The sequence below is a fragment of the Chaetodon trifascialis genome, chromosome 24 (genome assembly GCF_039877785.1).
Source record: "Chaetodon trifascialis isolate fChaTrf1 chromosome 24, fChaTrf1.hap1, whole genome shotgun sequence".
Classification (NCBI taxonomy): domain Eukaryota; kingdom Metazoa; phylum Chordata; class Actinopteri; order Chaetodontiformes; family Chaetodontidae; genus Chaetodon; species Chaetodon trifascialis.
Genome location: NC_092079.1, coordinates 2,614,915 through 2,687,003, shown reverse-complemented (window position 1 = coordinate 2,687,003; position 72,089 = coordinate 2,614,915). Strand labels below are relative to the sequence as shown.

Here is a 72,089-nt window from a genome sequence, read left to right as displayed (position 1 = left end):
ACAGGCTTTATACAGAATAATGCACATTTGTAAAAGTGTTGAGCTGTAAGTGTGTACGAACATGTTGTTCATAGTTTTTTTTGATACGTATAATCTTGTTTTGCATTTCTCTGATGATTGCTGCTGTCACAGTATTGATGCTTATACATTTAGATACCAATCACGGTCCACAACTCTGCTGCAATATTTTGTGACATTTTAAGACATTAAATATTGCTTTTTGGCAACCAGAAGAGCCAGCCCAGAGTAGAACAAATTACATTATGTGCAACAATGGCAATGCTCTCGTTCACTACAGGAAGTTGTCCAGCACAGTATAATAAGAGTGTTCACGTTATGTTTGTCACCAGCACCGGGATGTTAGGTTCCTACCTGCTTTGAAACTTGATCAGAATTGACGTTTAAAGAGTGAAATGGCAAGATTCATAGCACTCTGCATGTTAAGTGTGAAGCTGGAGTCAGGGCATGGTTAGCCTAGCTTAGCATAAAGACTGGAAGCAGTGAGAAACAGGACTCTTCCTCCGGAAGAGGACGGTGATTGGGGAGGAGCCAGCCAGCGTCCAGTCACCTGCTAACACCTATTGGCCTGCCGGCTTCAAGAGACATCTCAGCCTGGCAGTCTGGGCTGGCATCGTTGGTGACCAGTCCTCGGCAGGAGAGATCCGCTTCCTAGTGTGACAGATTTGTCAGAATTGTGTTTTGGTATTGTGTTGGCAACCAGACTCGAATTGAGCTAAGTTTAGACGGGGACTGATTTATACATACACCTAGTTTTTGGTTTGTTAGCGTCAATAGGCTTAGGGGTGCTTCCCCCCCCCCTGTATTTTGGTTCTCGTTTTGTTTCCATTTAGTAGTAGTAGGCCTCTTTTAGGAGAGTTTTGTTTTTCCGGTTTTGTTGCGTGTAGGATTTAGGTAGCTCTCATTTTTAGAGAGTTCACTTTTGGTTTGCATTACTTAAGCTCTTTCTTTTGAAGAGTTCTCTTTTAGTTATAGTTAGTTAAGCTCTCATTTGGTTTTGATTATTTCATTTGGTTGAAAAGCACCCACTCGCTCTTTTCGTTGTCTTGGCCTTTACATCTTGTGATTTGCAACAATTTTGAATACCTTTGATTTAAATGAATAACTTATTTTCAACCACTTCCACCGGTTGTTTTTTGTTACTTCCCTACCCCTAGCGAGCTGGGTCGTAACAGGTGGCAAGGCTCTAAGAAGTCGCTGCACCTGGCTACACAAGACACAGTTTCACATAACTACCACTAAATCCACAACCTGTTGTTATTGCCTATGTATGTCCTCATCCTACGGTAGGATAAGTACATCCTAATTCCAGCTCGAGATAAATCTTGATCTTCACATCTATGATCAAAGTGCAGTGGATGAGTAGACCCTCTGCACCCAACCAGCTACCAAGAGACACCTGATAATAGAGTTGAACAGCAAAGCTGAGTGTTTAAATATATCTGACTGTGAGCCTGTGTGGGAGGGAGGCAGACAAATGAGAAAGACAATAAATGAGGGAGAGAAGACGTGAAAAGAATCTGCGAGGACTTTCGTGCCTTTACACACACTGTAAATCTCTTGCAGTCAGACATACAGTATGGCTTTCATATGTGCTCAGGGTGACTTGGAAAACGACGATTTGCTTGGAAAAAGGCCCACAGCCCAGGCCAGAGAGCGCTTGGATCCAGTTTGGACATTACGTAAACACCAAGGGAAGCCGAATGCCTGGAAAGTTAGAAGGTGAAATCCTCAACATCTGCAGATGCAGACTGTGGTGTTTGAGGCTGATGAGTCAGCAGAAGGTAGAGGGATTAGCTCTCTTCATCTCTGTTCTCTCCTGACTGTTTTCAGTGAGAGAGGCGGTGTAAGGTGAAGCAGGATCCCCCAAGATTTATTCACACACCCACGCCATTTCAGCCTCCGAGAGCTGAGGCAAAAATTGGGAAGAAAGGTACAGATATAAGACGCTCCCTGAACTTTAAGTCATTACAGAGAAAAGGCAGCTTTACAGTCTGAGGAGAGCAGAGGAAAAAGTAACTCATCGCCGGATGGAAAATCCTCCATGACCTTCTCACCCCTGGACGTATTTTCGAACGTTAACATATGTCAGCCTTTACAACACTACCTCGGCTGTTTTATCCCCCCTGGGTCCTCCTCGCTGAGATGTTTGTGACCTCATGTAAGAGCCTGACCCGCAGCGGATGACAGCAAGGGAGGTTGATGTGTGTCACTCAGACTCAAACTGTGATGTTTTTTTTTTCTGCCAGGCGCAGAAGACAGCAGTTTATTTCATAAGTCAGTGAATTTTTTTGAATCTTTTGCAGCACAGTTTACATCCAGTGCACTTTACGTTGCGGGGCAGAACATATGGAGGGTGTAGAGGGTGGCTGATGAGCGAATAGAAAGTCAGACTTTCATATAGGAGGCCATGTGTTTGTACCCTGTATTAGACCAAGAATTGACATTTGCTTTTTCAAAACCGGCTTACCAGTCGAGGATGGCCGCCCACCCAAAGCCTGGTTGTGCTCAAGGTTTCTGCCCATTTAAAAGATTGTTCTTCCTCGCCACTGTCACCAAGTGCTGGCTCATGGGGGATGGCTACAATAAACAGAAGAGTAGAAGAAGAATGTTGAAAACAGGAAATGACACGAGTCACCTTAGCCACCTGAGAGAATAATGGTGAGAGATCTGCAGGACTTTGTTGTAATTGTTATGTCATGTCAGCTAGTATAGGCCATTACGAGAATATCCAGAAGGACGACGACAGTGGAAAGCAGTGCCCTGCTGTCATCTTCTGCCTCTTCTTCTTTGGGTTTTGTAGTAGAAACTGCATCTGGAAATCTGGAACATGCAGCGATGAGTTTCTGTGAAAATTTGGATTTGTTTCGAATCAGGCTTTTGGAGCGCAGTTGGGATTGGTTGCGCAGCTGCTACCAGGTAGATTTGTTTGAGTTATACATTTTAAAGACACACATCAAAACAAGTTAGCAAATTAGGACAATGACTTGTGGAAAACTTGACTGGTGGATCATTTCTGTCTCCAAAAGAGTAACAAAAATTCAAATCTACAAACAGAAAGTTCTTTAAAATTTCAGATGTACCATCATCCACTACTTCAAATGGAGAAGACAGTGCTTGAAGCATACTTAACTTTGCACACAATGTTCTTTTATTGAATAATCATACAAAGGTATCTGCCAACTGTAATCTCATTTCCCGCACTGCCTCTTACATTCAATATGCTCTTGATCTTGGCCTAGCTAGAAATCACTGAAGTTTCCATGCTCTGTGATGTCGTCGGCCAGATCCTCTCCACCAGAAACACACAAACGCGCACACACTGAGGGACCGGGAATAACATCTGTTCTTCTGTTCTTCAGACGCACCTAGCAGGCACAGAGCCGCACAAAAACAAACAGCACACTCCCTCACAACCGCACAGAACCAAACAGAAGCACACACATCCCAACGTAACCAAATATCCACTGCATTAATATGTCATATCCATAATACAGGCTTATTTTCCAGAAAGAACAAAGCTTTCCTCTTGGTCATATGTGTTACTCTATTAATGCTTTCTTGTTGGTGGGTTTTGAAGCCCCTTATGTGTGGAATATTTATATTTAGGCTACATTTTTGTTCATGGAAAGTAAGTTTACAAATCCCAATGAGAACTGGTGCAGTGTATATGTTGCTTTCAGCCCAATATTAACCAATATTGCTGCCAGAAAGAAAAATATATTTCGCTCTCCCAGCCAATGTCAAAATGTCAAAATCTGTATGAATTGTGTGGAAACTGCATGCATTGTGCTGAGTTTCAAAACATCACCACTGAGCTGTGACGAAATGTTGTCAAGCTCCTCAAATGACATGGTGATTAGGTTAAAAACAGTTTGCTGACATTTGACTTGGTGGAAGGACTAGCTGATGAGACGGCCTCAGGGGAAAACAGCCTCCGTGGCGGAACAATGATTTTGATGATGCTTAAATCTGCAACTAGTAGCTGGGGAATCTGTGGTACTGAAGTGGAGAGCAATTCAGGGATACGCTGGAATGCACACAGCTCGGGTGGTGTGAGTACTTGGTGGCACATGGTGGTAAAGGCACAGGTGAAAGTAGGTGGCAGAGACATTGCACTGGTAATTGACTTAAAGAGAAACTAAATACACACTTGAACTCGCAGGTAGAACTAGTAAACAGCCGACTATATCACTAAACAGCGGAAGCAATCTGGCAACGAGTCAGTAATAATGAGTGTGCAGTCCACGCTTTATGCTGTACTTGATTGTAATGAGTCCCACCTGTGAGAACCACACCCAGCCTCTGCCAAAAAAGGAAAACCAGGAAACAAAGCTCCACACTTCTCCACAGTACTCAAGGAAACACGAGAGTTTTCCTAACCACCACAATTAGATCAATAAGTCATTTAGGCCCCTTTCCTTTTCCTAATTTGCATAAAGTCTGTGCAATCTTTTTCTTTTTGGGGGTATATCTTAACCTTGGTTCCTCATTTTACATGTGACTATTTTTGTCTAAATAGACTTTATACTTAGTGTTTTCCTTGGTTCATATATTAAATGCCTTTTATTTTTGAATTTTTCATGCTTTATTATCTACTGTCCATCTATTGCTGCTGTGAAATGAATAACGTTGATCTTATGTCATTGTACACAATCTGTCAGTGGTGATCCTGCATCAGAAGTCGTATTTGCATGATTGACATGTCCTCACAGGATGATCAATGGCTTGCTAGTAGTCATTTGTACCCCTCTCTCCTACCTGACTGGCTGTTTTTACCATGACGCTAGTCTTTTTTATTCAGTGCTGTATATGTATTGCTGCTGGAATATGTGATGTGACCACTAACATGAAATGTTTACGAATCCCTGCTGACGTCTTAAACAGATCTTATGTTGGTTTTGTGCATATGGATGTGAGAAGCCTTTTGCCCAAAATTGATGTGGTTAGAATATGGCCAACGTCAACCAATGCTGACATTATGATTTGACATTATGATTTGATTTGAGATTAAATTCATGAGAAGATACACTTCAGACAGTCATATTCATAGGGGTGGGTGTAACATCTTTGGCCCCGATTGCAGTGCTAAAGGTTAGAAAAGGATTCAAGCAGCAGTTCTTTATTGAAGTCCTAAACATTCCTAAACATTCTGAATTGCTTGTATTAAAAGATAAGTTTAATAAAAGTTGGGTTATGGCAATTAGGGGATATTATAGACCTCTTTCTGCATCAAAAGATACACTGACGTCACTGTCTGAGTCCTTGTCTGTGGTCAATGGCAATGAACTGTTTTTTCCGAGGCTCTCATGTAAAACCAATTGTTATTTTAACATGACATATCTTTTAAATGCGTATATATTTCAAATGTATTATTTCCTAATCTTCCTTCTATTTCTGTTTTGAAGTTTCAACGATTGCTTTGCTAAAGCAACAGGCCTGAGGCATTATTGTGCACTTGAACTGAAACATGAACCTGCTCCTATTGAAATCTGCACCCAGTTTCCAGTTTCTTTCCTATTAATTGGTAATTTATGATATTCTGATTTAACTGTTACTCAGAGGTAATCCTTGTCTCTTCCTGCCCTTTCAGTTGTCAGTCTGGTTGAACCACTGTACAACCTTTGCTTCTCCACGTACAAAACACCAACTCTTTTGCAAACCTTTCATATAAAATAACATCTATTTGTGAAAACTAAAAGCATGAAAGGCCATTCAAAAATATACAGCAGTTCTCTCAACCATCTGTGTGTACTGCATCAAGCTTTTGTGGGAGATGATTACAAACCGTAGAAAGATGATGTGTTCGTTTGATGTTTTCACTTTTCACTTTACACCACCAGAGACATCAGTGTGGGGACTGGCTGCTTTGTTTTTCTTTAATCATCTTCTGGGGCAAATTCATTTATGTTCAGGAGCTGAGGCAATTTATCTTTGAGGAGATATCAATAGCAGGATAGCTGCTTTTGATGACTGTTTTAAAGAAGTGGGTGAGGTTCCCCCCAGAGTCTGTAAACAGGGTTGGGGAGATTGAATTTTTAAGATAATCTACGTTATGTATTGTCAATGGAGGAATATGCCCCCTGAATGATAAGTGTAGTGCATATCTATATCCATGAAGGGTAAAGCTGTAGCTAGTACACCTGTAGGTACCAAACAACTGCTTATAAAACTGTGACTTTTTTAAAGTACTAGCTCCAAATCAATTAAGTTTGCAAACTGTATGGATTTAATTGGAGAAAGATGCAGAATTTCAGAGCACACTTTCCTCTTGTTAAGATTTCTACAAAAGCTGAAGTCTCGTGGTTGTATTAGGCTCCAGGACAGGTTATCTGAAAAGCAAAGGGTCTTATATTCCCAGCTGAGATCTGGTACTTCACTGTATCCTTTGCTCCTTACACTCATTGATCTTTGGCCTCGGGTGTTCTGGTGTCAAGCACACTTATGAGCCACCCACTGCTCGAACATGGTGTTGTTATTATGGCCAATTCATGACTAGCATAGAGGTCCAATAACAAAGCAGTGCTCACACCTTTGAAGAAGGCACCCTTTATATAGGATTTATAGCTGAAGACTTCATTAATTGTTCATAAATGCTTTACTTATATAATTATGAACCATTGATAAAACAATTTCTGGGCTGCTGGGTTGTGAAAATTCCCTCTGGCAGGTGCTCAAACTCCAGCAGGATTCATTAGGGGAGACAAACTGCTGACAGCGATTTTGTTGAGTAGTGGAAAGAACACTTTGAGGAACTCCTGAACCTGGCCAGCATGTCCTCTATGGAGGAGGTAGAGTATGAAGACTCAGGGGAAGCTACACCTGTATCCCTACCAGAGGTCTCTGAGGTAATCAAGAAGCTCCTCAGCATCAAGGCGCCAGGTGTGGATGAGATTATGATTGGTCTGGACCAGTGTTCATTTTGTCAGTGAAAATGTATCATTATCATTCATCTGCAAGTGCAAGTACAAATTCTCACTGCCTCCATGCATCTTTCTCATTGGATGTTTTTTATCCAGCTCGGTGCATGTCATGGATGTATCATCATGTATGTGCATGGTCTCCCCAGATTAATATCAATATGTATGTTGATATATATGTTAATTCCCTTTTAGGAACACATTTGTTGAAGTAGCTGGAAGTTCTTTGAGGATTCTGAGCGTGTTCGCGATTAGCTTGCCTCGCCCCGTTAACATATTGTTCATTGTAATGGAGCCGAGCTAACAGTGAACATCTACTGCTTCTAAAAGATCATTTAACTAGAGTCACCTTTAGATACAGGATGAAGAACTCAGACCTCCAGAGGGAGCTTAGGGTACAGACACTGCTCCTTTGCATCAAAAGTAATCAGTTGATGTGGTGTGAGCATCTAATCAGGATGCATACTGGGTGTCTCACCTTGGAGGTTTTCTGGGCATGTCCAGCAGGCAGGAGACCCCAGGGTAGACCCAGAACATGCTGGATTATATATCTTATCAGGCCTGGGAACACCTCAGGATCCCCCAGGAGGAACTACAGATGTCTGGATGACCTTGCTTAGCCTGCTGCCACCATGACCCAGTCCTGGACAAGTGGAAGAATATGGATGGATGGTTGGATTCGCAACAATTTAGAAACCTCATATAACGGATGCCTTATTTGACAGTGGTACTACAATGACAAATTTTAGAAAAAAGTGACTCGTCTGCTCATGCATTCATGTAACAACTGTAATAAAGTGGAATGATTTTCTAATATGGCCACATATGATCAGCAAATGTCCATCAGTAGCCCTGAGGAAGCTGCTGGCAACTATTTTCCCTCAGTTTTCTGGAGTTGTGTGTGCTCAGATTTATATTCTGCTGGCCTGCAGCCTCACTTCAGAGAATAAATAGCCTCCCCCTGCCTGCTGTGCTGCAGCTGTGCTCAAACCCTACAGATGCCTCATGTCGACTGGCTGGTGGACAGAAAAAAGGAATCAGTCTTCCTGCCATCACAAAGCAGTTGCTAACATGCTGAGTCGCCCGAGACGGCAGAGCAGCAGTTCAAACCGGAGCCCTGCGACTGGTTGCCAGGTGTTGGGCAGCCCGGCTAGCTTTCATTAAACATACATACTAATTACAGGTATGTGAAAGAGTTCATAAACATTAAAGACACACATATGTCTGCCAACAGGCATGTACAAAGATGCCGACACATAACTGAACACACACGTGGCCCTGGTTGAGAAATAGAGTTGTACAATCCTGATTCCAAAAAAGTTGGAACACTGTGTAATACATAAACAGAGTGTGATAACTTGCTAATCCTTTTTGATTTATGCTCAATTAAAAGCAGCACAAACATGATGTATTTAATATTTGACCTCATCAACTTATTCTGAATTTGATGCCAGCAACATGTTTCAAACATATTAGGACAGGAGTGTCAAAAGACTGTGAACGTTGTGGAATGCTCCAAAAACACCTGTTTGGAACTACTTACTTACAGCTTAGAACTAATCAAAATGACGGCCCTGTACGTGGATTCTAATGCCTCGTTTTTAATGAGTTTCACACACATTTTCAGTGACGTTTAATAAGCCTTATCACCATGCCCACAATACAATTTGATTAATTCCCTGACACTTGGCCTTTCTACCATTTCGATTCAGACTGAAATATTTAATGGACTCACTTGAAATGTTGTACAGATATTCATGCCACCCAGTGGGTGACTTCTAATGACTTTACTGATCCCTTGACTTTTCGGCTAGGTCTCAGTAGGTCAAAGTTTTCATGTATCCTGAGAAATGTTTCCACATCTACAAGACAGACTGGCAGAAAATATGATAAAGACACTGAACTCTATCCCAGAATAAATTAGAGAGCTGGGCCCAGAGCTCTTGAAAAGAAATGATTAATAGATAGTCACTGCTGTCTAATCCCAATGTGTCCATGGACAATAAAATAGCGATTTGGCCAACAATGCCGCAAATACAGTGATGGTTAATAATGTCTGGGTTGCCAACTTTTGCCAACAAGCTGGAGAGAGATTCAAGGGTTAAAGTCTATGTCAGGTTAAATACCTGTCTTTCTTCCATCACCTAAACACAATATAGTGAATATTTCATCACACATCACAGGCTTCATAGGAACTATTCCTTCAGAAGAAAATATTCCCATGAAAACAATTAATTCTATGGATCACATTTTCACCTCCAGTGTTGGGCATTGATTCAGGAATGTGTCTTTGCTGCTCTCTGTAATGGACAAATATTAGTGTTAAAATGTGGAAAAAAACCTTGTTCTTAGACTTTCTCGTGCATGCAGAGAAACCTATCTTTTTATGAATTGTTAGCTTTGTTTCAGTGGTATGATCGTGAGCACTGTCAACGTTAAATACAACAACACTCAATTTGGTGACCAGATACCTGCAAAACTGACAACCTTCTCATCATCCTCAGCTTCACTTTGCGTTATGTGTTCTAATTAGCAAATGTTAGCATGCTAAGGCAAAAAAGTAAACATGGTAATCATCATAGGCTAGCTGCTAAACATCAGCATGTTAGCACAAACAACCACTGTAGCTAAGTGCAGTTGTACAGCCTCGCAGTCACGAGCTGCGAATAACACTTATAGAATGTTATTTAACAAAAAACAATAAGGTTCTGAAATTATACTGACAATAGAAAATAGTAGCCATCAACAGGTTTTATCCAAATATATTGGATAGAAATGCTATTTACTTGTATATACCCATAGAGGATAGATACAGAACTGCAGTATATTACTTGAAGGCTAACACATACTGCGGAGGGTTCCATATGGGGAGGTCTTTCCACACTCAAGGGACCAACAGATCAGTTGTAAATGATTCCCTTGTCTGGCATTTCCAGTGCACAAAGAGGGGAAGGCAGCTGGATCATGAGAAAACTGGAGGGGAATAATGATTTGCAAGCTAGAGTTTCATGGGAGAGCGGGACTTTTTGGTGGCCACCTGTTTTTAACAGGATACTGCATGCATTCTGTAAAGTTAGGTTATCTCATTGCTGAAAGATCTCATCCCAGTTGCTCTTGACAACGTGAAAACAAGGGTTCACAGTTGGATTTTTCCTCCATGTCATGGAGAAGTTGACCTGAATGCATGAGTCCTGAAGTTACACAAAGAACCAGGCTGCAGAGATAAACCAGCCTCTATGAGGATGTTCCTGCGCATGATGGTCCCCATGGAGCTATCAGTATCAGAGAGCATAATTTCGAATCTGAGGCACGTCTGCTCATTCGGCAAATCTCCTCTCCACTGAGTGTCTCCCTCTCTGCAGCGTCCGCTCCCCTGGGCATGAGCCAGCCGCTCTGTTTCCTCAGCTGGGGATGGGGATTCAGCCAGGTCCATTTGTCTCCATCAGCAGAGAGCTCTGTCTCTACAGAATAATGCTCAGTGATCCAGAACAGCTCATACAGCTCAGAGTTTGCAAAACAACACACATTGCAGAGCTGCTGGCTGTTTTAAAGGTGCTGAAGAGTGCGCTGAAAGCCAGTGTTTAGTTCAATTATAGCTGGAGTAAAGGAGTGGGGGTTTGCTGAGAGGCAGCACTTTTGTGGGCAGGAAGCAGCGCTGTCACACTGATGTGTCAGTTTTCCAATATTGGCCTTTAAATAAAAACTGGACATCAGCCAGCAAGATGTTATAATGGAAGTGATGGCTTTCAGGATGCAGTGCAAACACTGTCAATCTATTGGTGAGTAAACTCATAGTAGCAACTAATAAAGTGTAACCATTGATCCAGTTTGTCAAGGACAGATATTCAGTCAGTTCCAGTTCTTTCAGTAGGATGATCTGAAGCCTGGACTGTTGCTTCACACCAAAAGCACCAAGAGGTTATTCCAGTCCAGGAATGTGTTGGATGATTTTACTCTTGCTCAAGAAGCTGCTGACTCACCTGTCATCAGTCTAAATGATCAAGATGCTTTTTCAGAGACTTTTCTACTTGGGCACAAAAAAAATTAAATAAAAAAAAAAATACAGGAAGAAGAGTGATTTTTGCCTTTTGCAACTGTAGATTTTTGAGCTGTTTTTAAAGATTTACATTTTCAGTAAGAACCAATGGGCTTGGAGCTGAGAGTCACAGACAGGGTTATGAGGTCAGAAAGTATTGAGACACAGACTAAAATGTAATTGGTATGCATCTGCACATGGGATTTGTTGATAATAAGAAAAATATAGAGCTTTTTACTACAATTAAACAGACAGAAACCGTCATGCTCCACTAGAAGGTCAATATTCTGCCATCTGAAAAGATCAACACAAGAAGCCCATTTAATGGGAGATTATAATGAAAAGCCAAGAAAAGAACTGACTCCCGCAGGAGGAGAAAACTAATTTAATACAAAACCAGAATAAATAAACAGACAGTGTCCCACAAACTAACAGTCCAAAACTAAGGAGCCGGGCAGGCAGGAATCTAAGCTCACTAATCTCAGTCTTAGTTCAAACAGAAGCAGCAGCTTCCAAAGTCTATATATTGGTGACAAAGAGATCTGGCAACAAGGAAAAAGAAACACCGAGCTTAAGTATGGTGAGGATGATTGCTCCATTCAGATCAACTGCGCTGCCCGCTGCTCAACACACCTGCCCGCCACACCTCCACCCTGCACAGTAGAGATGGGGAGAGAGACACCAGACGCCAGAACCTCCACAAAAAACAACACAAAAACACCACAGCTACTGCAAAGGCAGAGGCATTTTGGACTGGTGTGTTGCTAGAAATAAGCATCATCTAGTGATCATGAATGAAAAGCTGAACCTGTTGGTGCTGTTTGAGAAATAGGTCACCAAAAATATAAGGAATCATTGAATATTCACTGTATGATTCATTGAAGTCTGGGCCTCATGTTCTGGAACAAAGCGCTCAAAAGCAATCAGAATCACGCTCCCTGGGACTCTTGGAGACACAAAAGTCATTGTTAGACTTCAAAACCTTCATGTACAGACTTGAACCCAGCTCCGACAATACTCCTGCCTGCCAACAAAGATTTCTAAGAAGAGGCAGAGGGACACATCCACAATATGCTTCACCAAATAATTTGGTGGTTCATAACAGCCACAGCAAAAACGCAGTGTTTCAACCACGTCTGCCCGATGAGGAGGTCATAAACTGTTCTTCTAAAAGGAGAAGTTTACCAACACAGCTGAAACACTGTTTAGTAGAATAAGAAAACTACATGGACTTACTGGAATGGAAGATTCGTCATGTTCCATGCATGTGGAAACTATTCTGACTGAATAATGATGTCATGCAAAGGTACATAATTTCTCCCACAAAAAAATGTGGATCCTTTTTCACCGCAGGCCTTCATGATTTCATTCGCTAATTTCACTTCCTCTTCTCTTGTGGGAGTTTGAAAGAGGAGGTTAGTCAAAAACACTCAGCCATAATAGCTTTAGGTTACTCGTCTCACCTCATCTCCACCTATAGGCTTCCTGATCTTTGCACCCTTTCTGGCTCCGCTAGCTGGCTGTTGGCTGCAGAAATCAAGCTTCAGATGGCCCTTCAGGGACGTAAGGTTGAACTCATGCCACATCCAATGTTCAATTCATCATCTGATAGCTCCAAATTAGCATATTATCACTTTCCTGTAAAACCCATGTGGGCCTATCACACAAACTTCTCATGAGCTATGAGGAACAGGCTCAGTTTCTGCTCTGTTTATAGTGATTTTCATATAATCCAATGGGTTTTAAATGATTTGCTCATCTTAACAAGTGGGACAGTTTACTCAAACAAGAAATGAACAGTTAATCCTTGACTCCCGACAAATAACTCTATAATATATTAGTTGCTGATTACGACATTGTGCTATTATGTGTAACAATATCTGATAGCTGCAATTAGGGCTTGATAAAGTCAGATATTGCTCCCATTTAACGCTTTCCCAGCAGATTTGTAATATCTGTGTGTATCACTTCAGAGTAGCGCCTTGTCCTCCTTCCCTGCTCCCCAGTCGACTCTTTCTGCTAATGGATCAACAGGACCGAAGTGAGGGAGTCACACCTGAGCAAGGAAAAATACCAGGAGCTAATGGAAACCATCTGTCCGAACAGCATTTTGATCCATAACTCGGATTCCCAGGTTCCCCATTCAGTGAGGGTGTGAGCAGCAGGACCTCATTAGCAAAATAGTGAGGCTTTTGGGGGCAAAAAAACAAAGATTGACTTCATGCAGAAAGCAAGGGGATTGCCAGCGAGATCCCAAAGTGGGCGAGAAGAAAGGAAAGAGATGCTGTTATGGGGGAAAAGCTGTGAAGCTAAAATCAAACTGACCCCTCTGAAAAGACTATACACGGAGAGAATAAATCATATTTAACTGGTTACAGCTGTTGGAAAGAAAGGGATCCATTTATTATGTATGAGAGAAATGAAACTGATGATCAAAGACAGGATGTAAAGATGTTCACACTGGACTTGGATCAGAAATCTGATTCTGCTATAATGTCTCATGGCCTTGCACGACCTGAAAATGGAGAAGCTGCTTCTTCTACATTTAATAGAATAAAGAGAGAAAGAGATGGGGATCCACTCCAGTGAGCTGGAACCATACCGCTAACTGCACAGGCCGGCCAAACATGCTCGGCTCAGGCCAACTGAGAGACTGTCACTGACAGTTCATGTGATGATGGCAGCCTGTTTGCGTTATCAGTCACCCCTCAGGTAATGAAATAAAGTTGTGTTCATGCTGGGCTGAGGTTTGCCGAGCTCAGTAGAAGCAATGCAGTCCTGCAAAGATGGGAAAACATAGCCTGTATTGCTCAAGGCAAAGCGTTATTTCTCTTATATGATACAATTCAATGACTGTGACATTATAAGTTTAATTATTTTTACTTTACTCTAACATCAGCAATGTATCTATGACTGCTATGACCCGCATTCTCACCAACTCTGTTGTTCCATTCAGCTCTGTGGACATGTTAAGCCTCCTTTAGCTCATCATTTTGGTTTAGTATCGGTACAGTATTGTTTTGGTTCAGTCTCACTGCTCCCAGCCTCGTTTCACTCCGCAACAGGCAGCTGTTTTCACTGGAAAAGCTCTGATTAATCCCCATCAGATATTTTTCTGAGGAGCTGGAGATCAAAGTGAAATGGATAATGAGTATTGGACTTACACTTACTGGTGGTCACATACACAGCTCTAAATGGAGGATAATGGTGTTCTGTGTCTGCTGGATGTGGGTTTAAACACTTGCTTTTACCCACATCCAGTATGCCAACATGTTCACACTGCCTCATTTATGCGGTGATCATATGTCAATATTGTGTTGGCAGCTTGTTCTGCTGCCCCCAAGTGGAAAAAAAATCTATTATTTAACAATTTTCACTCAGCCATATTGTGAAAATGTTTGCCTGATAGATGCTGAGCTTGGCCTCCTACTGCAGCATCACTCACTTACAGTATATACATCAGCTAAGATGAGCTAACTCCTCACTCCATGATCATTCCACGCTCTACAAATGTAGGACAAATGTAGGCAAACATGTCTGAGAACAAAACTAAAGATGATTCCAAGCTTTCCTCCTCTCAGGTGAAACATAAAATATTCCAGAGGACACATGCTTACATAACTGCAAATCAAAAACGGATACAGGTAGTGCATCATAAAAAATCTGGGATGCTCAGGGGAAGGCAGATGGGACAGCAGGCCTCTGAGCATTAGGAGTTAAACGGATGCATCTATGAAACAGAAACACATGTGAGCAATGCAGCAGAGACGGCTGGATGAGCATATGGAGAGGGGATCACAGGAAGAGGAGAAACATGCTCCAACAACTCTGCAATACCTGCTCCGGGTAGAAAATTCCACACGTATAGATATGCCACCATCAGAATCTCAGTTCTTCTAAAGCCAAATTATCATCACATAATCATTGAAAGAAACATTTGCGATGTAGCAATGGAAAAATCTGAATAACTAGTAATTGAGACAGCTATCTGCCTTCTTTTCGAGTTGGCGGACTTAAACACATCAAAATGAAACAGCCATTCCCATTTTTGCTCGACTGGACACGAGAATAGTTCAGGGTTTTGTCAATGAGCCATTTCACGGAACATTGACCATCTTAAATCATAATTTGTATGTAGGAGTATGAAAGAACATGTGACTTGCTACTTCACTCAAATCACAGCCTGAATATCTTTGAATGGAGCAACCTCAACAGCCAGAAAAAATATACCAGTTCCATTCAGTTCACATGATGCAATTGAGGGGTTTGAACATAGGTTTTCAGACTTTTGGGTAACCAAGATGCTGAAAGGGCTTGGACTCCTTTTGAAGAGCACTGACCAAAATTAAATTGGCAACTGGCATGACGATCTACAATCTTAGATCTTATTAGATCTTATCTTATTAGGTTTCTCTTTTTGAAAGAAGTTGCCCATTTATGAAAATAAATCATTTTAAAAATCTAGATCGAAAAATGGGGCTGCACGGTGGTGCAGCAGGTAGTGCGCGTGCCTCACAGCAAGAAGGTCGCAGGTTTGATTCCCGGGTCGGGCCTTTCTGTGTGAAGTTTGCATGTTCTTCCCGTGCGTGCATGGGTTCTCTCCGGGTACTCCAGCTTCCTCCCACAGACCAAAAACATGCTCATTAGGTTGATTGGTGACTCTAAATTGCCCCTGTGAATGATTGTGTGTATGTGCCCTGCGATTGGCTGGCGACCGGTCCAGGGTGTACCCCGCCTCCCGCCCATTGACAGCTGAGATAGGCTCTGGCCCCCCCACAACCCCAAAAGGGATAAGCGGCATAGAAAATGGATGGATGGATAGATGGAAAAATTAAAGGCCCAATTTTATGTTATTGCTAAAAAATTACATCAGCCTAAAAAAACATATGGAAAATATAGATTTCTTCATAAGCACGTATCAGGTTTCTGAACATCTTGTGTTTGAATTGAATTGAATTGAATTTTATTTGTATAGCACCAAATCACAACAGAAGTTGTCTGAGGACACTTTCCATATAGAGCTGGTACAGACCAAGCTCTTCTATCTGAGCAGGTTTACTCGTGTTTAGTCAGACAAAATTTGTCGTGTGAGCTTCAGTCTGGCTTCAGAGGAGCTCCTGAAACCTGTCTTTGTTATGATGTTGTGGTCGAGCAAAAAAAACACGGAAGCGAACCCAATTATGCAGACTTAAAAAAGGCAGAGTGGAAGCTGTCCAAACGCAGAAACCAGGGACTCTTAATAGAAATATGAAAATTTCTCAGGGAACAGGAAAAAGCCACACATAAGGGATGATGCTACAAAGACAAAGAGAAACACAATGACTTAAATAGACAAGGAAGGAGAACTAATTGCACACAGGTGGACACAATGGAACAAACACAAGGGCGGGAAAACACAGGAAGTAATGTCAACTCTGACACATGAGGGATGGCTACAAAATAAAACAGGAAATAACAAAACTAAAAAGTCCAGATCCTAACAGTCTTATTCATCTGTTTGACTTTGTTAGAACAAAACCTTGATGGAGGAAAGTTTGTGCGGCTGTCTCTTGTTGTATGCGGCGATTCTGTGTAAAACTGAGCTAATCCAGTTTGCAAGTAAGAAGAACAAGTATGAAAAAACAAGTATGTTGAAAGTTTCGTACAATGGAGCTGAAGTTGATCTCAGACAAGTTTCTCATACTTAGGAATAATAGGAAGAGTCACTCTGCTGTGAATCTGTTGCTGCAAAAATGTTATCTAAGCATGCCAGCAAACTGAAGCTCCTGTATCGCAGAACACGGCTTTTCAAAGTTTCTGTTAAGAAAACCCTGGATGTGTCAGCATTAGCGTTAGCGACAGTCAGATTTTTAAGGTAAGTTCATTGGTCAGGACTGCCCTAAGTGGATTTTTGCTGTGAGCACAACAGAACTTGTTTTTAGCATGAGAGCTAGCTAATGTCAGCCACCACCAACACCACCAAGTGGGAGGAAACCATGGCAAACCAATGTGCTTACTGGAGGTTGATCCATCACAGCCCGTCCAGTTTTTGACTGAAATGGAGGATCTGCACAGAAATACCTTCAACTGATCATTTGCCAAAGATTCCAAAACATTTGCCTGCCAAGACCTTTTGGATACTGGTCTATAGTTGTTAAGATTGTTCTTGTCACCTCTCTTATGTCAGCGTTTAACATGAGCCATTTTTCAACCTCTGGGAACTATACTGGAGGAAATAAAGATTGAACATATGAGTCATTTGCTCTGAGATAATTTAGGCCAACAGCTGAAGAGAAAAGGGATCCAGATGGTCCACTCCAGTCGATTTGCTGGGATCGATGGCATGGGGAGCATCTTTAACTGCATTTGAAGAGATGGGATCTAGGCTGATTAGTCTCTTCGTGGTCAACAGTCACTGACCATGATCTGAGAAGGAATTGAGGAAAACTTGTTAGTTTTATCAGAATTTATAGCCTTCATTGCAGGATTTGACCTTGAGACTAAATCCAGCAACTACTCTGAGTTGGCTTTTCTCATCATGGATGCACATCTGCTTCTGAGTGCTCTGAAAATGTTCCAATGGGAATTACTCCCAGTGTTTAGCAAAGGGACCAGGCTTTATTTCTTTCCACTAACAAGACTGATAGATCATGGGTAAACCAGGGGTTTGATCTATTTTTCACTCTTCTTGAAAAGGTGCATCCCTGTTTATGACTGAGAGGAAGTCTTGATGAGTCAGTCCAAAGCAAACTCAGTATCCAGATGAATATCGCTGATAGAGATAATTTAAAAAGGCTTGTTCATTTGTTTGAAGTGACACTCAGCAATAATTTCGATTGGGGTCTCTTGAAACGAGTGCTGCTGAGAGATGCCACCAGGCAGTGATCACGAAGTCCAAGCTCATATCCACCAGCAGAGACAATTTAATTACTGTGTACATTTATGCAAAGTGCCTCAAGTGAATAATGGATCCAGAAGATCCTGTTTTAACCAAGTTGTGCAACAGCCTCCCACTACACATCAATATTAAATATAACTGTTTTTATGGATGAGGGTCACAGGATTGTAATGAAATTTGCAATGGCATTGTTACTCTAGTTGTCCTTTTGTTCTGATGTCTGAATCTTCTTTATTTCTTAAACTGTGGTTTTTTTGTATTTCAGGATCGCGTTGTTTTGATGGATGTTGGATGTCTTGTGCTTTTTTTTTGTATTAAGAAGAAATTCAATCAATCAATCAGCTCTCAAAACTGGAACAACACAAACAAAAAGTATCATGTGATTCAGGCCTGAACTTTTCTTGATACACACATATGTCCTTAATTTTGGTTTTTACCAAATGTTTTGAACCACCAGATTTCAGTAAAAGCTAACTGACAGCACACATCATTCCTGAACATACACAGTATATCTGCCTGTTGTACTGATCCTCATCTCCCCATTGTTGGAATGGGAGCAAATCTATGAACCCTCAGAAAACATCATTTAGCTCTTTTCGATGTGGTGTCTATGGTTTTAGACTCTTTATATTCGGCTCTCTGGCTATCAGTCGGGATCCACTTTCCATCTTAACAGTATGCACATCAGTATGAGTGATGACGGGCAGAGGAGGCTTTGTTTTAAAAGTAGGATCCCTGTGCAGACTATAGAGTAACCAGATTTCCATGATAACGCGTTAATGTATTTCAGTGACTTATTTATGAATCGCAAAGGCATAGGTGGAAGACTGTCAGGCGCATGGATCGCTTGACTTTTCATGAAGTAAATATCAAAACACCCTCCGATCCTTTGTGACTTGCTTGCAGAATTAGGCCAACTGATGCTCTGTGCACTATCAAACATACCCACAGAAATGCAGTTTCGTAACGAAGACGCATTAACCATCAGGAATTAGTATGACTCATTGACTTGTGGTGGGCCAAGTGAGCAAGGCAGCGGTGTTTGGATGTGTTCCTGGCCAGCAGGATGATGAATCTCTGATTCTCTCTCTCGCTTGTCTTACAGCCATCAGCCTGTGTTTAATGTTTCCTTCCTCCCGTGCCAAGAAGATGTCTCCAATAGCGCTGAATCCCACATTGTGCTCGACAGCAAAAAGTTCAGCGAGCGCCAGGGCACCGGCCAAATACTTACTCTGTGTGTCAGGGGGTCACAAGGCTAAGTGGGCTTAATGCGCAAACAAGCATGGCCGAACAGCTAAGTAGCATCTGGGGGGAGGAGGGGAGCGCTAATATGAAAATCCATCAATGAAATGAAACGTTTCTAGGGATAACAGAACAGGGAAAGAAATGTCAGGCGTCCATTCAAAACACATGGGAGGTATTTGAGGAAAGCCTGGATGATTGAGCTCCTACTGGTGCCTTGAAAATGGGCTTTCTCCAGAGGTTTAGCTGGATGTGAGAGAGAAAGCGGGGAGGAGAGAGAGACAGCAAGACTAGACTGCATGTGAAACGGAGTGTGAGTATGCGTCTTTGTCTCCGGAGGACTTAGGGACGGAGCAGAGAAACGCTCAATCACTTCCAGCTGTTGAGCTGTTGCGCTGATGGATGGGAAGCACCGGGCATGTGTGTCGGTTTACTGAGAGAGGAGTTCCACTGTGACGTGCACGCAAAGACACAAGCGGCACATAAGCGCAAGCTGGCCCTCCGCTCTTTTTTTTTCGAATTTGGCAAGGTCATATTAGAAATATCGAGGGGAAATGGAAAAATCCAGAGTGCAAGTCTTTTCAGATGTTAAGCCAAATATATCTAATGGTGTTGAGTCAAGCGTACCACCATTTGATGAATTAATGATTCAAACATTTTATTTACAGCTCCATCATTTTGGAGTTCTTGCAACTTCCAATAGTGTTGTCTATCACACAGATGGTTTTGGTTGTCTGTCCTAAATACCCCACAACTCTTTTTCCAATTATACCACGGCATACTACATGCTTTCAGAATATACTAGTACTTGTACTTGTCCTCATTGGAAGCTTGAGCATAATTTAAGCATATTTTGAAAAATCTATTGAGGTGCAAAAATATCTGATACCAAAAACACATAGTTTGCTGGTGTGGCAGGCAAAAATACCTAAAATACAGACAAAATAAAGTGGTTTTAAAAATATCTGACATGCAGGTTTTAAGATATTATGATTTCAATTTAACACAACTTTAACTAAGCTTAAGTATATAACAAAACTATACTATAACTATAACAAAAATGGAAGAACAGGATCATCAAAAAAGCAGAAGATTATTTAAAGATTATGTGGTGGAAATACTGGGCTTGCTGAGGTTAAGTTTGTTTTTATGTTCAAGTGTTCTTTGACACTTTGGGTGTTTAAGTCGTGGTGACCCCAGGGTAGTTATCATGGCTAGGCAGGTGCAATTAACTGCCTCTCAAATCAAAGCGAACCACACTTTGTTCCAATGCCTAGTCCCCTCTAATTAAAGTAGATTAAGGTAGATCCATCAAGAAGTCCCACAACATTTCTCCCGCACTGACAGCCTCCTCTCAACAGACCAATAAACACCTCTGCAGTCCACTCGGCAAGATGAGCTTCGTGGAAACTAAAGCGCCTACGGAGCTGCAATGATAACGTGCATTTCTGTTGAAACACTCCCTTTTAAAGCTCAACACAGGTTACAAGTGAGTTAAAGGGATGCTCAAGGGGAAATTATATGACTGAAGCAGGAAATTGTAACAGTTAATTCACAATTTATTCTCTTAATTTTCAAAATTCTTACTACTTGAATGAAATTCCTTTGACCTTTTTCCTCACAGATTCATTTCTGAACTTTTTTTCCCTTGGCTTTAATAATCTACCACAGAAGACAGCGTTTCCCTGAATGGTGGTAAACGTGCCCGCAGAGTGCCAGCCTCGCCACGCCTCGGCAGGGCAGATTCAAAGGTGAGCATTAGTCCAGGTGGGAGGGTGGCACCTTGGTTGGGGGTGGGGTGGTGTGTTGAGGTATCATCGCTTTCCCAGCAGGGGTGTGGTGCATTCCCGACCTGCGCTGATGACAGGAACCCCAGGTGACCGCTGCTGACATGACCTGAGCGTTGGCTTGTTATTAGAGCGATATCACAGGGCATGTAAACAAGCGCACCCTGTTGTTTGGCCAGGTGGGGCTTCACAGGGCTGGTGACACTAAAAAGCCCTTAAAAGACAGGGTCAGATGATTTGTACTGCCTCAAATGTCCGATTATCAGCAAGTCAGCAAGAGTTGTTTTTTTCTTCTATGATGAACCTTCTTCCTGAACAGAGCCAATCAATGTGTTTATTGGCCGTCTGAGTGGAAAAATGACTTCTATCTGGTGAGACAGGTCATTACGCAGCTGTTTCAGAAGAAGTCAGCGATGGTTGAACCCATGCACACACAAGGCACTCTTAAGGGTTTGTGCGAGACTCACTGGGCTTTCAGCAAAGTCAAGCGTAAACCCATACAAGGTAATATTAGACACTCACAACAAGGTGAGGTGGTATAAAGAATGAAAAACACAGAATATGGAGGAGTTAATGGTGGATGAATGGGTAAAACACAACACTTTTACTCAGGAAACCAACGTTCTTCACGTCAATATCGACTTATTTTAACTTAAGTACATAAATGAACTTATTTGTCATGTAAATGGCATACTTCTGTGTTTTATATTCAAGAGTGTGAGGGCTCGAATAAAAAATATGACTTCAGCCTTCGAAATCTCTCACAACTGTTTCAAATCTCAAATGAGCAATTGGGGGATCAGCGCTGGCACCAGACAAAGTAATTGGACAGGTAGTTGATTTCTATGGGGAGCTTAATGTGTTCATTGTTCACTCATCTGAAGCTCATTTCCAATTTCATTATTGGGTGAAAGTCAGGCAAGTTAATATGTCAGGGTCTGTTGAATTATGAATTATTATGATTTTTTTTTTCTTTTACGTGATTGTCGTCGTTTTCTAATGTCAATATTCTCATACGTGCATTGGCAAATTTGGCTGTTGGGTTTGTTCGGGTGGGGCTGTATCAGTGGGTCTGAAAGCAGGGGAGGAAAGAGTCTTGCTTGTAACCTTCCAAAAGACACCATTAACCTTTGAAATCCAACACCAGTCGGATTCCAGAGAAATGGCGGCTTAAATTTCAAGTCCAGACGTGAAATTTGGACCAGGAGTGCAACACAAGATTCGTATTATTTTAAGAATATTCCAACAAAGACAAACCAAAAGCTTCTTGTTAGAAATGAAACCTTCTAAATTGAGTTTGCTGCCTCGATGCAGCGTGTCAGCTTCCTGACCATGAGTCACTGAGCCAAAGACTTTCCTGCGGACCTCCATTTGTTTCGGGCCTGTGGCCTCACTGCAAGGACACTAATTATGGTTTTAATTATTAATTAATCATGTCTGCCCCATTTTCAGCTCTCATTCACATGCAGAGTTCAGGAGGAGTTCATTTGGTTTGACAGGACTCGATCTGTAATGGAGTCTGCTGATGTAGAAAATCCAAATGGACTTAAAATTGTCATTTTGTTGCTATTTCAGGCTGGGAGTGATTTGGCTGAGAGTGAGATGTGAAGTTTTATTAGCGCAATGTGTTTAACTTAAGGGAAACCAGGATGTGCTAAAAGAAAAGGTTGAAACTCGTGCACTTTTGGGCTTACATAGACGTGTGTGTGACACATATCAGACATCTTTAAAGCTGCATTAATTGATTAAGTTGTTTTTGGTGACTTTTTATAAGCCTTGAAGAATGTTAGGCTCAGGGGTGCACAGAAGTTGCACACAGGTACACATGCGTAATGTCACATGTGGCACAAGCTAACAAACAAGCAAGTCGAGCTAAAAAGTCCAGTCGCTCGCTTGTTAAATGGGGAGTTTGCTGAATGAAGAACAACGGCCAACTCTGTCATGATTTTCTGAAGAGAAAATGGATTCTCTGATCTCAGTTTAATAAAAACCAAGCGCAGAAACGACATCTGACCCAAAGCCACGTGGGAAGCTGAAGCGGAGGACAGCGAAGGAGGCACCGGGGACAGCGAGGGGGATTGCGTGACTGAAAAACTTCTGTGCACCCCGGGTTATGCTCATTACGTCGTCATTATCATCGTACATGAAAGTGTGGACTGATTCAACAAAGATGCATCATGTTATCAGCTATTACAATAACAAATGGCATGATGTACATTGTGATGAATTGTCTACTTCCATCTGTGAAGTTAGCATTAAATTCATCAAATACTATGTGCTATTATAGAGTCGCAAAATGGTAATTTAATGTAAATGATGCAGTTTTTTCTGATGCTTCTGTCGCTACAGACACTTTTCCTTCCCTCTTGATTGTGAGCATTTTCTGTCTCCGAGCCTTCTGGGAAATATCACCCTGCACTCCCACAGCCTCTGCCATCACTTCACCAAATTCACCTTGAAAGTACTTCATAAGGCATTCATTAACTGACTAGTAGAGCTGTGCAGCTCTGCCGTCCTAACTGTCATCACTTAAAGAGAGACTAGCAAGGACTCCAGACAAAACATGACTCACTTTTCCACTGTAAACATAATAACCCTCCATGAAACTCAGCGTTCAGCACATTAATGCCAGTCCTTCCTTTGGGTTCTGGAGATAGAGAGAGGAAATTAAAGCTCATAGAATTGACCATAGTCCATGTAAAAAGCTCAATTAAATTGCGATTACACTTAAAGAGACACAGATGAAAACAGCTACCGGGAATACAGTCATGCCCCTGTCGAAAAACACGAGGAAATTGCTGGGAAATGTCATGTCAGGGGTTTCCTCATGAGGCGGTTAACCAAAGAATAACCGCGAACACTGTGCTGCTATCAAGAAGTTAATTATAATCAGGCATATTAAGCAGCTGAGCATCAAGATTAGGTCTGAAACACACAAACACAGGGCACCATCTCAATTTTGGCTGTCCCACATGGCAGTGAGAGAGCACTCTTGGGGTTAAGATGTAACGTCCCTGGTGCACAGACATTCAGTCTCTGAGGACTCAGGGGAGCATATGAACACTGCATGACTGCTCATAGTTTCCTCATCTATCACATGCAGATAAACCCTGCGGTCAAATCATTCCCAAGGAGCTTATTCAGTGACGAAGTGTTGTCTTAGTCATATTAGATTAAAAAAAGCAGTCAACCACCTGCGGTTGTGGTTGAGTCTAGACGCTCCACACCTACGTCCTCATCTTCCGGCATGCATATCATCAGAATAGTCTGAAATTTTTGCGCATTTGTTGTATTTTCTGTTAGAAAAAAGGTTTTCCACAACATACAGCGCTATTATTTTCTTATGTTGTCCCTGGGTCACAGGAGTCCATGCTTGGATGGAGCATCTTGAATGACTTTGAAAGGTTCGAATTATTGTTTTGCACAGTGGATAGAGCCTTTGTGCAAGGTCACAAGTTCCATTTTACTCAAATATTTGGAGCTTTCCGCTTGACAAAAGAGAAGCAGTGAAAATATCTCCGCATGGACAAACTTGTCCATCATCGGGCATGTCCACACACCCATGAATAAGATCGATTTTGAAGGGCTTGACTTATTTCCTGTTTTATGCTGAAGGTTCACTCTGTCATGTTCGTTTTACTTCCTGTCTGTGTGTTTTCTGTGTCTCCTGTGATTCAGCCTCTTGTGTATTATGTCCATATGTGTCGTCTCAGTCTGTTCTGAGTTCAGGTTTTGCCCTTCTCCCCTGTTCTTGGATTTGTCTCAGCCTGCTTTGTTCACTGGAATCACCTTAAATGAAGCTTCATGAAAGCTTTTTGTTTCTACCTTCCTGGTGCACTATAAAAGTCTTTTCCATGAATATTACAAATCATTAAGAAATTACAGACATAAAATAAAGCATTACTTCCAAAGGCTAAAGCACCAGATTCACTGTTTTAATTATTTGCAAAATTAGGGAATACACACAATGACAGTACAATATGAAGTAAGACAAGTAGCTAAGGCCTTACACAGCTTTCAAATCTTAGCACCAGAATGGGATAATATGCAGATTTATCAATGTATGATGCCACTTCTATGCTATCTCTGATGTTCTTCTCTGCAGCTCCACGCCGAGCTGTGTGCAGGGAGAATCAGCGCATTTTATCCTGAAAGCCTGACACAAGTGAAGCTTTAAACTTCACCAAAATGAAGAGTTCATTTCCCAAATGTCAGATTTCCATTTTGTAAATATGAAAGCTCTGCTTGAATACACAGGCCGGCGGCTGACCTTCAGACGGACTCTTGACAGCGGCTGCAGGGCGAGCGAGTGGGGAGGACAGGAAGGACCACGCAGGACAACGCAACATATTTCACTTCCAGTTTTTCAGACATTCTTTAGTCTTCATACAAAGGTGCCATCACGTGGAGTTCCATAATCCAAGATATAAAGGGAGCTACTGTATATTAAAAGGCATTGTTATGTACTGGCTAGACAGCTATGTATGATTGCGCATATAAAGCAAACATTTTAAAGGCAAAGGTTGAGAAAGCTAAAGCACATCACAGGGTGATACAAAATGGGCCAGGGCTGCAGGTTAAAGACAACACATGCTCTGGATGAGCACCACACCGAGAGTCCAGGTTCCTCTAGAAAAAGGTCTGAATAAAACATGGTGTGTGAGATTACAGGCATTGTGAACAAAAACAGTATCAAAACACGAGCGACAGACCTGCTGTACATGCTGATGTCTTCTTTGTTTGTCTCAATGTCGTTGCATCAGCTATATGGGGGCTAAATGGTGCAGAGCGTGTTGATGTAACAGCTAGGTTGACATTATTGGTTATTTATTTAATCTTTCCGTAATGAAGAGATAAGAAAATAAAAATATTAAAAAAAAAAAATGTGTGGGTGTGAAATTAGAGTGAGGTATCAGCTCCCTGCAGCCCACTCCCCATCCTTGCTTGAGGCTGTTCCAGGCTACATTAGCTGCTACTAGCATAACACACTCAAATATCTCAAGATGCATTGTGGGTAATATAGGTGCCAGGTTTGCAAGAATGTGTGAAATAGAAAGGATATCTATGGTTCAGCTGAATCGACTTCTTCTTACTCTATCATTATTGATATGAATTTAATTTAATGTCATGTGTTTCTGCTTTAAGAGTACCAGTCAACACGTCAAACATCGACCAGGCTCTACTCAGAGAAATTCACTCCTATCGTATGTATAAATGCCCTGGAACAGTCGGGATGTGAAAGCAGGCAGGTGAAAATGTGCGAATGAGGAAAATGCTTGGAGTGGTGAGGACGGCAGGTGCCTGCTCAATATTTGGTCCAACAAACATTCTCGGTCGTTCAGAGAAAACACACCAAAAAAAATCACTTTAGTGTTTCAAGTGTTTACTCCTGTACAGTCAAGCAACAACACAAAAAGGTCACAGACGCACTGATGTGAGCGAGTGTTTGCCAGCCGTGTATCGGAACAACATTCAGTCCCGTTATTCAGTCCTAAAACAGTTCACTGAAAATAAAACCCGGGCTTTGTTCAGATCAACATTAGCACTGCGTGACAAAAAAAAAAAAAAAAGGCAGCTTCCTCATTAATTCCGATATGATGGCGAAGCGGCGGTCGTGACGCAGAGGGCTCCTGCGAAAAGAACGCAGGGTTGTCCGGCGAGGAATCAATTACCTGCAGGAGTACATACCAGGGGCCCATTTGCAACATGAGATCATCTCCCTCACGTTCATTTTGAAGTTTCAATATCAATCAAAACAAACAAACACACAAACAATCTGTGGGTAACCAATATTGTAATAAACCCCAGTTTTCCTTTATGGATTCCATGGATTTATTACTCAAACTTTTCTCTTGTCTACCACCCCGTCTACACAGGCCACATAATGGCTCCCACTTTAGATGTGGAACCAAGACCACAAAGCGTTCTCTTCCATTTAATGCATGGAAGTGCGTATCGAGCTCTGAGCGCTGCCAAAACACGGGTTATCACACAGCAGCGCTGTGCCTGAGCGAACCCACCGCTGTTGCTGTGCTGCCAGAGGAGACCTAGTGTCATCGGTGCCCTTTTTTTGACACAGTGCTGTTTTTTGGTCTGAACACCGCAGAGATCCTTTCACAAAAATCACATCGTCGTTTGGATTTAAATGGCAGCAGACATTAAGGTTTATTTTAAAGATCTATACTGTCCCAGCACCTTTCACCAACAGTGACAATGATGATGATGACGACGGGTGAGCGAAAAGTGGTGTGGAAAAGTCTGTTGTAGAGCTGCAACAGGAAGCTAGGGGAAGAAAACTTTACAGGAGGAGACATGGCAGCACATTCAGCAGCCTGTTCTCTACGACAGCGCCTCACATGTACTGAGCGTCCTGTGATTCGGCTTCTATTAGTACTGCATGGAGCGCTGATGATTGAGAAAAGCACTAGTTCAAGCGAACTTTATGTAATTGCAAGACGTCATGCCCGTCACACTGTGAGGTAAGGCACCTTTTTACAAGTGCTACTGGTCAAGATTTTTCAAATTAAGTGGCTGATTCATGACTACATATAGTAGAAGGAGTCTAAAATCGCACATTAATGACTACTGGCCAGCTGACAGTTACAGCACCAGTCTGAAGTCACATTAAATATGACCGCATGGACATTTTTAAAAAGAGATAAAAAATTAAACATGGTAGTATTAAAAAAAGACCTGGTTATAACCTAGAAAGTAACAGTCTTTTGGTTTCAAAGGAACCAGATTTTCTTTCTTTTTTTCTTTTTTTTTTTGCATATGAGCAGGCTCAGAGAAAAAACTGTGATAAAAAATCGAAACAGCAAAGGTTTTGACTTAAGTCAGATAAATAAAAATATAAAAAGCAAATCATCTCTGTGGTATGATACATGTCACAGTATCAATCATTTGGAGTTTGTCTTTGGGGACGGCATTATTACAGATAAAACGTGACTCCCCGCCCCCCAGCTTTGATAAATAAGGATTTTCTCCATGATTGTACTTGTAAAGGTAACTTTACAATATGTCGTGTCAATTCTCAAGATATTCCATCAATAAATAAACCAGGCTGAGCGGTCAGAAGTTCTTGAAGATCTCTAAGTCCTTCTGAGGCACAGGAGGGTCTTTCTTCCAGTCGTCCTCCGGGTAAACATCAAAGTTAGAGGTGTCACCCTCATGGGAAACTTTCGGAACTATGGGGGGCTGTGGAGACAGTAAAACAGTCTGTGTAAGCTCGAGTGCAGAGCTGAAACAATAAAGCTAACGCTACATGACTAAGCTATTACTCTAGTCATATACATGTAATACTAAGAGCAATGGCTATTGGAGAATAGACTGAATTAGCATTAGCTTACCATGTATTAAAGCCATTAACAGGAAGGTAAGACAGGAAAATCAAAGCGATGAGTGTTACATGGAAACCGAAACCACTGAATAATAACTTGATTTGCAGTCGAAGCGAAACAGAGACTGAAAGAAACACTTCTGAAAACCCCTCTAACCTTCAGTTTCCTCAGAGGAACTGCCTCCCAGTCAACCGTCTTGAACCACCGATGCTTCTTCACATCATCTGCTCCATTCTGAAACACAAAACATGGCTATATAAATACTGAAAAACACGGATATGTGAGCACAGACATCCTCTGCATACAGTAATGATGCTTTTATTTTGATTCCTGACATGTAGCATTGATGGCATTGATCTATCCCATTGATAGAGGGAATATTAAATTAAATGCTTCACCTATAAAGATGAATTCTGATGGTGTTTTAATAGTTATGTCAGACTGTATCTGCCTCTCTGTGGACACTAATCATATCCCAGGATGGTCGCGTTCAGCGCTCTTCCCACCATAGCAACAAGCAACATCTGGGCATTTTTAGACATGAAAAAGAAGTGGCAAATGTCATCTGAATGTCATCTTCTGTTTGAAGAAATCTGGGAATAACAACGTCTATGTGTACGTGATATTCATCTCTTTCCTCCTGTGGTTTACTGCCGGTCTCCTTCAGTAGATAGTTAACACAACAAAATGTAAAAAACAAAACAAAAAAAGGTCTGTCTGTATGGAGTCTCGAGAGTGCCCGAACAATTAGACCTTGAGAGTTTTAAAATCCTAATGAATAAATAGATCATCTTTATACTTTTACTGGCTGTTATAGTATTATTAATGAAATCATATTTAAATGATGCATCAATACAATCAAATAAAAAATTTAGCTTCAAATTTCCAAATCAAAACATTTGCCTTTTCTGGTCTTTAAAAGATAAAATGATGAATGATGAATTTGAAAATGGACCACCTAAAAACAAAATTAAGTCCAACCCACTGAGCAGCAGCAGGAGCTCTGATAGGCCAGGCCCAACACTCAGCTCCCGCTAATACATAACAGCTGGCCAATCAGAGCTCCTGCTGCTGCTCGGTGGGTTCAATTTAATTTCAATTTGATTTCATTTTGACTGATCTGAGCTCCCAGCTTGTGCGTGTCAATGAGATATTATCTCATGGTTATGAGGGGTGAAGCGAGCAGTGTGCAGACTTTCTTCAGTCTGTTCCTGCAGCTATAGCTAGCCAGCTGTGTGTCGATATCAGGCTGATGTCTTGGCAGTACAAACAGCAGGAGCAGATAAATTAGGGAGGCCTGCCACTTTCTGCCCTGTATGAGCTCAAACTGAGAATTGAAGTGGGTATGTTGAACTCAGTGGAAGCATCTGGTAATGGCAGTATCCCTATGAGATCAACTGTGTTTTTATTAGCTGTGCTAGCAGTGTGGCTCCAGGGATGCCAATGTTCTTGCTCGGTGCGTCTCTTTGATCTGACTGAAACTGGACAACTATTGGATACACTGTAATGAAATGTTCATCCTCATGGTCCCCAGGGGATGAATCCTGATCACAGTTTCAATTAAACCAGTACAGCAAACTACACATTTCCATCAGCCTTAGCTGTACTTCGTGTTTAGTGCTACTCAAATGATGAAGATACTAAATATTACACCCCCTTAATATCATTATGTTAGCACTGTCATTATGACAATGTGTATGTTGGTGTTTAGCATTTAGCTCATGGCTCTGTTGTGCCTAAGTAGCAGCCACGGCTAGATGCTAGCACGGCTAAAAGACCTTTTGTCTAACGTTGCTTTGTTTTTTTATTGCATAATAATGAGAGCATTGTAAATTACGTCTTTTGTTTAAATGTAGGTCAAAGTTGCTCGAGAAAATCTGTTAATCATGAGACCCCATCCAGACAAAATTGGCAAAAAGGGGTCAACTTTAACTATTTAAGTCGTTTCATTTTTCTTGCCACAATTTTATAACAGGGAAAATTTTTCAGAATAAAAATTTCTCTAAAGCAATTTATTTTATTTATTTGTTTGGGTGAAACTGAATCTTTAAGAACTAAATTGAATGAAACTGACTTGTGTAGTGAAACTGAAATGTTAATTTCAATGTATGTACATACAGTATATATTCAATTATGAATCAACTGCATATTTTTTCACTTTCAGGCTATGAATGCATCATTTAAATGCTGTTTAATTTAAAACATTTGGAAGAACTTCTAATGATTTTTTTACTTTTTGAATTTTGTAATTAAACAGTGACAATGTAAACCATTATCATAGTGGCACATCGCAGCCTCTGTACATCAGGACAGACAGCCTCAGCCTTAATGAGCGCTGTGACTGGAATATTGGCAGCCACAAATCAATATCATCTTGTCTGGGATTATGTGGAGTTAATCACTGGGCTTAGAGAAGTATTTGTTTTATTGAGAGCAGCTCTCAGTCTCCCGCTCCTTTCACTAATGTTAATTGAAATGCTCCAGTCCTCCAGTTTGAATGGAAATCTACACAGCCCCCATTGATGAGTGATGAAGGGGCAGGCTCTCAAAAACATGCTAAATGAACACACTGTTTTCCACGCTGTAATTCCTCCTAGAGATCACTAAAAAAGCCTCTCAACCTCCCGAGGCTGCGCACAGTGAAATCACTCTAAATACTTTTCTTCCACATTCCAAACCTTCTTCTTCTTTTTCCTTTAGGTTCTATAGCATAGTTGTTTGGAAGGTTTATGAGCTCTTTTAATCCCTCTGTCACAATCAGGGGGCACCTCGATACGAGAGATGCATTCATTCCAGACAAGCAGCTTGTCATTGCTGAAAGACACTCACTATATATAAAGTAGCAGTTGGAGCTCCAACGGGAAGGGTCAGTATGGGGTCATAGTGCTAAATGCAGAAATTACTGTTCAATTGGTTATTTGATTCTCTGTTCTGAGCATTTAATGCTCCCTGCCAGAGACCGAGGTACTTAAATTCTTGTGCAATCCTGTTTCAAATAAAGTTAACTATATAGCATGCTCCAGGTTCAGGCCTTCTAAGTAACTTCAGGTTTCCTTTTCCATGTGGTCCATCTATTTATCAAGAAGACGGGAACAAATATTTGACCCAAACTAGGTGCTGGTTAGTGAATGTCGATAGTTTTTAAGTATCCTACCTGTAACAGCTTCAGTTTGATTTCTAATTAAACCATCATAATTGAAGGAGAGTCGAGAGCCATTCGCTTATGACCATGCACTCACAGCACTAAGCTTTACAAGCAGCCCCTGTATCGCTCTCAGGCTGCATCCACAGGGGGCTGGACGCAGCACTGCTCAGGCCTGAAAAAGGTACTTGCTTGCACAGAGCATCTAAAGTCCACTTGGTAGCTTTTTCCAGAGATTCCAATGACATGTCAAGGTCTGCATTATATTTGCATAAGGAGTTTGCTCAGAGTTGTCTCATGTGGCTTAGATCTGTAACTTTGGCCTCATGATTGAGTAGGAAAGCGCTTTGCTGGAGTGCTTTTTCTTAGCTCCACCTCGCTAAAACTAACGCAGAAGTCTTGAATTGCATTGTGTTATCCTGATAGGTGTTTCTAATATTTAGTCTAGCCTGACAGGTTAGCAGTCACACACATTCTGAGTCTTCTGAGGCCACAAGTTCAAGATATTGTGCTGAAAAAACAGTTCTGTGAATGTATTCTCGAACGCTTGAACTTGTTTTGACTCAATAATGGAGTCATGAAAACACTTCCTGAACTTTGTGCCGCTGGGAGGACCAAGTAGATTGCTTCCATTAGGGACTAACAATATTTAGACTACAAGTCAGACATTACAAACAGAAGTAACTATAAGACAGGCATCCATCCTGCTGGAGGTGAAAAACCCAAACAAGCCTTCTGTGAATTCTCTTCACTTATGACTAATTGGAAGCATGTGGAGCTTCAGTCACACTGTGGGCCTTTTCTGCTCCTCAGCTTGTTGACGTCAAAGCACCTACTGAAGGTATGAAATATGGTGAGCTGCCATGTGGTTCAGGGAGACGGGAAGTCTAACCGACTCACCTTCATGTTGCCTAGCCGCCTGGCTCGGTCAATGACCAGAAACTTCTTGATGAGGTCTCTGGGGGGAAAAAAGAAGTGAAGTCAGTGAATCCAAAGCTGTGCAGTGTGGTTCTGAAAAGTGTTTCTCACATAGAAGAACTGCAAGAAGGTCCTCCCCAGCTCTGTCAAAATGATAAATGCATCCTCACCTAAGGTGGCCTGACAGCTGTAAAAGGTGACAAGGGCTGGTGAGTGAGTTGTGTCCCTTTGACAATCTTTTAATTGAAGAATGTAGCACATTTTTTTGCAGACAGGACCTTCCTGAGACTATAACCACATGACATAGACATCCATGAGAGAGGGATGAGGATGATTCACAGGGTTCTTAAAATGGCAGAGTGTAGGCTTTCTGATGAAATGTGATAGCTGCTGACAAACAGAGAGCTTCTGATGAAGGTACCGTATCTCACATCCGAAGAGCTGCCGGCAGGCTCATAAATACAGTGGCTGGGTGTTGATAAGTCAGCTATTTCTCTGTTTTTAGCTAAATCCCTCCTATGCTTTAAGACAGGCCTTTGGAGTGATATGTCACAGAGAAATATTTTAATCAGCTCCGGGGGAAAATATTTGTATTTATGCCTTTTCATGGATTTCATGAAGGGGAATTCATGCGGAAATGATGGCGACAAAACAAGAAGGGAGAGAGGATATAGATAAAAACAAACAAACCAGCCAACTGACAAAGAGAAAGGCAACCCAATATTTTGTGGTTCGTTTTTCCAACAGATGTTTGCTTGTCCCTTCACCAGTTAGGTTTCCCCTTAAAGCCGCACTAATCACTATTCTTATATTAAAAACATTAATTCAAGATAATTATTAGCGACTCTGCATTTCACCCACAGCTCTAAAAAGTGTTTCAGGCTCTTTGAGTGCAGGACCAAACAGCAGACAGACACAGTTAATGCTAGCTGGTAGGGCTATTGAGTCATTTCAAAGTTCAGAGCATATAAGAGCGATGATAAGTCACGATGTTTGGGATTTGACGCTGTGGAAGGAAAACTGTTAGACTCTAATGGAACGATTATGTAACTCTGTCTCTGCTGGATGTGTAAATCGGCAACTGCTCAACATAGCATCTTTAAAAAACGCTAAAATGCTGAATGCTGTGTTCCCAGCTCATTCCACTGTCCCAAAAGTGGACAGCAACTATCAATTAATGCATCTAATTATGGCCTGATAATCCTTCGATGCAGATGAAAAACGACTAACATTTTCTCTTTTAATAGTTATACTCCACAGACTTGGGGAATTATTGTATTATTCATGAAAGAGTAAAAAAGCTCTTTATTATACAAGTGGTTAAGCTTCCCTCTGTTGTGCATATTACAAATGTTGGCCCTACGGTGGCTCCACTGCAGCAGTTCAGGGTTTGATGTCTTGCTCGAGAGCACTGTGACGTGCGTGTGGAGGGCAGGGTTAATGTTACCCATTAAAGTCCCTCTAGCACATTCTTCTAGTCCCCTGGGGAGCCAAAACACGTTTCAGGAATTCCACGCAAGCATCCCACACCATACACACAGCTGAGGATTACATGGAGGTGGTGCAGACGGGCGTGAGGTCAGGTCAACACAATGTCAACATGTCCATAACAAGTCCTTAACTACCAACTAATTTCTTGACTAATGGCTGACAAGGCTTTTACTGCTGGGGTCACCCTGGGACAGCTCTCCAGTCTGTCTGATCGTCTATGCTCGGCAGCAGCAGCTGCTGCTGGAGATGGAGCAGTCTGCCTGCAGTACTCTGTTCAGCCTTTCACTTCTTGATGGATGGGAGTGTGTGACGTGGAACTGTGTAAGAGTGATACAAATGGTAGAAATATTAAAAATCCTTCTGTCTGCTAGCCGCAAGATAGATGGCTTAACAATGGGAAGCTGTGGGTTCGCTGAATTATCAGGGGAAGCAGTGTGTGTCTGGCCTCTCTGGGGCCAGTGTGTCAGGACTGATTGAGTGAGTGCGTACACACTCACATACATACACCCAGAGTGCGCTGAGCCTGTAATCTTGCACATTCCTGCACCCTCCAGCTGGTCTAATGGGCAGTGTGAGCAGTTGATTTGAACCAGTCCAAATCAGCTGGGTGTGTCATTAGTGGCTGCAGGTCAACATGAAGTCCCTCTTAAACTCCAGGGACCTCACTGTCCCGCTGTTACAGGGACGATGCAGCACTTAAGAGACCCCCATCCACTGTATTAAGCTTAAATAGTCATTAAATAGCAGGGATGCTTCGCAAAACACACATAAAACAGAATGTGGTAATTTGGTGATCCTTTTTGACATATACTCAATTGAAAACAGGATAAAAACAATATTTATATATATATTTTTTTTTAGAATTGGGGTTGCTTGGTGCCACACTGAAAAATAGAAAGACTGGGGGGAGATGGGATGTTTTAGGCTATTGTGTTTAAAGTAATCTTTTTGTGACATTAATGTATGACTAAAACGCACACACAGATTCTTGGTGTAACTTGACCCTGGCCCGGCGTCGGGAGCTTACTTGACATAGAAATCCAGATGGCGTGGGAATTCCAGTTTTCCAGCCAGGATCTTCTGATAGATCCCAAATGGATTGTCATCAAAGAACGGTGGGTACCTGTGGAGACAAATAAATGTCATCTGTGGCTCTCTTCTCTGAAGCTGCACAAACACTGTCACAGTGAGCAGACTCAATTTGTGCTCTTCAAAAAACAGCATGATGCAAGGAACGGGTAAAGTAGGTAAGAGCTTACACACATTCACCTGGAGTCTGAACAAAACGGTGAGCGAACATGTGGAGAGGTCATTATTAGGAGTGGGGGGGGAGGTATGACAACTTTCTGCTGGAGACAGAGCAGCCATTGTTCAAAGCTATTTTGATGATTCTGTGTGTGTGTGTGTGTGTGTGTCAGTATTTCTACCACCCACAGGCCTTCTGCTGCTACACTCCACTGAACGCTTTCCCAGCTCTGCTGCTCTTCCCTTTGCCTTAGCCTGGACCAGTCATTACCCACAAATTATATAATGGGACTGGCCTCGAAATGCATTACATACAGAGCAGGCGCATAATCACACCAGTTTGTCACATGCCACTTGCATTCCCAGTGAAAAGCTCCAGAGTCAGGAGACTGTGGGATGGAGGCGTCTGGGAGCACCACAGACTCCACTGTTTTTTATTTTTCTTTCACAAAACTGGTGCCGTTAGGTGGAAAATCTGGGTCACTGTGGCAAAATGGAAGGAGGCTGACATGATATGACCATTTTCTGACTTAAATTGGTGTTTTAAAAGTAGGCATTATTAGTAATTCTAGTAAAGTGACTGGATGACCCCTGCCCATTGATTCATTGATAATGAATACCAATGGATTTTGGGTCTGATGGAGGCTATTCTCAGGTTCAAGCAACACTGTTTAAGATGCTTGCTGCCATGGAGTCTCCAGCAAACTTCGTATTGCATCTGCTGATGTGTTTGTAGCATTGGTGGCGTGATGCCTCTCTCTCTGAAAAAGGCCAATCTTGAGCGTCATTCCAGCTCGAAACATGCTAAACTGAATGAGCTGCGGGGACAAAGTCAACACTCTTCAGCAGAGCTTGTGTGCCCAGCAAGTCGGTTTCACAAGACCACATTGTGACAGAGGCAATGTTATGCTGGCAAGCTTTGTGGCGAGTGAGCTAATAGCTAAGAAGCTAAAACTTCATTCACAGAGAGAATTTGTGAAGGAGCGCCTTGTTGCCACTGCAGAACTGCTGGGACGAAAGATCAAAGCTCTACCGGAGAAGACAGAGGACAGGGCTGATTAGCAACTGACAGTTAGCGGCCCCTGTGTTTCAAACCTACATGGAATTTCTCACACAGAGCAATGGAGGATTTCTCAAAATGGGGTTACAAGGAAAAATAATCCGACATTGCTGCTGGAACAGAACCAAAAATGGAAGCGAAACGCTAAATGTGTGTCTGAAACACACAACCTCACCGCCAACTCTGGGACTCTTCCCCTTGATGAACTTCCTCCTCTATTCTAAACAAAGAAACTCGTTTCAAAGGAGCATGAAGTCTGCTATCGTTTTAATAACCGAAGTTAAAAACTGTAAAAATATTTACTTCTAAAAATGAGCATCAGCTCAGCATGAGCTCCAAGGAGGTTGGCCCTGGAAACCACCTCCCCAGGGATAAACCGACTTTCTCAATCTCCTTCTGCACTTTTGGTGCAACAGGCAGTCATGGAACATGCACAGCTGATTCTTTTGACTGGTGCAGTGCCCTGTCTCTGCTCTGAATCTTCACCTCACATGCCTGCAGCAGCAACAGTGTCTGTTTCCCTGCCTCTGAGCCAACTCAGCCACTGAAATCAAGGTCACGCAAGTAGTACCTTCCTCTCTGCTAACTGGGTGAATTTATGCTTATAACTGGCTTTCACAACCAAATGTAAGTCACATTTATCACTGCTGTTACCAGCTGCTCCAGTGATTCATGCATTTATCCTCTACTTTGCCGCCAACACCTTCATTTATTTGTTCATGGTCTCGTCAGTGTATGTTTAGTTAGTCTTTGTTAGGAGTTGCGGTAATAAATGGTTGGTGTCCTGGTTATTTATGTCTTTCAATTATTTTCACTTACTCTCAGTATGTACTGTTTCCTTGTTCTGCTTTCTAAGCTAAATTCAAGTGATTTTTTTCTCAAAGTTAATTTGTACATTATAAACTCTCTTGCTTGATTACCAAGAGACAGACAGGTTTGGCTGAGTTTGAAATGATATCGCTGGACGAATAATTTAAAGTGGCTTTGCCTAATTACCCTAATTAATGCCATTTCTGCAAACTGGACAAAACTGTCCCTACGCAGATCTGTTGCAACTGTTTCCTTTTGGGAAAGTAAAGCATGTTAGACAGTGTGGGATGTGCTGCAGTTCATTTGTGCAAAAAAAAAAAAAAAAAGCAATGCTCAGTAACCTGGCGCTCTGGATTTTGAAATTTTATGAGCGAGAATGAGAGAAGGTCCTAGTAATGTGGTGAAGTTTTGAAGAGAATGTCAAAGTTGTTCAATCGTCAGTGTTACAAGTTACAAAAATGTTTGCATACCCTATCAAATGTAGTTCATAGACTTTCTTTCACACAAGTGCAACGGACAATGAATTATGACTTAAATGGCTATTTTTACGAAGGTTTTACGAAGTGTTCCTGAGCTCATGTACTAATATCCCTTATATGATCATGTGTTCACAGTGGTGAACCTCGCCCCATCCTTGCTTGTGAACGACTGAGCCTTTTGAGGATGCCTCCACTGTACTCGACTTCAGGGTCCACACATAGAGTGATAAGATGTTACGTTGGGACTCATTGTGGCTCAGTGGTTCACACCGTCTTCTCAAAGGTTCTGGGTTCAAAATCCTGGGTGGGGCAGGGCCTTTCTCTTTGGAGTTTGCATGTTCTCCCCATGTTTGTGTGTTTTCTCTGGGTGCCCCTGTTTCTCCCACCATCAAACACATATGTATTAGGTTAATGCTCATGTCAGTGTCCTTGACCAAGGCATTGGCTTAGAACTGGAGTTGCTTAACCAAGAGTCAGTGTCACTGAGATTAAAAATCTATTTTTCAGGAGTGTCAAATAACACAGTTGCAGAGAGCAAACAAACTTGGAAGATGAAAACAAAGAACAAATCAAAGAATATGAACTCCATGAACATGTAAGAATGGAGACACTGGATTTGATTATGGACATGGTTGTATGTGTTTGGCTATGCCTTTAAATTGGAGTTGGGAAAAAAAAAACAATTTATTAGCAAGAATGGTGAACAAAAAGCGCACTCATAAGGAGTGGAAAGAACAGCAAAAACACAGGAGCTAAAACAAACACAAAACGCACTCACAACGAGTGGAGATAACAAACAAAAGGACACCACATGGTGGGTTGAGGCAGGACAAACGCTGGACGTGGCTGGTAGGCAAAGCTGAGAGCCTTCCTTAAATACTCAGCCCTAATCAGGTGCGCTGCTGGTAGGGTGGAGCCAGCTGAGTGCAGGGACACACCCAGCTAAAACAGACGGGGGAACACACAGATAGACACATAACACTAAGGGAAAAGGGAAAAAGAGTACACCAGGACCAGACAAGTTAGCGGATCCTAACAGTATGAGAGACAGAGAGAGATCCACAGGTGAATGATCTTCCCACCAACTTTTTTTTTTTTTTTTTTTTAATTAAACTGATATTTTCTTTGTGCATAAGAGATTAGAATTGAATGGCAAATTTATTGAGCGCTCTTAATGAGATGGACCACACGTGTTTCATTTTCCTCTTCTTTAATTAAAATCCCAAAGTGGGATTCATCTTTGCGTTAAAATACTTTTTGATGAAATTTATTTCAAAACATTACCATGGAAGTGATCCTGAGCCAAGGCTGACGGAACCACTGTAAGCTGCCGTGGCCATTCAACAAACTGAAAAAGGTCCTCATCTCGGGGGTAAACAGGCCAAGAATTAAGTCATTTTTAGGGCAAGGCCACTTTGGCCTTTTATAAAAACAAATTTATTGGGGCATCATTGCCAAAATGTTGGGCACCAAGGCCAAAACCAATGGTGATGATTACATCTAAAGACAAAACAGTGTACAATCAACAGTTAGGAGACGGCGAATTGAAAAACACATAATGTGTCCTTATGTGGACACATGACTCAGCCTCCTCCGGTTACCTGAGCAAGTTTAGTGGAAGTTGACCATGGGAATGAGAGGCGAACTGTTTAAAAAAATCAAGATTTCTCACTAAAATACATACAGGTTGGTGCATGAGATACATGCCGAATTAAATTTCGACTCATAACACTGTTACTTTGCCGTGTAGCATCAGGTAAAAACGATAAGGTGTGTCCCCTGAATGTGTCAAGAGTGATAGGTATGTACCCAGTGGTAAAATCTGAAATATTACTGAACGCTGTTTACAGGTAAGAGGGAAGTATTTTGGTGTGACGACTTCATATACACAGCCGCGTGCAGAACTTATACACACAATGTGTTTGGTTTCCATTAAGACCAGAAATCTGACCCTGAAGGCAGTCTTATGAGAGAAAACCCTTTTTTTCCAGCTCTCCCTTGGCTTCCTCCCTTGGGGGCCCTGACCCATCACTGAATGTTTTTTCAACTTGTGCGTCACCCCAGAGGAGGACGATCTACCACTGCTGACTTTTCAGAAGCAGCTGCTACATTCTTGGATCAGGACCTCTGACAAACAGCCGCACAATACCACAAGATGAAGAGAGCCCTCCGTCTTGCCTGCTGAGGTGCTGAGGGCAGTGCAGCGGCATCCAGCCTCTGCCAGGACTGCAACACTTCAAAGCCTGTCCTGATGAATGCTAGGAGAAGGTCACAGTCCCTTCACAAATTCAAAGTCAGATCGCTTTACCGAACAGGATATAAAGAATATGGATGCAGGGGTGTGAGCAAGGCAGGTTCACACACATGTGATCTTTCAATAGGACTAGACAAAGGTGCTGCACATTACTTAAAGGGGCAAGGTTTGACCAATGCTGTCCAGATTAAACATGATGGATGGCATATTTGATCAAACTTCACATAGTATCAGGTCCACTACTATTAAAAAACCAATCATATTTTCATTTTGAGATATCTGTAATTTCTGCCCTCATCACAATGCAACGGAGATGAATGGAATTGCAGTTCAATAAGCCTGAGGGTCTGCACCTCTGTCAGTGGCTCCGTGGGGCCGTACTCCAGAACAGCAGTGCTTTGACCTAAATGCTAAATTGTCACCATTGCTGTAGCATTAAAGCTGCACCAATCAATATTGGACATTAACAATGCATGAAACGATCACGAGTGGAACATTAAAGTTGACGCTTGTAGTGATGAACCCATGTATATTTGGCACCCACTCTACAGGTCTCAGTTCTACAGAGGCTCTCTTAGCTCACTGTTTTGGTTTCATGGCCAGCGGCTTTACCTTTTTGGTTCAGTCTCTGGTTCCAAGATGTGCTGTTGCTTGAAGCTAATGAAGAGTGCACCAAAACGTGGTGCGAGGTGTAACATTGGCATTCACATGGAGCAGATAACTGGTGTGTTTTTCCACCGGCTGAAAGACTTTCAGAATTTTTGATAAACACAAACAGGCTAAACTCTGATGTCCTATGTCTTCCTGTGCTGGGGGTTTTGTTTTATCGAAGCGGCGAGGAGTGAGCACTGCAGAAGCTATCAGCGGGGAGCGCAGAGCAAAGTTGCAGCATTTTGGGGGCTGCTCTTTGATGGATTGGAGAATGTGACAAAAACCATCCACTTGACACTTGACACTTGACAGAGTCTCCGGTGAGAGAGAATGGATGCATTTAAATGGAGCAAGAAACAGCATGACAGCGTCCTCTGTGTGTGACTTGGTCCAAATAGTAAATATAAGGTGGTTAAACTGTCTCTTACACTGCCTTTAAGCACATCTCACTATGATAAAAACCAAATACAGATCTCGTCTCTCAGCCCCGATGCATTCACCTGTCACAGATGACCACAAATTAAATTCTGTTTACCTCCACTGTATTAGGGTGGAGGTAGAAAAGAGTATGTTAGACAAGAGTCTTATATAAAAACAAAAACTATTGAATATTGCCAAAAAATACCAGTCAATATTCATGTAAGGCCATGCTATTGGATTCAATGAATTAACAGCTGAATTATGGACTATCACCTGGTGTGTCCCTGCCCCAATCAATGTTTAAGTCATCTCAACCTTCAGGCCTGTTCTCTATGAATGCCAATAAGGCGCACGCATTAATATTCACTGAGAATGACTGAGAACGTTAGAATAAACCGGAGCGCTTTCTGAAGGGGGATCAGCGTCATTGTTCTTCACCTCCAACAATGATTCTCATTCATAGATTAATTTGTCGCAGCTCTGCGGTATTCAATAAGCACCCAATGAATAGATTTCCTACACTGAGACAATAACAGCTATATGATTAATTGATTAATTCTTTTGTTCCATGTACACAGGCTCCTCCACTGCTCTGTTCTCTCACTGAGTTTTACTTGCAGGGCTGTTATGTAGGATTGCATCACTCTTGTACAGGTGCTTGAGTTATTGTGTGATTTTTGTATTGTTTTGAGAGATGATCATCAATTCCAGTCACGTGGAGAGTTGCTTAAAGAGTTCACTGTCTGGGCTTCACAGAGGGATTTTTCACCTGTGTGTGTGAGTTTAGAGCATGAGAAATTCTCTCTGCAGACATTTCTCTGATCTCTCAGATGGGGCTAAGATCTCAGAGATGTTGTGCACAGCAGCAGAACTCACATTTTTCTAGATAAACTGTGTCTTAACAGTATTTGTCCAAAGGGCTGAAATTTAGATGCTCTTTAACAGAGGTGTTGCTCAGTGCTGCTTCACCTCAGCTGCTCTGGAGGAGGAGAGCGCCCCCTGGTGTTTAAAATAGGTTGAGTGTGGTGTGCACTGTACACTTACCCAGCCAACATTTCAAAGACGAGGATGCCCAGAGCCCACCAGTCCACCGCTCGGCCGTGACCTTTGCTTTGGATGACTTCAGGAGCCAAGTACTCAGGAGTGCCACACAGAGTCCAGGTTCTGATCAGATAGAAAGGGACAGGTGTGAAAACACTTGTTAAATATAGGCTGTACATGTGTTAATTTCTCTATTTCCACATGTTTGGGGTTGCTCTTAAATGGTTAGTCAACAAATCTGTAATTAAAGTTATTTATCAAGCACAAACCAAACATTCCCGATGTGGGGTTTCATTTCTCAGGTTTATATGTAAACAACATGATCATTTTACCTTGGGCTCTGGGAAATTATGACAGACACTGTTTACTTGTATATGCATGTTTGCTCATGTCAGTTTAACTTAATTATGTTGCCTTTTTTCTGCTCTATTGTTCTGTAACTATGGCATGTGGAATATGTCAGGCAGGTCAGGGATGGCCAAAATGGAGGCATTGTGGGAGGGTGTACGTTTTCGCTGAAGTAAATTGATGGATTTGTGACTAAACAAAGATGTAATGATGTAATGGGAGAAAGAAAAGGCAAAAAAAATAAAAAATAAAAATTCGACCATGGCCATGACAATGGAGGAAGCTGATGGTGGCGTTACACCAGACAGGACACAAGAGAAAATGCTGAAATCCTAGAAGCAATCTGTGAACCATCTGATGACGTGATTGGAGAAAAATCTCTCTGGATGTTAATCAAAAGAAACGAACACTGGAAAGCATGAAAGAAAAAACTGATAAAGTACAAGTAGGAAATAAGACACTGAAGGCAGGTATTGCTGCAGCGTTACAGTCAAAGATGGTCACTGAACATTCATGATGTGGGGGAGAAAGATGGAGAAAACATCAGGAGCTGGATCACTGATATACAAAGAAAAGTGGCTCCCAAAATTTGTGAGAGTCTGAAGGACAAGGTTGACGTCTTCCATTGCATTCGGCAGTGGCGACAAGACAGTTCAAGAAGATTAAGCACTATCCCGTTTGCAATGAGGCAACGTCGTGATGGAAGGAGGTGAAAGGCTCAAAGGTTCCTTCTCAACAACAAGATAAAGATTACAGAAGCACTATCTGCAGAGGAGAAAGAAGCAAGAGACAAGCTTCGGCCTTTAGTGAAGAAAGCAAGGGGAAGAAAGCAAAGGAGGCTCTTTCCATGGTCCTTTTGTGGAAAACGGAAAAAAAGATTGACAATTCAGAGGCAACAAAAGCGCTGTGTGGAGAAACAGGAGTCCAAATTGCACCTTATCGGCTTAGTTAATTAAGAAGCTAAGTCAAAATTTGCGTTTCATGTGTGGAAATTTTATGTTTCTTATCTTCAAAATGGAACCGTGTGAGGCCGTTCATTCAAGGACATGAAAAACGTGAAAAGAAAATAGGCCCGCTCCTTCTGAAATGCAACCATGAGTCATACGTCTAAAAGACTCGCTCGTTGATTTAATCTTTCTCTGTTGTTCCCCTTCAAGAAAGGGTTCTATCAAACTCAAGAACTATTGGAAGCAATCACACTCAAAATATTATTCTTTTCGAGCTGCCACTTCATGAGACAGTCATAATTTGTTTGAAATCTCTACAGCAGTAAGCTATTTCTTTTAGTCTTTTGCTGTAATCTCACCAGTATTTCAGCCACTGAGCAGTCTTTTTTCCCCTCTATGGAGTTTACATTTAATTCTCTTGATGTCATGTGTATCATCAGGAGGAAGACAATGTTTTTTGTTATGCAAAGAACGGAGTCTGATTTAATTTTACTTAACAATACGTACCGAGGTCCATGTATAATCCTCTGCAGCAACATTAATGAATGTTCTGATGAAAGGTTGGACAGATACCCTCCCAGGCTAAACCAAGCTTCACAGAGTAATAACCTTGTTTCATTGCTCTCCTCCAACCTTTCTTTGACTGATGCATGGCATTTCCTCAACCCTAGTCCAAATAAATTCACATGGGTTAACAGAAGATTAACTTCTATTTTTAATTTCTTCCTCTGACCTTCAATTTGGGAAAAATCCATTGTCCATTATCGGACCGTAGGCAAATGATTTTGAAATCAGGTGCTACCCAGGAGAGCTGTGGTATGAGAGGGTTTTGGAAATTCAACAATTCTCTTTTAAATTTGATCATATGCAAATTTGTCGGCAATTAAGTCTAAGGCACATATTCACATTGTTGATACTGTTAGGATGTTTTACAAAGAAATTAATGGGTCAGTTATAATTAATTTTATACCTCGAAAAGATTCCACATTAATAGAAGGGTCAGGCCAGGTTGCCCACTGCACTATTGTCAATTAATATTGTAAATTACTTTTAAATTACTCAAATTCTGAGGGAATCTCAATTTTTGCTCAGGAGTTACAAATTTCCCAACTGGCGGATGACAAAATGCTTTTTCTTTTAAAAGACAAGAACCAGTAGTGTCAAACAAACTAAACCATTATCTTTATTTGTAAATGATTCAACAGCCACAGAGGTCCATAGAATGTGGATTTTATCTGGAATAATAAATCACATAAGCTTCAAAGATTTGTACTTTCCAATAGTTAAGCAGAAGGAGGTCTTCAAGTCCTGGATTTCATCAAAACTAATAATTCATTTAAGGTTAAGTGCTTAAAAAGGTGTCTTAAAAACCCTTATTCAATTTAGTATTTCATCCCAAATCACATTTTCAACTAAATTGGAGGTCCTTCTATTCTTCTGTATTTTGCCAGATAAATTGCCAAACTGTCAGGAAAAAAAAAAAAAAAAAAATAAATAAATAAATAAATCAGCTGTCAAATGAGCAAAATTCCATCAGCAAGCCCCGTTAGCTTGGAAGCTAATTGTAATATACTTATTAGAAATTGATCCAAAGGCATATGAATCATACTTCCATTGTTTTTTGATGAATTTGGTAATATGCTGTCTTTTTAACAATTTAGGTCTATACACACTTTTCAAATTACTTTTCGAGAATCTATGGCCAAGGCCAAGTAAGCACACTGACCTCAATTCTTCGTACATTATTCTCTTTGCCAATTGAAAAAAAAAAAAAGAAATGTCAGGCAGGTCAATCTACAGTTGGCAGGCCTGGAATCATCAATAGAGACCTACCTTGTATCTCAGGCTATTATGAGGTTAGCAGGTCAGACTGATAGCCAGAGGCCATCCTCATACACACCTTAAATGTGGTCATTAAAATCTGCTAAAACGGAGGTTTCTACTGGATCTTGTGATTGGTGTTGCTGTAGCTTTCCGAATCAGTTAAGGTTGGGCAGGTTGTATTGATGCAGGCAGTACACATGTTCGATTTTCATTTAGCTTCGGGATTGAGTCTTTTTAACCTATCATCAACACTGAGTGTTAACGAGTTCATCTCCAGCAAGTGTATGGTGGGTAATTTTGGTAAAACACACATTTTCAGAATTACCATACTGAAAAATGAACTGAAATAAAAGTTAAATAATAATGCACACCTTTTTTGTACTTGCTCTCTGTTTATCTTTAGCAGAGTGTAATGATTTCTTCTTCTACCTTAAATTAAAACCTGCAACTTGATCAAGTGATATCAAAAGCACTGCAGGACTTTGAGTGAGAACTGTTATTTTTCATCATTAATTAATCTGGCAACTTATTTTCAAAATGAATTAATTGTTTTAATAGCTGCTACAACTTCAGACAAGCACACAGCAGCAAATTCTCACATTTGAGAAGCTGGAACATTAAACCTTCAGCATTTTTTAAGATAAATCAGTTAAAATGAATGATGGGTTGTCAAATTTGTGGGGAATGTTGCGAACATTTGCGAAACAGGCATAAAAGTGCAACTATCTTAAAATTACTTGGAAAGATGGGCAATTTTCATAATGCATGACAATTATTAAAAGTAAGTTGCTCATATTAATATGTAATGTTCAGAACCCCCGTTCTGCTTATGCAAATATATAAGTAAGTAAGTAACTACCACAGTCAGTTATTGTCAGCGTGTTGAGTGGCCATGATTGTTTGTAAGTGATTGCTCTGTATACACTTGTACATTCCACACTGTGTGTAAAATAGAGACTCCAGTTGCACAGGAAAGACAACACCCATAGGTAACGTGATCTGTCCGTGACACCCGACCCAGCCATGTCATCTTTTATAGTACTGCGACGATACTTGATGTGTGGATGCGGGAGAAATAGATCTGGGAGTGTCAGTCACTATTGGCTGGGCGACCACAGGATGAAAGTGTGATGAGGGCGAGAGTCCAAACACAAGTACTGGACAATAAGTGAAGGATGCCTGGCGAGTGTGAACAGCAGGAAGTCTAAAGCAGATTATTTGCCTCTGGCTCGCATCCTTCTGGCTGACAGAACAGCTGATTGACACGCTGTGCATGTCTAACAAACATGCACAGTGTTCTCTGTGAAAACCACTTGTCCTCTGATGAAGAACACTTGGCCCGCCGCCAGCTTTTCATCGTCTGTCACTGATATCACCTGTGTAATGACCTCTTTCGGCCAGTTGCCATGGTGACGGTAATTTGTATGGAAATGATGTTGGTCCTGGTGGAGGATGAAGAGGCTGCTGATGTTGGGGGAATAGAGTGTGGGGTATAGAGCAGGCGTGGCCACGATGGAAAGAAGACACTTGTGTTGTTTCTCTTCAGGGCGTCGTGTGTCATTAAAAAGGGCTCCGTGTTTAAATGTGTTGATGAGTTTGTCCGCCAGCAGGGGACACTGTGGCAGCATGGGGAGGACCAGGCTGTGATGACGCTATATCACGTCCTGAACGGGCAAAGTACAAGAGAGCTAGTGGCAATGAGGCAGTTGTCTTCCTATCGCAGGCAGTTCTGCTGCCCTCCATTTATATAAGTGAGTCACTTGCACATCAGAGAGGTATCTACTCCCCATCTGTTTTGCTCTCCCAGTCTGGGGGAAAATGTAATCTTACTCCATTATGTTTACATGTCAGCGGGGGTCAACGCAGTGCTGGGTGAAACACTTGGGAGAAACACTGCAGTAAGCAAGGCTGCAGTGCAGATATAAAGCCGTCTCTTCTCCTCTACAGAGCATCTTTTCAATTCTACTGAGGTCGCCGGGAGGCCTCGCTCACTGCATATCTAGTTCAGACTAAATGACATCAGTTGGGGGAAGTATGTCCTTCAATGGCACTGCCAGGGGTTTCTTGGAGTTGTGAGGAGACCCTCAAATTCCCAGAAGAAAATATGATCTTTTCAAGGACACTGAACACACAGGAAATGAGCAGGATGCCTTTTCCTCATTCCTCTAATGTCAAACACTGTATTTGCCCACAGTAGTTAAATGTCCACATCAACCATTTAACAAGTTAATCATGTCATGAGGTAATGGGCCAAACTAATTGAATTCAAAGCAGAAATAAAATGTGGCTACCCCAACCAGCAAACAGCAAGAGCCTGAGGGTTCATTGAGCATGAAACAAACCGGTCCATAAAACTTTGATCACGTCGAAAGTCACAGTGTTCCTACCTGGTCTGGACTGTTGTCGCATAAAAATCCCCTGTCACAGCCTCCTCCTACCTCCCACCTCCCTCTCGCCAACAACTTTGTGTCTTTCGTATGTCTTTGCAGCCTTGATACAAAGTTTAAACTCATACTGCTTCCATATCACCGCACACCTTGCCAGCTGCAGCAGGAACTGGGTGCGATTGTAAGATTTCATATTCCCAAGATTCCCAATCAGAAAGGGGTTTCAGACCCTATCAGACAACCCAAAAGGCACTTCCTTTTAAACATATTGAGGGCAGGGATTCACAATGATAACAGCTTTGAATCAAAACAGTGAAGGGCTGCATTGGTGGGGCTGTGAGAGAATGAAATACAACCCAAGAACCCCATTTGGAGTAAATAATAAAAGCTTTTACAGGCGTATCAGATGCCAAAACGCCGCACAGCATTTTGCATTAATCACAGACAGGAAACAACTCCGGAAAGGTTACAATGACAACTATTTTACCTTTCATCTCGATGATCACAAGGTTAACAGCAGAAATACAGCATTCATTTTGAAAGTAATGTTGCTGCAATCTTGCCATTTTGTTATAAGCAAATCACTTTGAGAGACCCATCGAAGTAAAACTGTCCCATATCTCACAAGAAAAAAAAGCAAAAGGTCACACAAAAGTCGAAATTCCATCATGAAAAATATTATTTTGTGGAACAGAACTTAATTTTTTCTCAGATTTAGGTTGTGATTCAAGAAGGGCCTTAACCCCAAGGTTGGGAACCAGTAGCAAGTATCCATATCAGAAAGGGGAAAGACGGGAGAAAGGCTCACTCACCGAAACTTAAACTGATACAAGCCCTAAAAACCAATGGACTAATGTGGAACGGGATGACCTCTGGACTACACCAAGTCTTCAATGTGTTTCTTCAAGTTTAATCAGGAATTTCCACCAAATCCACAACCTACACATACAAACGAAATCGAAATGCCGCCTGCAAAGCACAGCCTGTGAGCGAATGTACAGTATGAGCTCAGACGTACGTTGTGGACTGACAGCTGCTTTGTCATTCCCTTACCACTGACAATTCATCAAGCATCAAACACCATGAGCTGAGAGCGGAGAATCCTCGACTGTTACCCAGCTGCAGCCACACATGCTTCAGGAAGGAATGAAACAGAAGGCAACAAACACCTATAACCCCATAGAATTCCAAAAGTAAAGCCCCTTTAAAAGACGGGCTTCATTACACAATGGTGCTGGGTACTTTTCCATGTTGGTGTCATGTCTGAATAAATGCTCCAGTCACTTTGACGTAAATGTCACGACGGCAAACTGATGAGGTCAAACCTGTGACAAGTATAAACTGAAGGCTGTCACATTAATGGAAAGACCACAGCAGCACAAGGTTATGCACAGAGGTTGTGTCGATTAAACATCTTGTATGACGTCTGCACAAAGCAATTAAAATCAAGTTTAATAAATTATGAAATGCTGTGAACGAGCCAATTGAGACAATTCTTGTCATAAAAAATAGTTAGCCCACTTGCAGCAATTAATATGGCACTGGTTTTCATTAACACTAAAATTGGTGAAATTCTGTCCACTGGGTTTTGAGGTACTCGTGTTTGGAATTGTGGTGCCTCCTATTTGTTGGGATTTTGACTGATCTTGCTCATTTATAATAGAAATGTGTATCTCACGCCAATTTTAGTACTGACGCTGTCGAAAGCCAACAATTTCTATTTATATTATTTTTAAATTTTTTGTTGGTGTGCAAACTTCCAGTCAATGAGACTTCTAGTGTGAGAGGCGAGAGTACTTATTTAATGTATCTCTATGCAATAAACTGTCAGAAATGCCTTTCAGTCGGTGCCAAACCCAATCACATCCAAGTTAAATGTGGCATATGTGTGAGAATTTGCTATATTCCAATATTTTCAGAGGCTGGAACCAGAAAGTTTCTCATTGTTTTCCCCACTAAACCATCAACACAATGAATCCATTATCAACACTGTTTCTACATCACATATCACAACTTGGTGTCCAACAAACAAACCACTCCAGTGTGGACAAAGCTGCCAGATTCATATTATAAATACGTTGTCTTTTCAATCAGAGCTCCTAGAACAGTCTGAGCTCTGACTGAAAATCAATATCATCTTTTAAATCCCTTCTTAAACTTTGTGGTAGTGCACGATTTATTAACTGGTTTTTATTACCCTGTTTTATCTCTCCCCTTGCATATACTGCCAATTTGGTTTGTTTCAGCTCATTTAAACTACTTTATAAATCACTCTGTAATTGTGGTTGTCAAAATCAATACTGATATTATTTCTATCACCTGTCAGAGAGCTTCTTAGCGAAGCCGAAGTCGGTGAGGCGGATGTGTCCTTCGCTGTCCAGCAGGATGTTCTCAGGCTTCAGGTCGCGGTAGACGATTTCTTTGGAGTGGAGGTACTCGATGGCGCATACGATCTCAGAGGTATAGAAGAGGCCGGTGGCGTTGCTGAAGCGGCCACGGCTTCGTAGGAAGCTGAACAGCTCGCCACCCGGCACATAGTCCATCAGCATGTAGAGGAAGCGTTCATCATGGTGGGTCCAAAACCTGAGAAATAACGGGACGCATGAATCAACAAATGCTGAACAGGAAGTAACTTGATCAGTCCACATTTGCCCTACGTGTCCATCAGAGGGTAAAAGCATTAAAGTACCGTCTGACGAGTTGAGGAAATCAGATAAACTGAGAGGCTGTATCAGTTTCAGACTCTTTTATCCCCCAGTGAGGTTTGGAGCAGTGTGCAACAACTATTTCTGCAGGAAGGGCACTTCAGAGGAATAAAAACAAGACAGCACTGTCAGTGATGAAGACGGAGGAGGCTCCAGTGTTTTCCATAAGTGCTGGCTGCCGGCCACAAAGACGATTAGTGGTTCTTTCTTATGCTGCCATTTTATCTCCGCAGTTCCTTTTGCTTTTTTCTGTTTTCTCAAGCTACAGTTAACCTCAATCTACAATCACACTGATCTCCAAATATACAGTACTGCACTAACAACCACGTGCAGGTATTATGACCAGACAACTGTTCAAAGCCGACATAGTTTAGTCTGTTTGACGATGCTTTTTTTGTCACTTGGATCCTTATTTTCAGATAAGTAACCAACTGATAAATAGGTCAGCTTGGCTCATTGCAGATAAATTCTAGTATAGTAGGTGGTTGAGGTCATTTGGAAACACTGTTATCATTTCGTCAATCACGCAACTAATATTTAACATAAAGTATTCGATATTTTTATATTGTGATGTGATAGCACAGTGGCTGCTGTGTCCAATGACAAGATAACACATCAAATTTCCTTTCATTTTCCAACATTCTTGTGTCAGCTACTTTAAAAACATCATTATCGGGTGACCTGGCCTGTTTCACCACACAGCTGAACTGTACGGTGCCTCTGAGCATGAAAAGTAACTGGAGGAAACGCCGCAGCTGAAAAGTTGAACTAGTTATATTACAGAAAGAAATTCTTTGAAACAATGTTAATGAGGTTTGGGGAAGGCGTCTTTGTATCCTCAGCGTATGTGATGGTCTTTGTATGCAACCATGGTCACAGCCTTTTCTTACATGGAAAAGGAGTAAATTTTTGCTAAAATTCTGGAAAAAAGTGGGCTCTCAATTGCTGGAATTTAACCCTAAGTAGTACATATTTCCATATATATTGCCACCTCTGGCTAAGTTGCAGCCAGACCTGCTTAATGTCACCTGAACTAAATTTTTTCAGCACAATAATGTGCTGAAAAAAGCAAAACAGTACGCAGACTATTTTGCTGTGAGTGTATGTGCATAGTTTTGTCAGAACAACGGAGATGGATTAATTTTGCATTACTTGAACAAAACCAAGAAGTTCTTTAAGAGTGCAATGCTGCTGTGAGATGCATGGAATGTTTTGACTGCAACAGTCCTTCCATTGTTTTACACTACGTGAGCTAGCAAAGGCAAATCACCGTTCTCTCAACTCTAACAAGGTGATTCATGAGCTGTCAATCAATTACACATCACAGGCTAGCAGGAAGCAGCATACAGTATCCAGTATAGAAACCACCAAAAACAACTAACATCTATCAACAAACAATTGGCAAATTCATGATTTGGAGTTTCCCTCAGCATTGATCACATCTATGATAGTGTCAGAAAACTGTAAGGTTGCTGTTGTCAGTCTGCAAAGCAACAACTTGGGATGTCCCGATCACGCTTTTTTGCCCCAGAGTCCGAGTCATTTGATTTTGAGTATCTGCCGATACCGAGTCCCGATCCGATACTTCTATAAAACATTATGAAACGAACTAAGAGCAAAGAATAAGATCCAGGATGTCCCTTATTTTTTATTTTATTTTATTTTATTTTTTACCAATGGCTCTTATACTAACATGTAACACTTATGCACAATTGTGCATGCATGCAGTGCAGTGTATTGTAAACTTCTATGAGGTAGCTTGAATTACAATCTCATGTCAGAACAGAACACAGAAATAAAATAAAATTTTCTTCACATTAGGAATAGTGCAACATTACGTAAAGGATAATGCTCAACGAGGTGTCCATTATCAGAAGTGAATTGACGACGCGGAGGCGTGAACCATCCGACGTGAATGAATGGACTTCGCTTTCATTTCTAATAATGGACACCTCGAAGGGCATTATCCCGCTTATATCATGGTCACTTACGAGAGAAATGAAGATTAAATCAATTATTAATACGTTAATGTTGTTTTTTACCGTTAAAATCGTAAGTTTTTCACAAGAAGCGGCTGAGTAAACTATTTAATATCTTTTGTTGTGACACGTTGCCAAGGTAACTGGCTCTGGCCACAGAACCTGCAGCTCAGTCGGCCGCAGCTGTTATATTAGGCCTAATCAGTGGAGGGAAGTGAGATGATTGCTTAACGTTATGTTACGTGATACAAGGTATCATTTCAGAGGGCAAGTGCACCTCTTACTGTGTGTCCTCTACTGTCTTGCCGTTGTGATAAACTGTGAAACAACGTATGTTGAGTTTCTGTTGCCACGGTTACCAACTAGCGCTTGAGCCAATGCAATAATTTAGAACAATCAGGCTATTTGACTGGAACTTTTTTTATAGGTGTCCACAACACTTTTTAACGGACACCCTGCAGCCAATCAGAATCGAATATCCACCCAGACCATGGTTTAAAGACTCAATAGTCTAGTATTAAAACAAATAGCTGCTTAACTTAAAATAGGCATCAAAATATCAAATGCAAACAAATGAGCAAATAAAAGTGACTGTTTTCAAGTAGCGTAAGGCCAGTATTGTGCTTTTTGGAACTGCACTCCTGACTCGTATTCTCGGTGCAGTGTATTGTAAACTGCAGTGCAGTGTATTGAGGTGTCGTATCAAGTTTGTGGTGTTAAAAGCAGCTTTGTCCTTCCCACCTCTCGAGATCCCGAGCTTCAAAACCAACTGCTGCGTGCCGCCATGTTCCGCGCATGTGCTGTTCAGTGGCGTCTGTCACAGACACAGACCCGGCCTATATATGTTGGTAGTTAATAAATACTATTTTATTCTCATTTATTTTTAATCACTATCCCACATATTGTAAATGTGATTAAAAATAACAATAAATATATATATATTGTTTATCCAATACCTGATCCGATCGAGTCTGCAGTCATGCGACTGCCCCGATTTCCGATCATGTGATCGGATCGGGACAACCCTAGCTACAACACAACTAAAACGGCACCTAATGAGCCTTTCTACGACTAAAAATCCTCTCACTGTACTGTATATGGCTCTCTCACAGTGTTGAAGCCAGATATGCGCAGGAGTCCTTATCTAATAACAGGGAGAACAACCTACCACCATATCATACTGTGGTGGTTAATACAAGGCTGCCGTGAACAGAACAAAACATCACAAACCTTAAAACATCTTTTTCTAGAATGTAAAAACCCTATTTTTTGCTTCGTAAATACTGTTTAACACCTATAATTTGATCAAGCAGCTCAAGATTATTCATCAAATAGACACATCAGCTTTTAACAATGAAAGTACAGCAAAGCATAAATGGGAGAGACTTTTTGGAAGTTGTTATTCGTACTAAAACTGGAGAAAATTTGCTCAGGGATAAAGCTCCTTCCCAGTTAAATAAAGAATATGCTCGGGAGAGACAGATATAGTATTTTATTACGCCAAAAAAAGTCCAATGTGACAGATCTGTGGAGAAAATCACCCCCATTTCTCTCAGAGTCTGCTCCTTAAATATTCAGATAATATTGGGTTTGTATCAGTGGGGAAATTTACTCTATTATGGAAATTCCTCTCAGAATATGACTATGATTTATATTTATTTATGTATATCTAATGAAATAGGAGACAAAAAGGGTAAATATTTAATCAGACTGAAAAACACAATTGCTTTAAAGAAACAGTGCACCATTTTTGGAACTATGCAAAAGTTTGTGTGTTAAATTTGGAGTCCAGACATTGTTAGTTTAGTTTATGGTCACAGCGAGGCTGCCAGGTTGTGTGCCATCTTTCCTCTACAGTGACCAAAATCAAAACCATTGTGAACGATTGTGAGCTGCATCAGTGAGGGGAAGGAGGCTGAGTACAGGAGTGTTGCAGAGTCCTTGGTTGAGTGGTGTGGGCTGAACAACCTGCAGCTTTACACTGGTAAGACGAAGGAGTGGGTGTTGGACTTCAGTTGGCGGAAAACACCTGCTACATTGCATTTCCATCCAGTGGGTGGACGTGGACGCTGTTCAACGAGGGGTTGTGTAAGACGGGGCAGAGCTGATTTTACTTTCTGCAGAGGCTCCATTCAATATGAGGATGTTCTATCAGGCAGTGGCAGGCTTTCCTGTGTACATACGTAGCTATGATCTGTATCATTCACCTTTTAGATTTTAGATTTTTTAACTGTGTTTATCTTCTATTGAGACACTAGAGGACCTCATTTTGTGGCCAGTTTGAGTCCAATTTGCTTGATATCATGAGAAAACCAAAAGAAATTCGCCACAAGTGCAGTTCCTGGAGAGGCCACTTGTGGCTGGCTCCAAAAGGGAGTCAAGCCCCATACATCCCCACTTTAAAATGACCTCCAAATGTATGGGTCATTCTTGGAAGCAATTTGCCTGAAGGTTCCTCATTCATCTGTACAAATTTCATGGTACCACCATGTTCTGTCTGTGAGAGATGAAAGTACTTTGGCGCGACAAGTGCAAATCAATCCCAAAGCAACACTGTTCACAAGGACATTGTGAAGATGCCGGACGAAACAGGTACGCAAGTATCTTTATCCAAAGTAAAACAAGTCCCATGTCACTTAACCTGAAAGCCTGCTCAGCAACAAGATGCCAGTGCTCCACAACCCAACATAAAAAGCCAGACTACAGTTTGCAACCGCACATGGGGACAAAGATCTTAGTTTTCGTCCTTTGCCCTGATTTAACAAAAATTGAACTGTTTGGCTGCAATGACATAATGGGGAGCTGCAAGGCGAAGAACACCATCTCAACGTGAAGTACGGGGGCAGCAGCTGCAGTTGCAGTTGTTGGCTGCAGGAGGGACTTCACAAAATAGATGGCTTCATGAGGAAGGAAAATTATGTGCATCTATTGAACACTTCAAGACATCAGCTAGGAAGTTAAAGCTTGTTCACAAATGGGCCCTCCGAATGGGCAGTGACCCATAGCATGTTCCCCGATGTTGTGGTAAAGCGGCTTAGGGAGTCAAGGTATCAGAGTAGCCATCGCAAATCCCTGACCTCAATCCAATAGAAAAATTGTGGGCAACTCATTGTGAGGCTAGCTGAAATATCTGACCAAAGTTCAACCATTTAAAGGCAATGTAACTAATTACTGAGCGTATGTAAACCTCTGACCCACTGGGAATGTGATAAAAGAAATAGAGAGCTGAAATAAATAATTCTCTTGACTGTTGTTCTGATTTTAGATCCTTCAAATAAATTAGTGATTCCAACTGACCTCAGACAGATATTGACTACTAGGCTTAAATGTGGCTATATAAACACAGTATACAATACCTGAGAATGGCAATACAGATCGAATTGGCACATGAGCATTGTGATAGTATCGAAGGCTGTGCAGGCGCAGACTCACAGGCGGATGAGGAAGGGGTGGTTGACCTCTGTCAGCACCTCCTTCTCATTGTGGACGTGCTGCTCCTGCTTCAGTCGGATCACATCGGGGATCTTCATCTGCTTCAGGGCGTAGAAGGCCCTGCTCTTCTTGTCCTTGACTAGGAAGACTCTGCCAAAAGTCCCTGTGCCTGAGGTGGTGGAGACAAGGGGATAAAGGGGGTGAGGATTAACAACTGTGACAGGAATCCACTGAACACTACTATGACGAATAACCATTTATTGATTATGTTTGGGTGCTTTCTACCACACTGATGTTCAAACATTTGTCTTTAATGGGTGTAAAAACAAATACTCCATATTCCATGCACTCAATCAACGGCCTTAAAATTCATTCATCTGAAAAACTGATCTCATCTACAGCCACACCCAGTGATTATTTGCACTATTACTCTATCTGTAGGTCAATGCATCTACTATAGCGACAGACAGCTGACCTCTCTTCAATGCCGTCATGAGCAAAATACTTAAGTAACCAATGTCATCACTTTCCAGGCAAGGTGCACCTGTTAACTAGATATGTAAGTCAATGCAGCACACATGTGGTATGGCACAGTGTACATTTACTTTTCAGATCTTGTGTTTTGTAGGAGGTGAGAGAAAAGACAAGTTCAGAACTGCAGAGGCTATGAACACTGCCACTGTGACTCTCTCAGTCCAGATAAGGGGACAGACTAATGACTGGTGGCAGCAGACGATGCTCAGGTTCTGTGATGGTTCTGGCTCTGAGCCCAGAGCAGACGTGATGAGTGTAACCTCTAGCTGGCTTTTCCTCACAGATGAACAGGTTGGATTTACACCTGACATCCAGTCACCTCCAGAGGTGGTCTGGCAGATGATATTACATCCAGAGTCTGATGCATGATTGCATTCACACCTTGTTTTTTTCAAGGTTCAAGGTTCATTTATTTATCATTCTACAACACAGGGCTGCAAGCTGTGGCTGCTTTATGCACCATAACGTGTGACAAAATGAGGCAAAATATATCTCCACATACAGTAGAGGGGAAAGTACCCAGAATGCACCCATACAAAGAGCGAATATGATAAAATAGCTGTTTTTGTGCGCGATACACATCTAGCAACCATCCAGCAATTTGTTGGACTTGACACATGAAAAACAAAAGGCACGGAGCTTTGACACGCACAAGAGTCGAGATATTCAGATCCTTTACTTCCTTTTACTGAATTCTCCACATTTTAAAATGCAGGACTATAAGTAAAAGTACAAAAGTATTGTCCGCAAGTACTAAAAGTTAAAGTACTCATCAAGCTGATGGGGCTGAGGAGCATTCCTGTTGCAGCTGGATGATGATGTAGTGGAGCTGATGTGAACTGTTTAATTATTGGACTTTTTAACTGGAGAAGTTTTAATCTTAAAAAGTCCTAAAAATCATATTGTGCAGTTCAGTCAGTATATTTCAGTTTCAATCCACATTAAAAAGGTTCTAGATGATTTGACAGGGGGAGACAAAGAACAATGCATCATGTTTTAGCTTCAAGAAGCAGATCAAATGTTCTATATGAAGAAATAATATGCAAAAACACTAATAATTATAGCGGTCCGATAAATGTGGCGCTATAAAAAGGAAAATATTCCACTTTGAAATACAATGAAGTAGAGGTTTGAGTAAGTAAAGTACTTAGTAAATGCTCTTTCCATGACTGGACATGCATCAGGCGCCACCAGCTACAATGCCTTGAGAAGAGGAGGGCTGACGTCACATAGGAATTTAAGAGGGGAAAAGTTTGCATTGCGTCACACTGCACTTAGTGAGTCCTCTCCCTGTGCCAAAGTGCAAGCTAAAGTTAAAGTTAGGCCACTTCAGCGTTCAGTTAATTTGGCCAAGATAAAGTTAATGTAGCTTCAATGAACATTTCAAGTGTCACCAAACAAAAACCAAAGAGCTTCCCAAAGGAGGGAGATTACCAACCACTTACATGTACTTGCAGACGTTTATATATAGTTTGTTGGCTCACAAGTAACTGACAGGTCAATTCAGGAAAATCGAAGACATGTTTGATTGAGACACTGCTTCTAAATGATCTCACCTCAATTACATAGAACAGACGAGAACTGGCCACGTGCGTGTGGGTGTCTTAAATTGACATACATGACTTGCTGTCTTTTTACACCAGCTGTCTGTTTCATGTCAGTGAAACTGAATGACACTGCTATCATTAATCACACGTGATCTGTAAAAAACAACACCGTGGCTGCAGCTGACCAGTCTGAAACATCTGGTTTCTATCTGTTGGTATGAGAAATGACACAATGTCCTTCCAACTCCCCACCTTTTCTTTCTCACTTCCCTTTTGCTTTTCAGTTGTGCTTTTCAAAAAGGTCTTGACCGTCAGGCTTGTATTTCTTGTTGCTAACGGTGGCTTGTTGAGTGACTGTGCTGATGTTCTTCGGCTAAAATAAAACACTTTGAAAGGAGTGATCAAGACCGTCTGTCTGGGTCAGAGTGTGATGGCGAGACAGCCGAGTGGGCAGTAACGCTTGGAAATCCGACGGGAGCAGGCGTCTCGAGGATAGAAAGACAAGTTCTCCTGAGGTAGGATGACTACAGTTCTGTGGCCTCGCATTGACCTGAGCTCTGTTGCTGTTTCCTTCCTAAACACGCGGAGAAACATTTGGCATTTCATTCCCGCTGTGCTGATGAGCAGTGAGGGAGACAACAAATGGCTGATGACAATATGTGATGTAACGGTCTCTCTGAGTCAGACATGGAACTGCTGCAACTTCCTAATGAAAAGCTGGCTGTCTCGTTCCTCTGCTTTACCAACAATGAACCTTTGTCTCATGCCTATTAGTGTTGCCATAGCAACACAGGCACAGCAGTATACCATCTTCGTCAGGTGAACACCTCATTTCTCCATAATGTTAAACTTTTCGAGCAATAAAAAAAGACTTCTTTTCATGTGACTACATCTCTCGGAACATGCTGTTGCTTTCTGAACAGGTTTATGAGGTGTGTGGCTTTTTCAAATCTCATAAAGTCAGTAAAGGTGAGGCCATTTTATAAGAGCGATAAATGTGAAGCTGAAATCAACAGCAAACCTATAAGACGGAAGTTGGAACTAGGGATCAATTGCTATCAGCCGATATTCAGTCAAAACATGTGATCGGGACTAATGCTTTCTCGTGAAGACTGCGCATCAGAGACAAATCAATGACAAGTTTCTAGGTAGTCCATAGGTACTCATAGGTACTCTGTTCAGCTAATAGCTCACTACAACTGAACTCCCACTCCTGCAGCGAGCGTTGTCCTCCTGCCTGACCAAGCAGAATATGTGAGCAGAGCGTTAGCGGCGGTAGGATTCTGGATGGAGCGTTGAGCGGATGTATTAAAAAGTTGGAGGGTCGCCTTATCTCCCGCTCAATCCTGCTCCAATTTCGTTCTGGTACCACTCACACCATGAGTCTGAAGGCCATAAAAGCCTCTGTGACTTCGTTAAGAATATCATTATGACAGAAATACCCTGAAATATTGTGATATTATCACAATAATATCACATCGCCCTACCTCTGAACCTGAACATAATGCATGAAAGATACCTACAAATGGAGTTCCACAACAAGAAAACACAAGGAGAAGACGCTACTGATGATGAGATAGGAGGAGCTGTCATGTATCTACCTCCTCTAGTTCTCTGTATAACAATGTGCTGAACCAGTGTAACATTTCACCTTGCTGAAGAACCCCTTCACTGCACTGTGTGAGTGTTTAAACACATGCATGGAGGGGAGAGACAAACAAGATTGCACATTCTCGTTCCACACTTTGCGATGTTATAAATCATAGGGCTGCTTCTGTGGTATTTCCTGAGCTGGGGTTGTTATCAGAAACCAGGCAGGGACAAAGGCGACTGACAGCGAGACTCAACCTCGAAACGGCCAGTTGATTTCAGAAAGTAATGTGGTGTAACTGATATTTACCCCTCTGGAAACTGGGTCATCCCTGACTCCTCTTCCACCTGCTCTGTTTCTGGGGCTTAGGAAAACAAATGCACTGCACGCAACTCTTGAAATTCCTGTTGTACTGGCAGGATGCAGCTTTTGTTCACGCAAGCCAGATCGACAAATCCCTAAATATCATGTTGGGGATAGGAAGGATGCTGCTGATTCATTTGCTGTGACAGGACTGCAGTTGCTGCTGCCTTCAAGTGATGTTGTCTGGGTCATATAGGCTACCACAGCATGTAACAGCAACGAATAAATCTAATGGCGCAAGAGAGTTGCCTCATGATTTCAATGACAATTAAACAACAGCAGGCATATAAAGAGCTTTAGCTGATTTGTTTTAGGCAGCAAATCCCTCTCATCAGACAAAATGGCCTAGCAAATTGGATTTTTATGCGGGGCTCATAAGCTTGGAGCTTCCTCCCAACAGCACAGGATGAACGCTGTTCCCTGCCGCACACCTCCCTGACAGGCATTAAGCCCAGGCTTTGTTGCCCGCATGTAGCTTAATGCATATTATTGAACTCGATGTCTTTCATAGCATGCAGCATGAGATCATAAATCACAATGTATGTTAAATCTGCCCGCAAAATCAAACTACCGCTGTTAATGAAAGAGGTTCGAAGGATGCCGTGTCATCACTCTGTAGTGTTTGCCATCAATTCCATCACCATCTGGCCTTTTATGATCAGCCTGCATCGCTGTCACACAGTCAACCGTAACACACACAGACTAAAGACTGCTGCTCTTCATTGCACATTCCCTGTTAGAATCTCAAGGTTATTGCGCATTTTCCATCATTGTGCTGAAGAAGAGTTTGTCCCTCTTTGTTCGATCTTCCCTGAGGCACGGTAATGAGGTCCTAGTAGATTAGGACGTGACATATTCCCCAAAAAAAGCCTGAGATAGATGCGTACAGTAGATGCAGAGCTCATGAGGATGCTGTGCTCTGACCTGAACAGACGGCAATCAAGGGCGCTTATATGAGGCATCACGGTCGGAGAAGAGCAACTCAAATGATGTGTGTGCTGGAATGTTCTTCAATCATGGCAAAAGCAGTTATCTCATCCAGTGACTTAACCTGAGTGCTCCGACCACTGCTGAATTTTATTTTTACATTTACAGCTTAAAAACATGAAGGCCGGTGTGCTGCACGCCCCTCACACACAGTTGGCCACCACCACAAATAAACTGTGCAATCAACTGATTGTCATGTCAACTAGCCTAAATTCCCCTAGGACAGCAACCATTTACATTAAACTGAGACACAGGCACATGTCTGAGATTCAAACCTTTGGTGACTGAACTGTCCACATCAATCAAGCACTGACCTGCACTCTAAATAGTGATAAATCAATGCCACAATAACATTTTATTTTTTTTTATCTGGAGACACGAGCCATTTTCCCAACATAACTCACATTTTGACACAGTAATAGTGGAACAGTTGGAAAGGAGTTGGCCACATGGTGCAGCACTTTATAAGAAACACTTTGTTTGTGAGTACCCTTTAGGTTCTGGCAGAATCTCGGCATTTCAGTGTTGCCCATCACCGGACACATAAATCATTTGGCGTTCTGTTTCCTTGCTGAAAATAGAGATGGACAATGGAGAGACGGATCCTCCTGGCCTAGTGGTTAAGACATACCATATAACCACAACATCCCTGGTTTGATTCCAGTCAGGGACATTCGCTTCATGCCATGTTTCACTTGAATTTAACTTGGATGTGGCTGAAATCAGAAGGGACTGTACGCACAGTCAGCTTTAAGACTATAGTTATACCCCTCAGTGAGAACACTGAGTAAAAGTCAGTGCACTGAAACAATTATTCTATTCATCTGTAAGTGATTAATGGGGTGCTTAAAGGAAGATTTTAAAAAAGAATGGTCAAAATGGAGGCAGTAGTGGCCAAGATATCCTGACTTTACGTTCCAAGTATTGCACAAGTTTTCAAAAAAAACACTGCAACTTGACAGCATCTCCCATGAGACCCGACCTGCCTGGTCAACCACCCACAACTCTGAAAATCCACACTAGGGCTGTAGTAGTACCCAAAAACATTATAACCCAATTTTGGCCACAACAATATGCACCATAAATGAATTTCTTCAAAATGGCTGCTGCCTCGCCTGAAGCACAAAAAAGAATGTAACGACAGGTCCTAACACAGTGTCAGTTAGTTGAGTTAGCATTGCTGAAGCAGTAGCTGTAAGTGATTAATAAACCCTACACTGGACACTGCGTAACTAGTAAACAAAACAACTGAAATTTTGGGGAAACACAGCCTGGCCTGGTTGCAGATGAGTAAGAGCTGGTACGCCAAAGAGATGTTAACCAGGTCAAGTTAGCAGTAGACCAGGATGAGCTACAGCAGGAGTATCTTTTGCACAGGTGCATTTAATAAGATTTAAGGTTATTATTGCACAGCACTACTCCACACCTCTAGTTTGGAGTATTTTTTGCTATAAATGTAACCCTGATGACATTACTACAACATCATCAGGGTTATTTTGGGTTCCTTGACAAAGCTCCTCCAGACACACAGAAATGATGATGACTTAACTGAACCTTCAAACATAAAAGTTTCCCCTTTAATTATTTGCATTAACTTTCTTAAAAATTACAGTTTACAAGAACATTTTATTGTATCGACACCACCTTAGCCTCAAGGCATCACTGTGAAATCTGGCAACTTCCAGGTGGCATGCATAATTGTTTTTGATGTTGATCAATAATTAATGTCACCCTGTATTTGTCTTGTTGTCTACCTGCAAGTTTTCCTCTTAGGACAGATTTTTACTTTTCAATTAAAGCTCATAAAAGGTCCTCCCTGAATAAGTTCTTGCGTAATACCATGATGTAGGCATGAATCAAACTCTGGACAAGTCAAACAGTCATGACTCAGTCGCTGAAGGGCAGGACGTTGCCTGAGCATGGACAAACCTCAGCATGTCATCTTCTGAATACTGCCTGTCTTACTGGCCACAGTTCACACACCTCTAATTCATGGAACATAACTTTAGGCTCTTTCTGAATAGCCAATGTCTTTCAGTGAATTTGGCTGATAACTGATCTATCGAGCTTTGAGGAAATATGAACTGATTCAGAGCTGCTGGCTAAGGTTATTGCTGTTTGGAGTCCCATTGACTTGCTTAACTAAGAAGGACAGCCTGCATGATGATAAAAACAGCACAAAAACATAACATATACAAGAGTATGCTTGATGGGTTATTATGTGGTTTGCATTCACCAGACTGTACACCACTCCCACAGCATGAAGATGCATTCACTGTCCAGCTTTATCAGAAATATGAGAAATTATATTCTTTTAAGTCTCTCATAAATGAAATATGAGATATGTCTGGCTTATTCTTAACTAAATGACCTTATCATATACACACACCATCAAATGTATAAGGATTAAAATGTGATATATGATTTGTTGCGTTGAATGCACGGCATGGAAAAGACAACGACTACGCTGGCTGACTTTGTACTGTATACTTCAGCTGAGTCCCTTTCTGCCCTACAGTATTTTGATTATAGCACAGCATATGCAGCTTTCCACATAACAACATTATGAGACAATTGTACAGATTGTGGTGGACAAACCTCAGCCAGCAGCAGCGTTCATGCAAACAAAATGTACTCAAAGGACAAAAAGATAAAGGATGAAAAGTAGGCCAGCTGTGACTGCCTAATACAGTACATTGATGAAGGACTGATATGTTGATATGAGAATATCAGTTCAGATTTGTCCTACTGCAGCAGTGAAGAGCAATATGATGGAAAATTTAGATCACAATGAGCTGCCACATTTATGTAAGTATTAATGTAAAAAAAATTTAAATATGTCCGTATGTGCATGATGTTTGTCTGAATTCATTACAGTATGAATGAGTTTACAATTCTGGACCTCTGGACAAAATTTCGGCGAATTGGTTGGTTGAATGTCTGGTCAAAACGTCCCTAGTTGTTGTTGCTTTTGAAGCTGTTGGCACTATGTAGTTATTGAACACTGATAAGAGTAAATTGGGGTTGGTTAAAGATTCACAGTCTTGTCATTTGATGCATTTGGTTGACTGTCCAGCAGTATATTGTAATGTGATACTGGCTTATCACATAGATCTTTATGTCTTTTGACTGCGTGTCATGAAAGTGAACGTCTGCCATATTGACTTGACAAACTTTGCTGCGCAATTTCCATGAAATTGTATCAGCCTGACTCTCAATGTAACATTCTAAAATCCTCCAAACTGATTGCAATTTCATTAAAAAATACCTTGAAACTTGATTCAGTCAGTATCACCCAGCTCTATGTTCAATTTCTTTTCTTTTGTCTTTGTTGAAAACCATTATTTAACCTTATTCATGTGAAGAAGTGTCTTTCTGTCCAGCTAATCTCAGTCACAGATATAAATTGTTTTATGCATGTACACGACAAGACTGAGTATCCTTTGAGATTACAGCACCACAACAACGCCACTGTCACCAGACTGATGTGAATATTATCACTATGTTATGATATGTAGGAACAGTAACAACAGTTTAATGTCTTAACACAAGCAAGATCCTTGTTTTACACTGCAGTCCATTAAGTGTCTTTGGGTTTTGGAGTGTTGGTAAAGCAAAACAAGAAATGTGATGACACCACCATGGAAGTTAGGAATACATCAAGGGTGTTGTTCACTGTTTTATGCTGCTTTACAGACTAAATGATGAATAGTTTAATCAAGAAGCAACAGTCATTTGTATGTACTCATAACTCACCAACTGTAGCGATGGTCTCCAGGTCATCAAGGCAATATATCCGGTTATTTGGTGACGCTTCTCCAGCTGAACAACTGGCGTTGCTTTTACTTTCTTTCAGGGAGTTGGTCTCACTGTTGACTCCGACCTTTGCTTTTGAGGACGCCATAATTGTTATTTTCGGGACTAGCTGACTATTTGGGTTAAAAAATATCCAGTGGGACGTATACGGAGCTCATATCATGCATTTCTGGTGGCAGGGAGTTATCTTCAGTTCATCTTCTTTGTCTAGCTTTGGCTGTGCAGCTTGTTATCGCAGAGCGACGCCTTCCACATTGGAAAAAAGTGAGCAGGAAAAGTAGCTAAGGTTTATGTTAACAAGTCCTGTTCATTAACAGACTATACACAGTGAAGCCACTGACATGAGTGAGACAAAGAAACCGGTGACAGGTGCACTGCACTGGCACGTAGCGTTAGCGACTTTGGTTAGCAGCTAGCAATCCATAGTGAGCTAATGGGAGATGCACCGCAACACTGGAGGTATGAGAGGGAAGCTGAACAAGAGAAGCTCCCAAATAAATGTCTGTTGGTCCGGAATAGACAAGAGTTTTAAATCCTCACTAACAAGATGCGTTCCATGGCTCTTCTGACTCAAGTTTACCGATTTTCTTCATTATTTACTTAGCAACAACAACAGACCTCACCCAGCAGTTCTTCCCGGTGAGTACATCCTCCAGGAAGCGGTACGTGGTTACTGTCCAAATAATTTCCGGTTTGGACTTTCGAAATAAAAAGTTTTAACTAGCATGGCAACGTTTACTGAGTAATGTAAAGCCCCCCAAGAGAATGTCATTGTTTTCTGTCAGCAAAAAAAGTGTTCTAGACGAAAATCAATACATATTTTTGTTATAAGAAAGTGAAGCGACAATTATTTTAAGAGTTACAAATACGTTTAAAGCGAAACAGATCCACTTCCTGTATTTTCTAGCTGACTGTATGTGACTTGACAGGGACGGGAGCCGGGGTCTGCATGTTGACAAAATGTGGCCAATGAAATCGAAGCCATTCTGGGACATTAACCAATGATGTCTGAGAATGGGGGTGGCCATAAAAACAGGTATGATGAGTTAACTCAAACCATTCAAGAAATAAGATCTGAATCAAGAAAGCTACAGTCAGTAAAAAAGTGTAGAAATGATGAGAATTAGAGCACTCTGAAAGGAGCTGAATCTTATCTCATTGTTCTTTTGTCTTTATATTTCAAGGTTTGGCTGTGGGGGGGACTTAATTTATCTGCAAATAATGACCAAGATAATGACAGCTTAAGATTGGAGGACAATGTAAACAAAGCACCAATATATTATCATCTTACAAAGTTGATATGGCTAATGTGTTAGCAAACAGCTGTCTATTTACATATCCAGCCACAGAGTAAGATTATTGTTTGCAGTTATGACTGTGTCTACAGGTGAATGAAGGTTCAATCCCCAAATCAACTCTTGAGAAAAATATCCAGCTCTTTAGGTGCTAAATGCTCCATAGCTAGTCTCTCACTGCATCTGCCAGCTGTTTCCTACTGAGCAGATAGTGTACCATGGGTTTATCAAAGCTTCTTCACTGAAAACAGCTGTCTGCTGTCTGCTTTGAGACTGAACCGAGACAGTGAAGTTGCATTTTGTAAACCAATTAGAGTTGAGGGCAATCGCAGAGATGTTACTACACATTTTGCTGTGTTTCAATCCAATATTCCTTTAAATACACAAATGAGTGGATGTCTCCCTTAAAATAGCCTCTGGCTGTGTCTGCTAAACTTGGATACAGGGTTAAAGTTGTCAGGGGGCAAAAGAGGAAACTCAAGCCATGTGTGCCACAAACATCGACTTAAAATACTCCATACTGAGTCAGCTGCCCTCAGCGTTCAGTTCTCTTCCTACAGTCAGACTTGGCAGAAGAGAACTGAAGTCCTGGTTGGATGCTTTGACTACTTGGGACTTATTAATTTAAATATAGCTCGAGGTGTAGTAACTGTGCTCGCTTTGAAGTCCTGACTGTCCTACAAATATGTATTTCACACTGACATGACTCTCCTTCAGTATGGCATTAGCCTCCTCTGGACTAAATAAATCAGCACAATTCTGCATATCAGAGCTATTTAGCACATTAATTTTAATCAAACATAATTCAGATTTCCTGATTTGCACATTCACTTATTTCATAGTTTTAAAGTTTTGTGACCACATTAGCAATGCAAAGCAGAGCAGATGCGATTAGTATTCATGTGTGGCCTGTGTTTTTTTTTTTTTTTCAGACTGTCTGCAGCATGAATGGAATAAAGATGCGTTTGATTTAGACAGAGGTGGCCTAACATTTGCACTTGCGTCCTCAAGCTGTGAAACTATTTGGCACTCCACTATTATACCGCTGCAGCTCCTCTGAAGTCATCTGTCAAACACAGAGAAAAGGAGAAAGGATTTTAGAAGGATTTCAGCCTGAAAGATAAGGTTTTGTGGAGTGCTTCTGATTCACCTGATCTGCTTGAAAGCGTTATCTTGATGAGTGAGACTTTAAGTAATTATGTTAACAAAGAATGTCGTCAGCGATATCAACTAATGATCTGGACCGAGTTTATTAAAATGTCTACAGTGATCAGGAGAAAAGAAGGAATTTCAAGACTTAATTCTGTTAAAACACTTCACTCGTGAGAAAACCTCTGCAAAGAAAAAAAAAGGCTATCTTAGTAAACAAAGATCTACCGAAGCACATGAAACGGTCTTGCAACTTAAGAAAAGATAATGCAGACGTTCGTAGATAACCATAATAAAGGCTCCAGAGGCTGCAATGTTAATCCCTTCCAACAATGCAAATACGATGCACGGAATAAACCACATGATGATTTTTCATTTGTGGGATTAAAAGGTTAAATTTGTCCCGAAGACAGCGATAGAAGAAAGATCAGATCTAAATGGTTTGTCCTGTGGGGAGCATGGATGTCCTCAGGAAATTCAGTGGTAATCTGGCCATTAGATCCTGTTACATCTTGTGTAGAAAGTTGGGGATTTTTGCCCTAAAAGGAGGTGAAAGTCTATAAAATGTTCATTAGGAACATTAATGTGTCGTATCAGCCTACTCACTACACTTTTACTAATTTACCTTTCTTGTCTACATGAAGGCCTATGCATTTTGGCCTGATAATTAGGAGAAGGATCAAAGTAACTCACTCATGGGACAATTTTTGTGACTACCCTCCTGCAAGACTTATTACATAATCAAATTTTCAAGCAAGAAAATTTGGATGCAAAACTGGATTTTCATCAGCACCATTTAGACTAGTTATATAACAAGACTGTAACAAATCAGGCTGCATTTCATAATCTTTTAGAAGTAACTGAGTCTGAGCATTATTACTCCAGACTGTAACTACACATTATCTGTTAATCACATACTGTAATATTACAGGAAGACTGCTCTTGCTACTAACTACTTTAATGTTTTTCACTGCCAAAATACAAGGACATAAACTCAACACAACTCGGTCTTAACCTTTCACTTTTCACTGATTGATCCAGAAAAATCCCCGCATTCACATGTTGATGCACATGCGTTTTAACATAGTAACCACATGACCTTGCTATATGAGTCAGTTTTATAGATCACTTCCCTGACAGTTGCTGTTATCAGTCAATGCTAAAATCACATATCTTCTCCAACACAATCATGTGGCTGGTCCATTAAGAGCCACACCACTGAGTCTGGTTGCAGCTGCAGTTTGCACATTAAAAGTGAGCGAAACACCGCAGTCTATCTGCTGCAATATAGATAATATTGATCTCAGTCCATGTTTATTCCTCTTGGTTTAGTTGCAGTAAGTCAGTTTGAACACAAAACAGACTAGAACTGGAAGAAAAGATTGATTTTTCGATTTTTTTTTTTTTTCTGGACCAAACTAACTGAACTACAGGCGAGAAAGCGATCTGAGATACCATGCCATCACAATATGCCATGTTATTAATGTCAAGTGTTGGTCAAGACAAAATCTTGACCTGATGGTGGTTCTTGAGGAAAGGCCACAAGGTCACTGAAATCATCAAGATTGCTCTCGTGGCAATTATGAAAATCAGATCTAATTCAAGGGCAGCTTGGCCAGTAGCTTCTGTCACAGCAATTTTGAGACTGATGCCTTCCCGTGCTCAGGGACCCAGTTCGTGCCTGAAGCATGAGCAACAGTGGATTAAATGTTAACATTGTGACCATTAAAGTCACAAAAAAGTATTTCACTAACAGTAAGCTATATAATGCATGGATGCGACTGTTCTCTGTGGGTGTTTTAGTGTGCTGCTACCACCATTATCTGACTCATAAATGCCTCTCCCATCTGCTGAAGTCAGTCATACTGTAATATGGTCATCCAACTGTATAATTTGCCTTTGCAAACTGTGTTACCCCCTGACCCCCACACATCCCGACCACATTTCATGTCTAGCCCTCCCTCTCTTGAAGTTTTCCTCCTGCTCTTAATGTTGCCTCCTGGCCGGCATTTCGGCAGCTGCGATGTTATCGGGATGATGATGGAGGGCACAAAGAAGTGAAAACAGTGTCGGTGGGGACATGGCTTAAGCTGCTTGATGTTATAATGGCCTGCCTTCTCACAAATCTGCCCAGTGGTCATGATTCCTGCCAAGATTTTTCTATTTAATGTATTCTCTTTGTCCCTGTCCTTACATGATCTTTCCCCATCCTCAAGGAGGAATCAAAGAGCGCATGAGGGTATGAGAGGGACTTAAATAAGTTTTTAATAGTGCATAATTTAAGCTTTAATTGGGAGAGTTAGGGTTAGAGTCATAAATGGATCTATTAATATGAAGAGAGCAGCTGCCTAACTCAGACATGATGGACTCTATTTCCATTATAAAACAATCATGATTCCACAAGTGAAATATAATATTGCAGTTGTGAAACATCTGAAAGCCGCCTTCTTTATGTCAATTTTTTCTATACTTCTTGACTGATTTATTATATTTCACATATGAAATATCAGAAAATCCCTTTATCTGTATCATTTGATTTCACATCTAAAATGTCCTAAACCCATATGCACATTTTTCACGTGTTACAAAAATTGCCTAAATGTGAATTTGTGTCTCATTATTGTTTCATTTTCACATTTCACATGTGAAATTTCTGAAAATCATCATGTCTGCGTGATGTGTCTGTGAATTGCATATATGTGAAATTGTTGTTACATGTATATAAATGTCTGAAAATAATGTCCCTATATAAAGGGAACTTGCAAGATGAGGGGAGGCAAACTCTGGTCACATCAGTGTTGAGTTTTAATGCTAACCTGCTGACTGTGGCTTGGGAGGTAGAGTGGTCATTTACTAATCAGAAGGTTGGTGGCTCAATCCCTGTCCTTGGCAGTCCACATATGGAAGTATTCTTGGGCAAGATCCCAGATCCCCGTTGCTGTGTTCTCAGTAATGAGCAGGTGGCTTAGCTGCTGTGCGAACAGGTAAATGTAGATGTGTAAATTAATTAGCATCTGGGATCAACTAAGCAAAACCAATTGCATGTGGTGGACCAGTTGCATCTTTACTGGAACCAGAAAATCCAAATTTTTAAAGGTGGAAACTGGTTAGAGATCAGCTGCAGTGAGCAGGCAGTCATTATGTCAACAAAGACTATGCTTGGTAATATCAGGTGATGATCTGATATCATGGACTAAATTCATTAAAATGACCCCAGTGAAAAAAGAAATTTCAACACTTTATTCTTGTATGACACTTTATTCATGATGTTAAGTTTTCTGGACAAAAAAAAAGAGGCAAGCTTTGGAAATCAAGGTTTGTTTAAATCAGTTTTTGACTGGAGGCTTAATCAAGATCATTGTCATGAAGAACATAAAACGTAACATATAGACATGAAATGATCTACATTGTTCTTGGTGTCTACTCAGCGATAATGATTAAGTGTATTTGTCTTATAGTTTAAAGTCATGTAGGGAAATGATCAAATTAATTTGTAAAAGTTTTGTCCGCTGATGCATTAAATATCCTATTTGGTGAATGAAAAAAGGCCAAAAATAATTTAGCAGTTTGAGGATGACTCTCTTCAACAAAAGAACAGAGAACACTGAATAAACTTTTATTAAAAAGATCAATATCTGAATTGGGTGGGTGGTAGATGCCTCCAAAAACACTTGTATTTGGTGTAACAGGCTTTGGCATGACTGTCAGTATGAAGTTGTCGTGAACTAGATTAATAACTGCATTTCATTAGTTAATCATGACTATTTTTGGATCATCATTATGAGCCAAGGTTGAATTAGTTTTTCCGAATGCTCACTCATTTGTATGCTTTAATTAGATAATCACTAACTCATTTTGCATCCTTGCATGACTTTACTGAGGGGGCACAACATTAGTAATTCAGCATCAAGCAGTGGATTGCTTGATTATTGTTCAACGATGCCTACTCATGTATGCAGAGTGTAAGGCAGAATTACATTTGAATGTGTAACACCAGCAATGAGGCATAGAATGAAATAGAGCAAATAAACCTTGAAGACGAAGTACGAGTATGAAGAGGAATAGGATCCAACATCCACCTGCGAGTGGTCAGTCTTCGTCCCTACATTTATTATCTCTGATTCAAAGTTTATAAATGCAGATTTATTGATAAGATGTTGAGATGGATGTGCGGAGAGCTGAGCTAGCGTGCTGGTGGGAACCACAGAGAAGCAAAGAACTTGAGGAACAGTAAAAGATTTAAACAAAATTCAGGCAAACATAAGGAAAATCGTTAACCTCTTTTTTGCAGTTGTTGAAGCAGCAAGAATCATTTGTTTCACTCTAGGTAATACAACCTTTGGATTAAGACCAAAATGGCAGATGTTTATCAAGTAAATTTAGTGCTGTTTCAACATGCATCCAAAAAGTTTTCATGGTTACAGTCCCAAAACATATGCATAAAGGATCCTCATTTAGAGTGGAAAAACCTGTCGCATAGATTGCTATCACTGAGTTTCAATTTAAATCTGCACTCCAATGTAGTCTATTCTATTCTATTCATTTTTGGATGAGGAGAAGATGTTTCTCCATATCTTCAGATCAGAGCTCATCAAGGTCTCTATCCCAAACTCATGTAACAAGTAGGGGTTAATGTTGTGTTTTGTCAATCTCCCATAATGCAAAATGAAGAATTTTTATAAAGAGATAGGAAGTTGTAGCAGAATCATTTTACGGCAGTACAAAATTTGACGTAGAAGAACCACAAGGAGCCTATTAAGGAAGGACTCCAAAAATGTCAATGAGAACATAAATACTCTACCCCAAGTGAGGGAAGAAGAACGACATGGAGCCAGTCAACAGAAAATTTTTGTCCCATATCGGGGACAACTCATTAAACTGACAAGTGCATTGTAAATATTTTTGTTTGGTGCCATACACTCAGGGAATTTGACATAATAAAACTCATATGTATCCATGTTGTGGTAATCTTTGCACTTCAAAATTGAAGGTCTTGAAGTCTGGTGGGATGATATAGGGAATTCTCAAGAGGTCTCCGTGGTACACGAATAACAGTCAAGCCATATCATCAAAGATCTTAGCTGGGAAGACCTGTAGCGCAATTTGAAATTGGGCAGTGAGAGCAGGGGTGACAAAGAAAGTTCTTTCAAATTACATCTGAATCCTTAAAAAACTTGCAAGGAGGAAAGACAGGGAGAGGGGAAAAGAGGAAATTAATATGGGAAGAATGTTCATTTTGATGACTAAGATATGACCCAAGGGTCAAATGTAAAGGAGACCATTTTAGTTAATCGGTTTTAATTTTAGCCAATACTGAGGTCCAATTATCTTTAACAATGGAGGAAAGGCTGGGATGGATTGCTATTCCCTAGCAATTAAAACCATTGCTCTCCAAAGTAATTGAGAGGGAAGGGTAGTTTTTCTAGTCACTGGATTTTGGAGCATTAGGAGGGA

General features: G+C 41.2%; 1 protein-coding gene across 1 annotated transcript; it reads right to left on the bottom strand.

Annotated features, from left to right (window-relative positions):
* Positions 1 to 27,650: 27,650 nt before the first annotated feature.
* prkx (protein kinase X-linked) lies at positions 27,651 to 64,866 on the bottom strand. The gene is made up of 8 exons (XM_070957882.1): positions 64,132 to 64,866; positions 55,354 to 55,522; positions 49,557 to 49,820; positions 41,735 to 41,854; positions 34,799 to 34,894; positions 32,263 to 32,320; positions 28,377 to 28,454; positions 27,651 to 28,077 (listed from the first exon to the last, which is right to left on the bottom strand). Exons 1-8 carry the CDS (start codon positions 64,277 to 64,279, stop codon positions 27,952 to 27,954), a joined length of 1,059 nt encoding a protein of 352 aa, XP_070813983.1. The 5' UTR covers positions 64,280 to 64,866; the 3' UTR covers positions 27,651 to 27,951.
* Between the last annotated feature and the right edge of the window lie 7,223 nt (positions 64,867 to 72,089).

What these genes read in the sequence shown, in the direction of transcription:
- prkx (XM_070957882.1), bottom strand. Translation starts at nt 64,279, where the DNA reads ATGGCGTCCTCAAAAGCAAAGGTCGGAGTCAACAGTGAGACCAACTCC. An exon ending in GGAGACCATCGCTACAGTTG is followed by an intron (nt 55,523 to 64,131) that starts GTGAGTTATGAG and finishes CCACCACCTCAG; the next exon opens with GCACAGGGACTTTTGGCAGA. An exon ending in GGCGGCTAGGCAACATGAAG is followed by an intron (nt 28,455 to 32,262) that starts GTGAGTCGGTTA and finishes TTTGTGTTTCAG; the next exon opens with AATGGAGCAGATGATGTGAA.